This window comes from Oratosquilla oratoria, chromosome 4, assembly GCF_046742065.1.
Source record: "Oratosquilla oratoria isolate Oo_2021 chromosome 4, ASM4674206v1, whole genome shotgun sequence".
NCBI classification, from domain to species: Eukaryota; Metazoa; Arthropoda; class Malacostraca; order Stomatopoda; family Squillidae; genus Oratosquilla; species Oratosquilla oratoria.
This window is the reverse complement of record NC_134780.1, coordinates 30,011,405-30,073,904: the sequence shown is the minus strand read 5'-3', so window position 1 is coordinate 30,073,904 and position 62,500 is coordinate 30,011,405. Positions and strand designations below refer to the sequence as shown.

At 37.5% G+C, this 62,500-nt stretch overlaps 1 protein-coding gene across 1 annotated transcript; it reads right to left on the bottom strand.

Annotated features, from left to right (window-relative positions):
* Positions 1 to 1,990: 1,990 nt before the first annotated feature.
* LOC143024440 (uncharacterized) lies at positions 1,991 to 56,642 on the bottom strand. Its single transcript, XM_076183244.1, has 11 exons — positions 56,530 to 56,642; positions 55,299 to 55,412; positions 47,775 to 47,966; positions 46,553 to 46,664; positions 44,664 to 44,812; positions 38,729 to 38,782; positions 38,411 to 38,528; positions 27,230 to 27,550; positions 26,905 to 27,120; positions 19,473 to 19,567; positions 1,991 to 2,391 (listed from the first exon to the last, which is right to left on the bottom strand). The coding sequence occupies exons 2-11, from the start codon at positions 55,327 to 55,329 to the stop codon at positions 2,048 to 2,050; spliced, it is 1,632 nt and encodes a 543-aa protein (XP_076039359.1). The 5' UTR covers positions 55,330 to 55,412; positions 56,530 to 56,642; the 3' UTR covers positions 1,991 to 2,047.
* Between the last annotated feature and the right edge of the window lie 5,858 nt (positions 56,643 to 62,500).

Below are 62,500 nucleotides of genomic sequence, written 5' to 3'. Positions count from 1 at the left end.
CCTGTATCCACTGTGTCATTGTATGGTCAGTAATCATCTCAAGTAGAGCGTTTCCCCATGAGCCGTCTCCACCCTTTACTGTCATCTCTTCCCAGCAGATTTCTTTGCAATTAAAGTCGCCCATCATAACTGTTCTTCCTCCATTTTCCATTATCTTATTTAATGTTATCTTTGTGTCCTCTAACATACTTTTATGTTCACTCTCTTCCCACGAGGCTGTTTTCGGAGGCACATAATTTATCACAAACTTTCTGCTCTTCTTATCTCTGTCTTCCACTTCGATCACAATCATCTCTACTGTATTCTTTCCATATATGACACACCTAACGTTTATATCCTTCTTAGTCAGGAACATAAATCCACCCCCTTTCTTTGTCTCTCTGTTTCTAATCCAATAATTATATGTATCATGTCCTACACTGTTGGGTGGTAGTGGACCTTATAATTTTGTCTCTACAATTCCCATTATGTCCGGTTCTTTTTCCTTCAAATAATCATTCAGCTCATTCAACCCTGTTATTAATCCATCTATATTTGTGGAAGATACTCTTAGTTTTCTGCCACTTCCATTGTGTTCTCTGTTTCCCTTTTGTTTTTCTCTAGTATGTCGAATTTCCTTACTTTCATATTCACTACTCTCCAATAGAATTTCTCTTTTTCTGACTCTGTTCTGGTCTCGTTTTTTTTCCCTTAGCTTCATGTCTTTTCTTTTTTTCCTCCTCTCTTTCCTCTTTATTCATTTCCCTTTTTATCCATACCTTTTTATATTGTTCATTTGTTGCTAGTTTCCCTGTTTTGGATAAGATATTCTCTGCCGTCATTTGTGACCTGAATTTAATCTTAATTGGTCTGGTCTTATCTGTACTATACTTTCCGAGCCTAAACTTCTCTTCGATTTGTTTCATTATTTCTGGCTCATCTTCCTGAACTAATTTTAGTAAACTGCTTACTTTTTCATTTTCCTCTTTGATTCTTGTGGTTCTATCTGGGTTATGTTTCTCTTCCATTCCTAATATAATTATACATTTCTTTTTATCTGCTAAGTCTCTTACTATATTCTCCTTCTGTCTCATCACTTTAATAACTGAGTCTTCAGTTTGTTCTTTCATTTGTTGTTTGATTATGTCAGTAAATGCAACTTTGTGTTTTCTTGGATTTTTTTCCCAACCCTCTTTGTTGTCCTTACTATTCCTCTTTAATTCTTTATTCTCCTCTTTTACTTCTTTTAACTGTCTTTTTAATTCTTCAATTTCATTAGTTAAGTTTTTGTTCGCCTTCTCTAGTTCTTCCAATTTTTCAACTCTTTGCGCAATGTTGGTTACGTTACCGAACCTATCCTCCCAATGTTCGATCATCTTATCAAGTTTCTCCTCTAGTCTTGTCAATCGGGGGAGGTTGGTATCCCCCACACCCTGTTTAAATCCCTGGAAACTATTATCATCACCTTCCACTGTGCTGCTCTTATCTATACTTCTAATCTTTACATTTTTGTTGATCCCATCCTCTCCAAAGTCATCGTCTTCAGTTCGCCTCTTGTTTACAAATCTCCTGGCCTCCTAGACCATGTCTCTATCTTCCTCATTTCCTTCCATTTCCCTCAATATCCCTTCCCTTCTCCTTCTCTATCACTTCCCTACTATTCCACAAGCACTCCCCTTCCCTATAAATACAAAATGGCACTTCCTGGACGTTGAGATCCACGTAGATTTTCCTTTTTCCTCGGAACACCAATTCTCGCCGTCCATTCGATGAAAGTGTGTGTGTGTGTGTGTGTGTGTGTGTGTGTGTGTGTGTGTGTGTGTGTGTGTGTGTGTGTGTGTGTGTGTGTGTGTGTGTGTGTGTGTCAGTGCGTGCGAACGCGTATGGGAATTGGAAAGAAAACGAACGAGCGAGCGAGCGAAAACAAATGAAGGAAAGAGAGAGAGAGAGAGAGAGAGAGAGAGAGAGAGAGAGAGAGAGAGAGAGAGAGAGAGAGAGAGAGAACGAGAGATGGCGTTCTAAGGATTCCTGGACGATAGGTTAAAAGAGGTATGTCGATCCCTGCACTTCAACTGCGATAGAGTGAGTAGTCAGGAAGAGGATCGAAGCCCCTCTTCTGGAGACTTGCATTCACGAAGTTGGTAGCCTTGGAAATGGCCAGCTTCTCCTTGGGAGTGTATGGGTCAATAGTGAGCTGGTTGCCTTTGTAGGGACCCTCAGAGTGCTTTTGTAGACACGACAGTCGCCCTTCGTCGGGCTCCATCCCAAGGAAACTGATAATGAGTCGCAATTTAGATATAGGGTCCTCTCGAAGGTACTCATAATATATTGGGAGGAGTCGCCGGGCTTTCAGGCCTGCAGAAGCCAACTTTTGCCATTTCTCTATACAACAACGGGCGTGTTTGTGGAATCCTGTGGAGGAAGAGGGAAGTTTTAGTCTCTTGATTGCAGGGAGACTGAGATGGGGGTGTCTCTTTTCCTAAACAAAATTAATGGGATACATATATTACCATGAGGGTCAACTGAAACAGACTTCGCCCCTGTAATGTCATGCAGCAGGAATAGGATTAATTACAAATATTTCTTTATGCTTCACTGGATAACAAACATTTTTATTTTGATATTTGGGGGTTCTACCAAAATGATTCCGAATATCAAAGGTAAATCATACGAAAGTCGACTAAAACATATGAATCTGTTTTCCCTAAAAAGGCGTAGACTTAGAGGTGACTTGATACAGGTCTTTAAGATTCTAAAGGGAATTGACAACATCAAAAGTGACAAAATTTTGACACTTAATAAGAATTAGACAAGAAATAATGGTCTCAAACTGTCAGGAAATACATTTAATTTGAAAGTGGGTAGGAACAACATCGCCAACAGTGTAGTTAATGAATGGAATAAACTTCCTGCAGAGGTAGTACAATGTAGTTCAGTTCGAAGCTTTAAGATTTTTTTAGATAAACATCTAACAAGATGCTGTAATGCCTGCCATCTATTATATACAAGCACCGGCTTCGCCGCCATGGTCTCTCCATGGGCGTTTGGCCTGCGGCGCTGCTCACTTTGCGCTCTGCCCTTCGGGAGGCTCGGCCCGTAGGGCGAGCTTGCTTCGCTTGCGGCAAATCAATTGTCTCCGTTGCCGTGACGTCAGCGTTCTCAGCCTATCAGTCGTCTCCGTTGCCGTGATGTCACCACTCTCGGCCAATCAGTTGTCCCCTTTGCCGTGACGTCACCGCCCTCTCAGCCAATCAGGTTCTCGTGGACTGTTACCAAATCACCGTCACCGGCTAGATCATTTTGCCAAAAGCAGTCATGCTATTTTTTCATTTATTTATTAACTATTTGTTTACTTGTTTGTTATTATATGTCTGTTTATTATTATTTGTTTGATTGTCATTTATTATTATTTATCTGTCCATTTATTATTATTTACAGTTTTGTTTGTTATTTAAAGCAAAGATAAATACAAAAGAGAAAAGGCATCAAAGTTCAGTCATTAAAAGATGCTGGAACAAAAGACAAGTATTAGGTAGCAGTAGATGAGAAAATTAATCTCAGAGAGGAAGCAGCTGAGGATTGGGAAGATCTGCGGGAAACAATTAATGGTGTAGCAGAAGAAACGTTAGGAACAAAAATGGTGGGAGGAAGTAAGAAAAGACATACACCATGGTGGACAGAGGAAGTAAAGTGTGCAGTAAAAGAAAAAGTGAAGGCACTAAGAAAGTAGTTGAGACATAAAACACCTGAAACAAGAATAGAATATGTCACTTCAAGAAATAAGGCAGAAGAAGTGAAGAGAACAGCACAACAAAATGTTTGGAAGAAGTTAGGAGAGACAATAGAACAAGATCTAAAAGGTAGTAAGAAGAAAATATTTGGATTAGCAAAACCATATAGGAAAGATAAGAGTATAGTGCATAACATTAAAGATGACAAAGGTAATGTTATTGTAGAACCCAACAAGGTAAACGAGTAATGACAGTTATTTTAAAAAACTTCTGAGTGTGGGAGGTGAAGTCATGGATGAAGGTAAAGAGAACGAAGGTGATCTTAAAGAGAGACAACACCAAGATGATGAAATAACAAGAAACGAGCTACAAGAAGCCCTGAAGAAGATGAAAAACGATAAAGCACTGAGATGTGATGCCTTACCGATCGAGCTGATAAAGGAGGGAAGTGATGCCCTAAAAGAGAAGATATTGGCAATATTAAACAAGGCCTGGAGAGAAGAAACTATTCCACAAAGTTAGGGCAAGACCATTATGCTACCGGTCTATAAAGGTAAAGGCGACTCAGGTTTCTGTGGTAATTACAGAGTTATCTCTCTCATCAATCAAGTAGCTAAACTTTATGAAAGAATCCTAGAAAAGAGAGCAAGAACAGTGATAGAGCCGAAGCTAGGAGAAGAACAGTTTGGATATATGAAAGATAGAAGTACATCTGACCCCATTTTTACTTTAAGGATGGTCATGGAAAAATGCTGGGAGTATAACAACAATTTGTATTGTGCTTTTATAGACTTAGCAAGCATTTGACTCCGTTCCAAGAAACAAATTATGGAAATGTTTCGTGGAGGAATATGAAATGACAAGCAAACTGCAGAAAGCCAAAGAAAGTACATATAAGCCGTGTTCGTGCCTTGTTAGAACTGGTTATGAGAAAGATGAATGGTTTGATATAACAGGAGTGAAATAAAGGAAGTGTCTTGTCCCCTTTATTATTCATAGCATATATGGATAGCCTTATTAAAAATTATAAAAAGAGAATAAGAGATCAAGGAGAAGGGGATGGAGATATACTAGTGTATGCAGATGACATTGCTGGAGTAACGACAGATTACAGTTAGAAAGAGCTCTAAATTGTTGGAAAAGATGCTTTAATGAGGCGGGGCTAAGCACTAGTATTCAGAAGACTGAAATACTAACCATCACGAAAGAAATTTATGACATTGCAGAAATAATGATTGAAAATGAAGATGTTAAAGAAGCACAGTGTGTTAAGTATCTGGGAAGCGTATTTACAAAAGATGGATGCAAGAATAGAGAAATTATAACTGAAAGAATATCAGCAGAGGTGTCTGTGCCTTGTACCCTATCCTAAAAGATATAAATGTACCTACGGAGGCAAAGAAAACTATTTTTGAATCAGTTTTGGTACCGATTTTAATGTATGCTGCTGAAAGCTGGACACTAACATTAACTGGGTGGTAGTGGACCTTTCACTTTTGTCTCTACAATTCCCATTATGTCCGGTTCTTTTTCCTTCAGATAATCATTCAGTTCGTTCAAGCCTGTTATTAATCCATCTATATTTGCATTTTCTGTTTCCCTTTTGTTTTTCTCTGTCCATTTCCTCCCTTTCATATTCACTACTCTCCAATAGAATTCCTCTTTTTCTGACTCTGTTCTTCTCTCGTTATTTTCCTTACTTCTTGTCTTTTCGTTTTTTCCTCTTCTCTTTCCTCTTTATTCATTTCTCTTTTTATTCATACCTTTTTATATTGTTCACTGTCTGCTAGTTTCCCTGTTTTTGCTAAGATATTCTTTGCTGTCGTTTGTGACCTGAATTTAATCTTAATTGGTCTGGTCTTATCTGTACTATATTTCCCGAGTCTATTCATTTCTTCAATTTGTTTCCTTATTTCAGGTTCATCTTCCTGAACTAATTCTAATATATTGTTTATTTTTTCTTTTTCCTCCTTAATTCTCGTAGTCCTGTTTAAGTTATTCTTCTCTTCCATCCCTAATATAATTATGCATTTCTTTTTACCTGCTATGTCTCTTACTATATTCTCCTTCTCCCTCATTACTTAAATGACTATATTTTCAGTTTGTTATTTTATCTGCTGTATCACTATGTCTTTAAATGCAATTTTATTGTTGTCTTGGACTTTCTTCCAATCCTGTGCTTCCTTTGCTATGCTCTTTATTCTCTCTATTATTCCTCTTTAATTCCTCATTCTCATCTTTTACTTCATTTAACTGTTTTTTCAATTCTTCTACTTTTTTAGTTAGGCTTTGGTTTTCATTCTTTAATTGTTCCAATTTATCAACTCGCTGTGCAATTTGTGTGAGTTTACCTAGCCTACTTTCCCAGTGTTGAGCCATTTTTTCTATTTTTTCCTCTAACCTTGCTAATCGGGGGAGGTTGGCATCCCCACCTTCGTTAAATCTATTGAAATTCTTATCTTCTCTTTCTATTTTGTTGTTCTCATTTATATTTCTGAACTTAATGATTTTACTGAAATTATTCACTTCTTCAGCGTCAGCTGAGGACCTTTTGTTGACCTTTTTCCCGCCTCCTTCCTCATTTCCTTCCATTTTTCTTAGTAATCCCTCCCCTTCTCCTTTTCCACCACCTTCCCACTACACCACGAGCTTTCCCCTTCCCTATAAATACAAAAAGGTACTTCCTCGTCGTTGAGATCCACGAAAATTTTCCTTCTTCTTAGGAGCTCCAATCTTCGCTGTGAATCGGTCTACGTGTGTGTGTGTGTGTGTGTGTGTGTGTGTGTGTGTGTGTGTGTGTGTGTGTGTGTGTGTGTGTGTGTGTGTGTGTGTGTGTGTGTGTGTGTGTGTGTGTGTGTGTGTGTGTGTGTGTGTGTGTGTGTGTGTGTGTGTGTGTGTGTGTGTGTTTACCTAGTTACCTAGTTGTATTTTACGGGAAGGGGAGCCATCCTCACGGTGACCCGTTTTTGTATTTCGCAAGATTAAGTTTGTTCTTAAATTCTTGTATTGTGTTTGCACACACTATTTTTTCGTACAATTTGTTCCACATATCTATCACTCTGTGTGGGAAGCTGTTCTTTTTTAGGTCTCTTCTATAGTTGTCTTTTCTCAGTTTCATTGCATGTCCTCTTGTTTTTCCTCTGTCCCTCTTTATTAAGTCCTCTCTATCAAGGCGTTCTTTTCTTTTCATAATTCTGTAGACGGCTAGTAGGTCCCCTCGTTCTCTTTGTTCCAGGGTTGGCAATTCCATTTCGGCCATTCTTTGCTCATATGTCAGGTTTGAAAGTGTTGGGGCCATCTTTGTCGTTGCTCTTTGTATTCTTTCTAAAAAAAATTATATTCTTTTTTGTACTGGGTGACCATATCAGCGCTGCATATTCCAGTTTTGGCCTTATCAGTGTTTGTAATATTTTCTTAGTCATTTCATTATCCAGGTATTTAGAGGTCACCTTTATTGATCTCAACAAATTGTATGTTTCTCCGACTATTTTATTCACATGTTTATCTGGCGACATGTCTTTGGTGATTACTCCTAGGTCCCTTTCAGAATTTACTTTCTTTACTTCTTTTCAGTCAATTTTATACTGTCCTGATATTCTATTCTTGTTTTTCCCAAATTCGTTTATATTGCATTCCTTGATGTTGAATTCTACTTCCCATTTATTGCTCCACTCTGAGACTTTGTTCAGATCACTCTGTAATGAGTCACAGTCTATTTCAGAGTTTATTCTCTTTAATAACTTTGCATCATCCACAAAGAAGTTCATGTAACATTCAATACTTTCGTCCATGTCATTTACATATATAGCAAACATTATCGGAGCCAGCACTGACCCCTGTGGGACTCCACTACTCATTTCTTCCCATTTTGAATATTTGTCTCTGAGCACTACTCTCATTTTTCTTCCATATAGGAAGTCCTCCATCCAATTCAATAGTTTTCCATTATGCCTCATATTGTTTCCAGTTTATATAGCAATTTTCTGTATGGTACCTTATCAAATGCCTTTTGTAAGTCCAAGAAAGCACAGTCTACCCAGCCATCCCTTTCTTGCAATATATCTATCAATCTTGAATAGAAACAAATCAAACTAGTGGTACATGATCTTCTCTGTCTGAATCCAAATAGCCTCTGGTTCAGTATATTGATCTCCTTTAGATATTTTGTCCATCTATTTATGATGATCCTCTCAAAAATTTTAACTATTGTACTCGTTAGGGACACCGGTCTATAATTTGTTACGTGTTCCTTATTACCACATTTATATATTGGCACTATATTGGCATTTTTCCAGTCTCCAGGTAGTTTTCCTTCTTTGAGTGAGTATTCAACTATTTTGTATATTTTTCCTGTTAGTTCGTCTATACATTCCTTTAGTATCCAGTTTGCAACTCCGTCCGGGCCATGTGATTTGTTAACGTCAAGCTTTAATATTTGATTCTTTATTTCATTCTGAGTAATATTTAATTCCTTCATTGGAGGAAATCTTACTTCATTTCTTTGTTCACAGTTTTGTAGATTTTCTTTTTCTTTTGTGAATACAGATTTGAAATGTTTGTTCATAATATCTGCCATTTCTATATCTTCTGTGTATTCTCTGTTACCTTGACGTAATTTAAGTATTTCCTGTTTATTTTTTAGTTTGCCGTTTACATATCTATAAAATAATTTGGGTTGATCTTTACATTTGTCTATTATGTCCTTTTCATAATTTCTTTTTTCTTCCCTACATATTTTTACATATTCATTTCCTAGTTTGGTCTATATTTTCCATTTCTCAGAATTTTTTTTTTCCATCTTCTGTGTTTTGCCTCACTGCACTTTTTATTGTACCAAGATTTTATGTATACCCTTTCCTGTTTTGTCTAGCTACATATTTGTCCACTCCTTCCTTATAGATTTTCTTCCAAATTGTCCACCTCTCTTCCATCTTTGTTATTTCATTATTAAATTTTTCCCAATTTGCTTCTTGGAAGAGTTTTCTAAGTTTTCCAAAATCTGTTTGTTATACATTAGTCTTCCTTTTCTGTGTTTTTTGTTTATTTCTATATTTGTTTCTTCATTTAATTCTAGTTCTAGTTGTGGTAATTGTTATTGGGAATCTTAGTGTTTACCTTAGTTCGAGAAACTTTCCCTCAAAGTGTTATTTTCTTCGATTCAGGAGCCTTTCCTGAAACTTCGAACCACGCCTATCGTAACTTTAGATAAGATACGATTAAACTCCCCTCCTCTTTATTTTGTTTATTAAATCTATGTAACAATTTTGGTTTAATAAATCGGGAATTAACTTTGAGAAATTACTTAAAGTAAATATTAACCCGTGGCCTTCTGAGCTCTTTTCGAACTCGTAAGAGTCCCTTGGAATACTGTGCGCATTGACGTCGGAACAATGATCAGATTACCCTGAGCTCAGGACGAAGAAGAACTTCTTTTTTGGAAACCTCTAAGGGATCACGTCTTTGATTCAGAAGGCCTTCGAGATTCAAATTTCTAAAATATCTACATTTAGAGAATCTACATACATATACCAAAGGCTTTTTTCCCCTACACGGGGAATAGCAAAAAAGAAAAAGGCATAGAAACCACTCCCACCCATTCCATTTCCTGTATATTCCACTCCCCTCTACCCTCCTCCCTCCCTCCTATCTTGGCATCTCCTGGATGACGGGTCATCCCTGCATCCTGTCCACTGCCCTAGGTCAGAAGCAGTGTCGCAAGACACCACATCCACAGCAAGGCCGTTTCATAAATTCGGCGACCCCCCCCTCTCCGTCCCCCATGCAGAAAAGGAGAAGACGGGGAGAAATCCCTTCGGGCTGCATCAATTTTTTTTTTCTCATACGTACTTCCTCACTTCCCATCCCCCAGCCACTCCCCCTCATGCATCACAGCATCATCTATACACAACCCCTCTCCATTCATCCCTATCTTCTGTCCTCTCCCGTCCTTCCTCCACAGACATTCCTCTCTTTTGTAATGCCCCTTTCACCCCATCCATCCATCTCATCCTAGGACGCCCCCTCATATTCACTCCTTCCACCTCCGCCTTCCACACTTCTTTTACTAATCTTTCTTCACTCATTGTTTCCATGTGTCCAAACCATCCTAATACTCTTTCATCAACCCTATCTCTCAGTTCCCTTTCCACCCCTGTTCTCCTCCTCACCTCCTCATTTCTCACTCTATCCAGCCTAGTAACCCCTATCATACTTCTCAGACATTTCATCTCAAACACATTCAAACTCCTTCCCTCTTCCTCTCTCATGTTCCATGTTTCTGCCCCGTACATTGCTGTTGGCACAATCACTCCTTCATATAACCTCCTCTTGGCATTCATTCCCAGATGCCTATTTTTCATTACACTTTTTAATCCACCAAGGCATTTACTCGCTTCTCTCAATCTGCATTCTACCTCCACCCCCACTCCTCCCTTTCCTGCCACATTCGCACCCAAGTATCTAAAACTATCCACTTCCTCCAGTCTTTCACCCTTAATGCTCACTTCCAGCCTGCTATCACTCCTCTCCTTCTTTCACGCACCTTCTCAAACTCTGTCACTAACTTCCTCATTCCCTCCTCTGATCCTACTACAAGCTCAGTGTCGTCTACAAACAACAGCTGGCTCACCTCCCACTTTTCTCCATTTTCTTTAACCATCTCCAACCCCTGACCCACTACCCTTGCATTCACCTCTCGCACCAGCCCATTCATGTAAAGATTGAACAGCCAGGGCGACATAACACATCACTGACGAAGTCCCACCTTTACCTCAAATCATTCACTCTCTCCATTTCTAATCCTAACACAAGCTCTACTACTCTCGTAAAAACTCTTGACTGCTCTTAACAGCTTTCCTCCTATCCCATATATTGCAGTACCTCCCACCGTGCCTTCCTGTCTACCCTGCCGTAAGCCTTTTCCAGATCCATAAAAACCCAAAAAACATCCTTACCTTTTCCTATAGCTTTCTCACATATATGTCTTACCACAAAAATCTGATCTACACATCCCCTACCTGTCCTAAACCCACACTGATCCTCACCAATTACTTCCTCTGTTACTCTCCTAATCCTCTCAATCAAGACCCTTCCATAAACCTTCCCAACTACATTCAACAAGCTGATCCCTCTGAAACTACTACACTCACACTTGTCCCCCTTTCCCTTGTAAAGTGGAACTATACGGGCACTCCTCCAGTCCTCCGGCACTCTACCCTCTCTTACATAAACATTGAATAACCTCACCAGCCAGTCCACCATAACTGTACCTCCTTTCTTCAGACATTCTAGATGGCATCCATCCAAACCAGGTGCCTTACCTGCTTTCATCATTTTAACAGCTGCTTTCATTTCATCCTTCCCTATTTTTCCTCCAATTTCCTCACTCATCACTCTCATTTTCTTAGCGCTTCCCACTGCAACTACCTTTCCCTCCCTATCCTCCTTCACATTTAGCAACTCCCTAAAATACTCTGCCCACCTTCCTCTCACTGCCTTCTCTTCCATTATCATCTCTCCTTCTGCACCTTTTACCTTTTCTTCTCTACTTGATTCGCCTCCTCTTTCTCTTTTAATTTCCTTCCAAAACATCTCTTTATTGCTTTCAAAATTTTCTGTCATAATCCTACCCCATTTCACATCAGCTCTCCTCTTTCCTTTCTTTATCTTATGCTTAACTTCCCTTCTCTTTACTTTGTACCTCTCATACGATTCCCTCGTCCTAATTTGTAGCGAATCTATGAATGTCTGCTTCTTCTCTTCTACACCTTTCTTTGCTTCCTCATCCCACCACTCACTACCCTTCCTTCTAATTCCTCCCGCCCTCCTTGTTCCACACACCATCTTTGCACACCTTATGACTCCCTCCTTGAACCTTCCTCATTCCTCCTCCACTCCTAGTTCTACTCGATACTTCTTCTTATACTCATTCTCCTTTTTTTCTTTTCTTATTTAAGCAGTTCACTCTAAGTACCTCCCTACCTTCTGCCCTGTTCCTCTTTCTCCACCTATTCTCCACTCTCAATTTTATCTTCCACCAGAAAATTATCGGATATTCCCCACTCTCTCCCCTTAGAACATGTACATCCTTAACTCTTCCTACCATATTCCTGGTCCCACTATATAGACCATTAACGCTCTATCTGCCACCCTTCCATCCCGCACCCTCTCCCATGTGTACTTATGCTTGACTTTCTTCCTAAACACTGTATTTGCTATCATCAACTCTCTTTCAAGACACATCTCCACCATTAATTCTCCACTACGATTTTAACCTGGAACTCCATACTTCCCAATCATTCCCTCTATTGGTTCATTTCCTACCCTAGCATTAAGGTCTCCCAATACAACTACATTGACATTTCTCCCTAATCCCTCTATGCACTCATTTATATCTACCCAAAAAGCTTCCCTTTCCTCTACGCTCTTCTCACTACCAGGTCCATACGCACTTACAAAAACCCACATCTCCCTTCCCAGTTCACCTTCATCCACATCAACCTTGATGAAACCTCCTTCCACTCCACTACCCGCTTACTTATCTCTTCACTTACTAGTATAGCCACCCCTTCTCTCCCTCGTCCCCTCTTCAGTCCTAAGTACTTTCCAGCTACACTCCCAAACTCTCAGTTGCCCTTTCCTTTCATTTTAGTTTCACTCAAAGCCAGCACATCCATCATTCTTCTCACAAACATACTACCTATTTCTTCCCTTTTACTCTCATCTGTACCACATCCACGCACATTAAAAGACCAAAACCTTAGGGTACTGGCTGGAAAAACCCCAGACCCTCTTATGCCTTTGCTTCTTTTTTTAGGAATGTCCCCTTTTGGGGCTACAGGTAGTAGGACTCCTAATCCCATCCCCCGTCCCGTTTTTTGTCGCCTTTTACGACTCAAGTGGAAAGACTTGGTGGTAGCATTCTCTTCCCCCACCACAGGGTCGGCGAAAAAAGGAAATGAATATTCAGAGAAATGGTACAGGGCAGTAACAAGGTGTTGGGGACAGCATAATGGAGGGACAGTCGTAGTATAAAAGTGTCATCATTTCTCTATGAACAGAGTTTTCCTCTATCACAGACAAAATGATGTGTGACTCTGGTCCGTAGGGATGCCCCATATAGACCCTAAAGTATCAACTGCATGTTACTTTGCCACAATAACATGCAACCAATACCCCAGACGGGGCTATTAGAGAATCTACGCTGGTTAAAACAAAGATGACCGAGTTCTCAAATGTATTCCTGAAATATTAAACCATAGTTTTCATTTAGTAGTATGTGACCACTTGTTCCAATTGGTGTCTTGTATTCGATTTTATCCACAATTTTGGGTTCTGATATGAATATCAAACCCAATCTTGAGGGTTTATCGTTATTTCCATATCTGGTGTTTTCCTTGACCCATTGCGTCAATGTGTAATCAATGGTCATTTCCAGTAATATGTTTCCCCAGTGATCTTCTCCACCTTTCACAGTCATTTCTTCCCAACATATTTCTTTCAAGTTGAAATCACCTATAATTGCCAGCTTTCCTTCTTTCTTTAGTATTTCATTTAGTGTTTTTCTTGTGTCTTCCAGCATTTTGGAGTGTTCACTTTCATTCTATGCGTGTGTGTGTGTGTGTGTGTGTGTGTGTGTGTGTGTGTGTGTGTGTGTGTGTGTGTGTGCGTGTGTATAAATATGGAATATGGAGCTTTATTCCAATATATGTACACATACACACACACACACACACACACACACACACACACACACACACACACACACACACACACACACACACACACACACACACACACACACACACACACACACACACACACACACACACACACACACACACACACACACACACACACACACACACACACACACACACACACACACGTCGGTCGGAGTGGCAGCGAAGTCTGGAATCCGGTGATATCTACACATTTCGAGGCTCACAACGACAAGGAAGTACCTGTGTTGTATTAATATGGAAGGGGAAAGCTCGTGATGTAGTGGGAAGGCGAAGAAAAAGGAGAAGGGGAGGGATTACTGAGGAAAATGGAAGGAAATGAGGAAGGGGAAGATAGGGCCCAGGAACAACTCAGACGCTATGTACCAAGAGACGGCCTGACGGTGAAATCGATGTGATTAGTAAAAATGTAAAAATTAGAAATATAGATAAGAGCAGCGCAATTGAAGGTGAAGATAACTATTTCTATGGATTTAATGCGGGAGGAAATGACAACCTCCCCCGACTAGTAAATTTAGAGGAGTAACTAAAAGAAATGAATGAAAATTGGGAAGCTAAGTTTAACCAAATAAAGTGAATTACTCAAAGAGTTGATAAGCTGAAAGAACTAATGAAGGAGAATCAAAACCTGACTAAAGAAACAGTAGAATTAAAAAGACAGTTAAGAAAAGTAAAGGGAGAGAATGAGGAATTAAAGAGGAGTAATAAAGAGAATAAAGAGTCCATAGCAAAAGAGGTAAGTGGTTGGAAAAAAGTACAAGAGAACAATAAAATGGAATTTAGAAGTATAATGGAACAGCAGGTGAAAGAACAAAATAAAGACACAGTTATTAAAGTGGTGAGGGAGAAGGAGAACATAATAAGAGACTTAGCAGATAAAAAGAAATGTATAATTATATTAGGGCTGGAAGAGGAGTGTAATCTAAATAGGACTACAAAAATAAAGGAGGAAAGGGAAAAAGTAAATAATATATTAGAAGTAGTTCAAGAAGATGAACCAGAAATAGGGAAACAAATAGAAGAAATGTATAGGCTCGGGAAATACAATACAGATATGACCAGACCAATTAAGGTTAAATTAAGGTCAAAAACGACAGCAGAGAATATCTTAGCTAAAACAGGGGAACTAGCAGACAGTGAGCAATATAAACAGGTATGGATAAAAAGAGAAATGAATAAAGAGGAAAGAGAGGATGAGAAAACAAAAAGACTAGAAGCTAAGGAAAAAACGAAACAAGAACAGAGTCAGAAAAAGATAAATTCTATTGGAGAGTAGTGAATATGGAAGTGAGGAAATGGTTCATAGCAGAGGAAAACAGAAGGGAAACGGAAAACATAATGGAAGTAGCAGAAAATTAAGAGTGTCTTACACAAATGTAGATGGATTAATAACAAGCTTGAACGAACTGACATAATGGGAATTGTAGAGACAAAAGTGAAAGGTCCACTACCACCCAACAGTGTAGGACATGGTGCATATAATTATTGGATTAGAAACAGAGAGGTAAAACAAGGGGGTGGAGTTATGTTCCTGACTAAAAAGAATATAGATGTGAGGAATGTCACATATGGAAAGAATAGAGTAAAGATGATTATGATGGAAGTGGAGGACAGGGATGGGAAGAGCAGGAATTTTGTAGTAAATTACGTGCCTCCTAAAACGGCCTCATGGGAAGAGAGAGAACACAAAATTATGTTAGAGGACACAAGGATAACACTAAATAAGATAATGGAAGATGGAGGAAGAATAGTTATAATGGGTGACTTTCATTGTAAAGAAATCTGCTGGGAAGAGATGACAGTGAAGGGTGGAGACGACCTATGGGGAAATGTACTACTTGATATGATTATAGAACATACAATGTCGCAATGGATTCAAGAGAATACCAGGTATAGAAATGAGAAAGAACCATCGAGACTGGACCTAATAATCACATCAGAACCTGAAATAGTGGACAAGATTGAATTTAAGACCCCAACAAATAAAAGTGACCACATATTCATTGAACTGGAACTAAATGAGGAAAAATACACGAAAAAATGAACAATATTGAAAGGGAAGATTGATGTATGAATTTTTTTTTTATCAAATAAGAGAATTCTTTCAAAAAGCAGACTGGGAAAGAATACACAAGGAAGAAACAACAGTAGAAGAGAAATGGAATATATTGACAAAAATTTATAAAGAGGGAGTGGAAAAGTATGTCCTAAGACAAGAGCAAGAAAAAGAATATGTAAAGAGCTGATACAAAAAAAAAAAAAAATGTAGAGAGTTATAAGACAAAAGAGATAAAGCTTGGATAAAAGGAAAAAAAGACAAAAGACCTGAAAAATGGAAAATATTTACTAGTTATAGAAAAGAATATGTACAAGTGTGCAGAGAAGAAAAGAGAAAATATGAAAAAGTTGTCATAGAAAAATGTAAAGATCAACCAAAACTATTTTACAGATTTGTAAACAACAAACTGTAAAACAAACAAGAACTAAAGAAACTACGACAAGGAGGAGTTGAATACAAAGAGGAAATAGAAATGGCAGAGATTATGAACAAGCATTTTAAATCGGTGTTTACAAGGGAGAACATGCAATCTAGAGATATAGAATGGGAAGAGAAAATCCCCCTTATGAAAGAGGTAGAAATATCAAGGAATGAAATAATGAAACACTTGAGTAATCTTGATGTCAGAAAATCGCATAGACCAGATGAAATAGCAAACTGGATTTTGAAGGAATGCAAGAATGAACTAACAGGCAAAACACATAGCCTAATAAATAGTTCATTGAAAGAAGGGAAAGTTCCAAAAGATTGGAGAAGAGCAAATATAGTACCAATATATAAAGGGGGAGCAAGGAAGACCCTACTAACTATAGACCGGTCTCTCTAACAAGTACGATAGCAAAAATTTGTGAAAGAATGATCAAAAGTAGATGGGTAAGGCATTTGGAAAAAAACAACGTACTAAATCCAAGGCAATTTGGATTCAGACAAGGACGATCATGCGTCACAAACTTAATGTATATCTATTCAAGGCTAATAGATATAATACAAGAAAGAGATGGATGCTGATTGTGCATTTCTAGACCTGAAAAAAGCTTTTGATAATGTGCCACATAAGAAGTTGCTTAAGAAATTAGAAACTGCAGGTGGAATACAGGACAAACTGCTGAAGTGGATGGAAGGCGTCTTGCATGAAAGAAAAATGAGAGTAGTGATAAGAGACAAATACTCTAATTGGGATGAAGTAATAAGTGGTGTTCCACAAGGAACAGTTCTGGCCCCAATAATGTTTGCTATATATATTAATGATATGGATAAAGGAATTGAAAGCTATATGAGCTTCTTTGCGGATGATGGAAAATTTTTGCAAAAGGTGAACACTGAAGAAGATTGTGAGTCACTACAGAGTGATCTCAATAAAGTATGGGAATGGAGGAGGAAGTGGGAGATGGAATTCAATATTAAGAAGTGTAGTATAATGGAATTTGGAGTAAGCAAAAAAAGAATAGTGGGATCATATAGATTGGGAGAAGAAGATATAAAAAAGTAGAAAATGAGAAGGACCTGGGGGTCATTATTATGAATAATATGTCCCCTGAGAAACATGTAAACAAAATCTTTTGAAAAACTTATAATTTAATAAGAATAATCAAAGTGGCATTTACATACCTGGATGAAGAAATGGTGAAGAAAATAGTAGCCACTTTAATAAGACCAAGATTGAAATATGCAGCGACGACGTGGTCACCAAGTACAAAAAAATGTATAAACAAAACTTGAGAGAATACAAAGAGCAATTACAAAATTGACACCAACCCTCTCAAAACTATTATATGAAGAGAGACTAGCAAAACTTGAGCTACAGGCATTAGAGCAAAGAAGAGAGAGAGGAGACTTAATGACTATTTATAGAATCATGAAAGGCATAGAAACTATTGATAGAAAGGATCTAATAAAATGTGATAGTAGAAATACAAGAGGACACAGAAAGAAAATCAAGAAAGACAATTGTAGAAGAGATCTGAAAAAGAACAGCTTTCCTCACAGAGTAATAGACATTTGGAACAAGTTAGATGAGAAAGTGGTGTGTGCAAAAACAATACACGAATATAAAAACAGTCTAGATAAAATGATATATGAAGACGGGACACCACGAGCATAGCTCCCCTTTTCGTAAAATACAACTAGGTAAATATAACTAGGTAAATGCACACACACACACACACACACACACACACACACACACACACACACACACACACACACACACACACACACACACACACACACACACACACACACACACACACACACACACACACACACACACACACACACACACACACACACACACACACACACACACACGTGTATATATATATATATATATATATATATATTATATCTGATGTCAATTTTTCTGACTATAGACCTTACTTTAGGAGGGTGAGCATGAATAGGTTTCCCCAATATCTTCCATTCTACTTGACGTTTTGACTACAGGAAGCCATCTTCAGAATAATGAATCATACAGTCCTTCACAATGCACAGTTAGGTAATTCACAGTACATAATAATGGCAAGAAAATTGACAACTTAGATATCACTGTGAAACCAGGGGGTTTGTTCAGTAGATTTGTTCTGAGCGCATATATGCTGGAAAGTCGGGGACGCGGGGCTGACGCGAAGTGGTGGACACTATCCAGCTGCTTACCCGTGAGGATTTTGTCTGGTGGAATTGTTAAACAGAGATATGACCGAAGGCATGTTGGAATTTATATGATATTGATGATGGAAGAACACGTTCCTTTATGTAGCCGACTCATATGCCTTGAAGTCATCTACATTGCAGATTTAAAACTATCCATGAACATCTCTGACCTGCAAATTCTCCCGTATTAAAGGAGCACAAAGCTTCTCCCCGTGACTCCTATTGGCTAATGGGCATCCAATCAGGAACGCCGCCGCGAATTCCCACCAATAACTAATCATACGGCTTTAAACGTATATAAATGAAAGACACACAAAATAAAACCATTCAGCAGTCTTCTCCCTTTTCTATGTCTGCCGAGTAAGGAAGGGAAAAGGCAGGGGTTAGAGGTGAGTTCACTGCTACACGTGGGAAGTGAATTCGACTTCTCGTAGGAAATATACACACACTTCCCATGAACAAAATCACGCCCACATGCACAAACATATACACATATTTTTTCTTCGACTAGAATTCAGTTCATTCCTAATTTTCTCTCATATTATATCTCATCTCAGTTTACCTCTTACTAAAAAAAAAAAAATCCGTATCTCTACCTTTCCGTACAACTATACCTCCGACCTATATATGGTTTGATTTAGAGTAGATGCAACCCTCATTGTCCAATCTCCAGCCACATGCCTCCTGAGTCACGATACAAGCCCCAATAAATATCCCTCAAAAGTTTTCAGTGCCAATATCCCCTTTTATATACGACTATCATTTCGTTTTCTTACAGACTTTTCTTGTCCTCCCACAAAAACCAATCCCGTGCATGCGAGTATGTGGTCTGTCCTAGGTAGTCCATAGACCATTAAGCCTGAAGATGGTGTCAAGCCTAGACCGAAACGTTGCAGCAACCTAGGGACAACTACTTTGCAGTCTACCAATAAGTCAACGTAAATTAGCTAGAGATATAGAAATTCCGAATAAAAAGCTAAACAGCAGTATACCTTGTCTACCCACAAGGAAATATTTTCACTGGTTATACTAATGTACTTATAGTGTGTGTTCATCATAGAAGTTAGACATATAGAAGAAAGTGCAATAGTGAAAGTAGAATATTCACTCTACGTTTAGATATTCAAGTTTTATCTATGGTCTACCGTCAGTAGGTTACAGCTGTTATACTGCATTTGATTTCACTATACAGATTCAGTTCGTTGTAATGTACTACATAGTGTAGCAAAGGGGTAGGTGTTTACAATAGCAATGGCAAAAAGTGTTATGAGTTCCAGTTTACGTTAGTTGCAGACTTTACACTCACATACTTACGTTTAGAAGAGAAGCCCGACGCAGGCGCGTTGTCCTTAAACTTCGAGAGGTTTCTCGATGTACTGACCAAGTAGTTGTAAAATGAAATACAAGACCTGAGGGTCAGATTACATAACTGTTAAATATACACCGTGGCTAGCAGTGCGTCGAAACGGTAACAAAATAAAAAAGACAAATTACTAAAGGAAATAAAAATAAAGAAAATAACATGAGGGTGAAAACGATGAATAGATGAATAAAGAATGAAATGAAGAAAATAGAGATAAGTAATTCTTTACAAGTTGGGGATTACCTAGAGAGTTGCAAACAGACTGTAAGAGGTTCGTAGATAGAGAGGTAGGTGGCGAGAATTTCATTTTTACGAGTTAGATGTTTTGAAAACAATAGCCGCGAAGGAGTTGCGGAGTTGCATAATCTCGCTCACCATCTAAAGTTTATAAACAACATCTGGGGTAGAGATTTTAATGCTGAGGTGATAATATATAAACTAGACCATTCCGCTTCGATGTTGAGATTGCTTGTGCAAGCAGTATTTCTTAAGACGGTGTAACAGTCTTTCTGATTGGAGAAGGGTGGAGGAGGAGAAAAATATTATTGGTACATGGGAGAAAAGTCACGCCCTTAAGGGTAAGCACTTATTTGTAACGCTTAAGATTATTGGATGAATTAAGTAGTGACGTCGGAGCAGAGATGGCTTAGTGAGTGGATTGGGGATCCCAGGCCGGAGTCCTCTGGTGTACGTAAGACAAATACGTTGTAGAGAATTAATGAAGAATAAAAGAAGAAAAACCATACCTCCTCTTTAATTCACCCTTCAAGAAACGTTAATTACATAGAGACGAAGGGAAATGAAACTGAAAGTGAAGGGGTCGACAGTGGCGGCAGCTAGGGATGAACCTCCGAAGTAATTACAAGACTGGTGCGTGCAGCAAACTACAAGACTGAGTGCAAGATAAGTCTACGAGTGTACGGGTACACCAACCACAACCACAACCGCAACCGCTACCACAACCACAACCGCAACCACAACCACACGTATGCTAAATCCAAGGGACGACAAGACGAGGAACGAGGGGACGAGTCACTACGAGCAACTACTACTACGAGTGAACGAGGTACAGCGAGCTACGAGGAACGAGGGGACGAGCCACTACGAGCAACTACTACTACGAGTGAACGAGGTACAGCGAGCTACGAGGAACGAGGGGATGAGCCACTACAAGCAACAGTGAACAAGGACTGACGAGGGACGACGAGGTGGACGTACGTGGAGGCAGTCAAGTCAAATCGACTTTAAAAACACTGAAGGTATGACTAACACTAATGTATTAAGACACGAGTTTCATACCTTAAATATAAATATTTCCAAATTCACAGGTAATGAAAACACCATAGGAGTTAATAAGTTTCTCAGTTTGATTGATACATTAATCATTAGTAAAAATATAACAGATGAAAAAAGGAAAATAGAAATTTTAAAAGATAATGTAGATCCTGAGAAGGGTAGAGCTAGGCTTATAATAAATTTCCAGCAAATAGAAGATATCAACCAATATGAAGCTTATAAGAAAGGATTCATTAAACATTAGATGTCAAAATGTGATCAGGATCCTATCAGGTCTTTGGTTAAAATGTAAGTAAAAACAAGTGAATCAGACACAGAATGCTTAGCAAGATTAGATAAATGGTCAAAAGACATGAATTCTATCTTAAAAGATTCAGAATGAATAGAGAGATCTAGTGACAAAATGAAAGTTTCTCAGGTAATCAAATTAATCACATTTGGCTTGTTAACAAACAGCTCATATGAATTAACGGTAGAAAAGCTGTATAAATATCTCAAGGCAACAATGAATTTAGGGGGAGGTAGATTATCTTCTTCAAGGGTACAATGAATCTTAAGTAATTAGTCCATATGTGATGACAGTGGGACAACAGAAGGAAACTAGGAACTCTAGAAGTGATTACAGAAAAAAGAGAATCTGAACAGAGTTAGAAGCACTTGAAGGGATGCTAGAGTTATATGTTACAATTATAATACTTGGAGGCATAAAGCACAAGACTGTTATCATGGAACTGTTTGTTGAAATTGCAAATATGAGGGTCATGATGAATATAATTGTAGAAACCCACCTTTCTGTATGTATCATCAAAGGATAGGACATAGAACACATGAATGTAGAATTTTCGTATGCACCCCGAAACAAGAGGAAACCCCCCAGACACAAAATAAACCAATACTACAGATCTCCACATAGAAATACACATAGACAGTATTGAATTAAGGATAAGAGTGATAGAAGGGTGAAAGAAAACTCCAACATCAAAGGTAGTTATAAACTGACAATTACAATTGGAAGGGCTTCTATAGGAGCTCTCGTTGTTGTTGGAGTGTTCAATAAACCTATTCAAATATTTATTGATACAGGATCTGTAGTTAATGTTATAACTAGTAGAGTTTTAAACCAATTGAAACCAGGAGTGAAAATCTTGGAACCAATCCATTATTCATTGCAAGGAGTAACTAGAAATCAGTTAAAAACATTAAGTAAGGTTGAACTAGAAGTTATCTTAAATACAAATAAACATTTGCACATTCCAGTGATAGTTGTAGAAGAATCTGTTTCCCCAGGAGATTTATTGATAGGATTTGCAACAATGAGAAAAGAGAACATGGTCACATGTCCCGCTGACTTAGGGATCTTAGTGAAATCACAATTAATTCAATCTTTAAATCAACCAGATTTAAGGCCAGTGACAAGAATCAAAGAATCCCTAGAAATAGATAGGAAAGATAACATTTATAATTTAGATAACGAGGCCGAGCGGTCCAGACCAACAGAAAGTAAAGTCACATATAGTGAACCCAACTCAGATGTTCAAGAAATACCAGAAATTACTAATTCATCAACTACAAATGAAGCCTTGCAAATTGTGGATGGTAGCATAATAAAGTCGACATTATTACACTCCAGAGCAATTAACATGGTTGAAATGCAGTCGAAAAAAGTCATTGTAGACTGAAATTTAACCATCCCAGAATCAATTAGATTAAAAGGTTTGAAATTGGACTCAGGGATTTAGAAGTCAAATAAGAACATGGTAGAAATACTAGTGATTAGTACTTTGAATAAAGACATAGTCGTAGTCTTAAGAAAAGGTACACAAATAGGACGTTTCCAAGTATTTGCAAAACCCATTAAGATTTTAAATGTACTGAGGAGGTGGAATTACCAATTTCATCAATCTGTTCAGTTCAGGAAGAAACAGAGTTGGAAAAAAATACAAGAATCAACTAGAACCTAGTTGAAAACTTAGTTGCTTGCTCTTGAAGCACAATAAAGCAATTGCTTTGCCGGGGGACACCTTTGGTAAAACAACTGTTTTAAATCATCAAATAAAATTAAAACCAGGGGTTCAACCTATTTATATACCTGGCTACAGAGTACTATACTCTAAATTAGCTCTTGTAGATAAACTGATGACTGAAATGTTAATGCAGGATATTACTGACCATAGTAAAAGTGAGTGGAACTTCCCTCTGATTCTGGTGCCAAAATTAGATGGTACCATGCGCCCAGGTATTGATTATAAGGAATTGAATAAGCATACCATACATGACCGATTACCATTACCAGTGATAAGGGACATTCTTGGAAGTTTGGGAACTAAGAATAGGTATCTTAGCACTATATATATATATATATATATTTTTTTTTGCAAATAGAGTTGCATGAAGACTCACGAGAATTCACAACATTTTCTACTCCAACGGGACACTATGAGTTCAAACTAATGCCATTTGGGTTATGTAATAGTCCATTACCTTACATGAGATTAATTAATACAGTTCTAGATGGGTTGTTAGGAAACACTATAGGTGTATTTCTAGATGATATTTTAATAGTTTCCCAAACAGCGGCTGAGCACTTTAAGAAATTAGATTTTATATTCTCAAGATTAGTTGAAGCAGTATTGAAAGTGAAACTTGAAGAATGTAAGTTTTTGCAGGACAGTGTTATCTATTTGGGGCATAAGATAGACAGGTATGGACTTAGTACAGTAAATTCAAAGGTTGAAGCAGTAAAGAATTTTCCAGTTCCAAACAATGTAGAAAAAATTAGAAGTTCCTTGAGATTGACAGGATATTATAGGAAAATTATCCAAAGTTATGCGGACATAGCTAATCCATTAAGTTCTTTGTTGAGGAAAGACTCAGAGTTCATGTGGGGACCTGCACAACATTAAGTTTTTGACAAGTTGAAAGATAAACACACGAGTTCTCCAGTTTTAATATTTCCAGACTATGATAAAGAGTTCATTCTTTGTACTGATGCATCTGACATAGGTTTAGGAGATATACTGATGCAAGAGAGAAATGGAACTTTGAAATCAATAGCTTACACATCTAGACTTTGTAATAGCGCAGAGAGAAAATATTCTATAACAGAAAGAGAAATTGTAGCAGTGATATATTCACTAGAAAGGTTTAGAGATATGGTAGTGGGATATCCAATCAGAGTGGACTGTTTATACAGCTATTCAGAACTTATTTAAGCATAAGAATCTTTGGGGCAGACTTGCAAGATATTTTGTAGTACTTCAGTGCTATGAAGTTAGGTTTGAATATATTCCGGGTAGAAAGAATGTTGCAGCAGATGTACTTTCTAGAAACATTAGCCAACCAACAACAGGGTTGATCAATTCTGTTTGTAGTATAGACGAGTTAGTGACCCTTGGATGAGGAAATGCTAGTAATAAAACAGAGGGATGACAAGACATGTTACTCATTAGCCCATTGTTTGATAAACCCAAGAGGAAATCCTCCAAAACTTTTGACTAATGGACTTTTGCATAGAAAAACAGTTGTAAGAGGGGAAAATATTTTTAGAGGTCCAGTGAATCAGTTGGTAATACCACAAACTGTTGTAAAAGAGATACTGAAGTTACTTCATGATAGTGATTATAGTTCACATCCAGGAAAGGATAAAACATATAGACAAGCACAACTTAAATACTTTTGGCCAGGTATGAAGAAAGATATATATGATTATATAGAAAATTGTTTGAAATGTGCTAAGGTGAAAGGAAATACACCAAAACCTGCTCCTATGTTAACATATCCCATTCCACAGAAACCTTGGGAAAGAGTTCACATAGATACATTGGAGTTACCTATGTCTGAGAATGGATATAAATATGTATTTGTTGCCATTAATTATTTTTCAAGATTTTGTATTTTACAACCCATTCCAAATAAGAAAGCTGAAACAATTGCTTCAGTAATCTATGATCAGATAATCTGTAATTTCACTACACCTAAGATCTTAGTTTCAGATAATGGAACTGAATTTAATAACAAAATCTTGGAAAACTTATGTAGATTATTTAAGATACAGAAGATCAATATCTTAGTGAATCATCCTCAGAGTAATGGAGTTGTAGAGAGGTTAAATAAGAAAATTATTACATGTCTTAGAGGTATGATAAGTCCACATATTACGAATATAACTTGGGATACTTGGATTCTTTGTGTTAAATGTACTCTGAACAACCAAATTAACATAGCAACAGGTGAGACACCCTATTTTATTGTTTTTGGGGAGGACAAAATTCTTCCATATGAAATCTTGATTGCAGACCAGAAACCTGTGTATAATATAGATGATTATATCTCAAATAGGATAAATACATTTCAAACTATACACTAAAGAGTTAGAGAACATATGCATGAGTATACACAAGAGATGAAAAAGCAACAATCACAAAATAGTACATAAAAAATAATTAAAAATAGGAGATTTAGTCATGGTCAAACTACATTCACCCTATAATAAACTTTCACCAAGGTACTCAGGTCCATATAGGGTAATTGATGTTGCATGTGGAAATAAATACAAGATCTTACACTTAGAAACTAGGGAAGTATAAATTAACCACTTAGATGATATAAAGAAGGTTAGGGTACAATTTGATAATGAGGATACATGTGACACACAGTGTATTAGTTTTAAAGAAACTCTAAACCCAGAAGAGTATAGGGAATATGTTGATAATATCGTGCGAGAATTGAATATTAATCTTGATATATTTTACAGATGAAGACTGCAATAATTTTTGTAATTTGTATGGTGCTTGATTGTGATGGGAGACTGAACTACTTGGTGTCAAGCAGAGATACTACCTGGAGCTTTGGTCAGACATGAAGACCTTGGACCTGCTGTGTGTCAGACACGGACCCTTGCCAATACACAAGGACAATTCCCATAAGTATTGAACATTTTTATTTTATGAATAATTGAAAAATCTTATACATTGTGTGTCCTAGACAAAAAGTGAAATAAGTCTGTGTGAAACAAAAATTTAAATTCAGCAAGAGATACTCTACAATGCTGTGTGTATAACTTTCATAATATTTGGCCTATCTCAATTTTTTTTTGCAAAGCTGAAAACGCTCTCCATTGGAATCTAAATTTGCTGCTCTTAATCGACGTAGCGAGTTTTGCAAATATGTGGTGCAAACTATTTTTTTGTTTCTGACAATTATGCTATTCAATTTTTTTTTCTGTTTGATTTTTTTTATTGACATTTGTGCATGTTAGAGGGGTTGCTTGTTTCTTTGAAATGATATATGTGTGGCATATGTATTGATGATACAATCTATTTTGCCAGTTTTTACAGAATTAATAAATATTTAGCCTCTTGTATATGACAATTTTCCAAGTATATGTTGGCAAGGCCCGTAAGAGGGTAGTAGAAAATAATTGGTCGGGACGACCAAGGGTAGCTGCCGAGCCCTGTAAGAGGCTGGTAGATAAGTAGTTAGAGGGATAAGTGGCGAGAATTTTATTTTTACGAGTTAGATGTTTTGAAAACAATAGCCGCGAAGGAGTTGCGGAGTTGCATAGTTTTGCTCACCATCTAAAGTTTATAAACAACAGCTAGGGTAAAGATTTTAATGCTGAGGTGATATGTAAACTAGGCCATTCCGCTTCGATGTTGAGATTGCTTGTGCAAGCAGTATTGCTTAAGACGGTGTAACAGTCTTTCTGATTGGAGAAGGGTGGAGAAAGAGAAAAATATTATTGGTACATGGGAGAGAAGTCACCCCCTTAAGGGGAGGCACTTTTTGTAAAGCTTAAGATTATTAGATGAATTAAGTAGTGACGTCGGAGTAGAGATGGCTTAGTGAGTGGATTGGGGATCCCAGGCCGGAGTCCTCTGGTGTACGTAAGACAAATACGTTGTAGAGAATTAGTGAAGAAGAAAAGAAGAAAAATATACCTCCTTTTTAATTCACCCTTCAAGAAACATTACATAGAGACGAAGGGAACTGAAAATAAAAGTGAAGGGGTCGACACAGACCAAGGGTCTGTATTTCTGCCTATAAAGGTTATGCAGGGTTTGGGAGCCCTGGTTATTATTAAATTACATCAAGTGCATACTATCCTCAAAGTCAGGGTGCACTTGAAAGGTACCATCAAACCTTAAAGAGCATGCTAAGGAAATGGTGCCTAGGATATTATACAGGATAGGGTCAAGCACTCCATAGTTGTTGTTTGCTGTGCGTGAAGTACCTAACGAATCGTTGGGTCTCTCACCCTTCGATATGGTGTTTGGGCATTGTATTAGAGAACCTCTTAAAGTCCTGAAAGAGTGTCTCTTGGAGACACAGTGTTCTCAAGGAAGGATGAAATCAGTGGAGGAAATGAGGAGTAGGGTAACCTCATGTTGGCAGAGAGCTAGAGAAACCTTACAAAGTGCTCAAGAGTAAATAAAACAAAACTAGGACCAGATGGCGAGAGTGCGAGAGTTTAAACTGTCTATCGTGCCTGAGGTAGACGAGGACTCGATCTCTCTCACCCTCAAGATGACGTGGAAGGCGAATGCAGATGTGTGGCCCTAGGTGATGGACAAGCTGGGTCATCTCTTGGCTGAACAGCGAGAGTTGTTGAGCCAGTACCAGGAGATATTTCGAGATGCCCCTGGAAGGACCAACCTGACACTTCATGACGTGGACGTGGGAAATGCGAAGCCCATCAAGCAAGCCCCGTATCGTGTGAACCCGCAACGAGCAGCTATCATTAAGAGAGAAATTGACTATATGTTGGCTCACGACTTGATTCAGCCAGCCAGCACAAAGTGAGTGGAGTTCCCCAATCATATTAATGCCGAAGTCTAACGTGTGAATGCCGTCACTATGGTCACCAAGAAAGACTCGTATCCCTTACCTGGGATTGAAGAGTGCATTGATAAAGTAGGTGGGTTGCGTTTCATAAGTAAACTAGATTCGCTACGTGGGTATTGGTAGATGCCACTGACCCCCTCGTGCTCAGTCCGTTTCGTTTTTCACATATCTTGGGAGAATATATCAGTGTAATGTAATGCCGTTTGCAATAACCAATGCCCCTGCCACCTTCCAAAGGTTGATGAATAACCTTACAGAGAATATTCCCGTTTGCGTAACCTATCTTGATGACGTTGTCATCTATAGTGATACTTGGCAAGAACATTTGTGTCGTCTAGCTTTACTCTTTGACAAGTTAGTGTCTGCCAATTTAGTGGTTAATTTGACCAAGTATGACTTAATTATTTTGCTGTGTATATTCCTGTTGGTGCTCGGGTAACGATTTTCACAAGTTTAAAGATAAGAACCTCCGCTTAAGCAGGTGTAGTTTGTTTTTGTAGGAGTATCATTTAGATGTTCGTCATGTGTGAGAGAAAGACAATGTGATAGCTGGCTGCTTATCTAGATTGTAAGTGTATTCAAAGGATTACAAGGGCGGAGCATGCCGACAGGAGACCTTTTGGTCCATATCTAGGTCGTATGCGAAAAAAGTCATAATAATGATAAATAAATAAACGAATAGAGAAAAACTATAATAATGTAAATAATAGATAAAATAATAAGTAAATGCATAGGTATAGTTAGATAATAAACAAACAGGTAAATAGTAAATAATAATAAATTGACATATAACTGATGATAAATGAGAATCAAGAAAATGATAATAAACAAACGGACAAATGATAACAAAACAAATAAACAAATAATATAAAATAAAAGATAGTCATTACAGCATCTTGCTTAGGTGTTTATTTAAATGATTCTTAAAGCTTCGAACTAAACTACATACACTGCCACTGCATGAAGTTAATTCCATTCATTAACTACACGGTTGGCGAAGTTGTTTCTACCCACTTCCAAATTGAATCTATTTCCGGACAGTTTGAGACCATTGTTTCTTGTCTGATTCTCATTCAGTGTGAAAATTTTGTCACTTTTGATGTTTGTCAATTCCCTTTAGAATTTTAAAGACCTGTATCAAGTCACTTCTAAGTCTACGCTTTTTTTTTTTTTTTTTTTTTTTTTTTTTTGGGAAAACAGATTCATATGTTTTAGTCGATTTTTGTATGATTTATTTTTGATATTTGGAATCAGTTTTGTGGCTCCCCGTTGTACTTTTTCCAATCTATCAATGTCTTTAATGAGATTCGGTGACCATACGGAAACAGCATATTCCAAATGTGGACGAACGAACGATTTATATAGTTAACGAATTTCCAAATAACTTGTAATCGTACTTACTGTTATTTTTACCTATGTGCATTACATTGCATTTACTTGTGTTAAATTTCATAAGCCACTTTTTAGACCATTGCTGTAATTTATCTAAATCTTCTTGAATATATAATTGGTTTAAATGATCTTTTGCCATTCCGCACAGTTTTGTATCACCAGCAAATTTGGAAACAGTAGATTTTAGTCATGGTCTATATCATTTATATATACTATGAATAGCAGTAGCCCAAGAACGGAACCCTGAGGAATTCCACATGTAACATTTTTCCATCTGGAAGTTTTTCCATTTAAAACAATACTCTGTTTTCAATCATTCAACCAATTACTAGTCCAACTTAATAGGCTACCACTTATTCCGTGTGAAACTAATTTAGTAAATAGTCTTTCGTGGGGGACGGTATCAAAAGCTTTTGCAAAGTCCAGATATATTAGTCTATATTTTTTCTTTTGTCATAAATCGAGATAACTGTGTTGTAGAATTCGAGTAAGTTAGTTACGCAAGAACGTTTCCGTCTGAAACCATGCTGGCTATAATTTATCAAACGATTACTTTCTAAATGATGTTCGATAGCATCTCTGATCATAGTTTTCATAATTTTTCCTACGATTGAAGTCAAACTTATAGGCCTATAGTTATTTGGTTTCTTTTTGTCACCTTTTTTGAATAATGGAGTAACGTTAGCTAGCTTCCATTCTCTTGGGACATCTTCAAATATGATGGATTTCTTGAAAATATATTCTAATGGAACAACAATCTCATTTTTCATTTCCTTTAAGATTCTTGGATGGCAACCGTCCGGCCCTGGTGTTTTATTTTTTCTTTTGTTATATTTACCGTAGTAAGTTAACCTAGACTTTTCACAGGTTTCAGTTTGGAGTTTACTTTGAGGTGTTTTATTTATGAATACTGAGCTCAAATAATTGTTTAAAATATCACACATTTCTTCATTTAAATATTCAAGTTGACCGTCAGCAGATAATAGTGGAACAATGTGATTCCTAACAACATTTTTATCTCTAATGCAACTATAGAATTCTTTGGGATTCTCTTTGGATTTATCAGCGATATTCATTTTGTATTGTCGTTTTCGATTTTTTATTGTCTTTTTAAAATCTTTCTGTATTGATATATAACTTTGATAGTCATTAGATGCACCCGAGTACTTATATTTCGTGTAAGCTTGTCTCTTTTTAGCAATACATTTTTAGTTTCCTTGTCAAGCCATTTTGGGCGAACGTGATTTAGGGGACGTCTGTCCTTAAAAGGAATGTAAGTATGAATCATCTTAGTGAGCGTATTTTGAAATATTTCCCACATCTGATCTACATGTCTTTCGCTTAATTTTGCCTCCCAATCTGTAAGCTGAAGCTCCTGACGTAGTCCTATTTTTAGGAGTTTGAATCTAACTAAATTGTGGTCGCTATTTGCAACAGTTTTCACCGACTTCTACATCGGTTATCATGCTTTCGTGGCTAGTGATCAATAGAGTAAGTTTCCATATTAAGTTTCAAGCGACTACCTATATGGCCATGTTCAAGTGTCATCCAATCAATGTCAGTGAAATTGAAATCACCTATTATCAATAAATCCCGGTTGCAGAAACTAGACAGTTCTTGAAATAACAATTTGTCGTCTGCTAATGATAATGTCTTTGGCCTATATATTATACATATATTAATTTTTTGTCCATTTGTTTGGGTTAATTCTACCCACAAACTATCATATGCATCCTGTTTCATTTTTTCTAAAACACAAGCATGGACATTGTTTTTAACGTACAACAGAACACCCCCACCTTTCTTGGGGTCTCTATCCTGATGAAAGTGTTTAAATCCCGCAATATTAAATTCAGCTTCAAACTCTGTACCATTTAACCATGTCTTGGTTATTCCTATCATATCGAGATTTTCGCTTTTGACATACGCCTGTATTTCTTGGAATTTGTTTCTAATACTACGAGCATTAAAGTACAAGGTTTTAAGAAACTCGTGATTATTTCTTTTTGACACGTTTTGAGTTTCAATATCATATCTTACATTAAAATTTTGTTTTTTATTGACACTTTGCTCTATACTAATATTTGGTCCTTCATTGACATTCAATGCCTCATTAACATTTCTCCAATCAAAATCAACATTTCCCCCATCACATGTATTTTATTTGTGATTTGCATTATTATAGTTGTTATATATTCATTTATTATTATTATTATTTTGTTTTCGCATCCGACCTAGATGTGTACCAAAAGGTCTTCTGTCGGCATGCTCCGTCTTTGTGATTTTTTTTTTCATATATATATATATATATATATATATATATACATATGTATAATATAATATATATGTTTATATATATCATGTATATATATGTGTATATATATATATATATATATATATATCAAGGACTACCATTACACAGGACGTGCGCCCCCAGATCCCTGGGTCCGCTAGCGAAGGCCAGTCCAGTGCAGGGTTGCCATTCCTAGTGTTTTCCCACTAGATCTATTATTTTTTGCCTCAATCTAGTAGTCTAGTGGTTTTTCGTCATGGATATCAAGAATGTAGTACATTTTGAAGATCCTAATAAAAACGCTTAATTTTGCATTACGGAGCCAAATTCTTGGAGCCAGATTTGGAGCCAGATGCTAGATTGAAAAGTTTGAGCCAAACACAGAAAAATAGTGCCAGATCTGGCACCAAAAGTACTAAATTGGCAAACCTGCCCACTAATCACGCAACCATCCTACAGAGTACAAAATATAGCAGGCTGTCGCGCTCGCGTCGAAGTTTGTATCTGTTTTCCCAAAATTTTATTTTTCTGCATCATTTCTGCCTAATACTTCTCGAATTATTCCATGAAAGCATTATTTGTCATTGAAAGGTTTTGAAAATTAGCTATAACACATTCACACGTACAGTTACTATGAATTGAATGTCCATCATCATACGAACTCCATAGAAATTGTGAGTCAGATTGGCGCACTTGTCATTTGCTTATAGTATGTTTGCGCGATTGATTGATTATATTGGTATATAGATGGTTGCAGGACGGTTGAGGTTTGTATTATCCGAATTATTAGCTTGTGCAATTTTTAAATTACAGAATCGTAAAGAGCAATGCAACAACAGTCTTGCCTACATACAAGTGAAAAGTTTAGCTCATAGTTGTCTATTTGACTAACTAGTGATTGGTTGTGAAAGTTTGGATTATTGCACCATTACAGGCAGTGGTAATTAGTTTGATGTATACAGTTTTCTAACTTCAAAATGTTTTCATGTGTATGTTGTGTGATATAATTCGAATCTAGTAATTTTTTGTTCAATGTAGTAGTTTTTGACAAGCTGTCTAGGTTTTTTTTTTTTTAATTTTCCAGAGTGGTAACACTGGTCCAGTGTGCTACTAGCAATGGAGGTGTTATGGTTGTGTTACTCCGTCTTTCCCGCGTGGCTGCATTTAGAAGTGGATTGTATTTGTTTACATAGGTTGTTGCTGATTTTGTGTATTAAAAATGCCGAATAAGTGTGGTGTTGTGAACTGCAACGGTAATTATAACAAGGATAACAGGTGCCGAGTGTTTCGACTGCCAAAAGACCGTTATGAAAGACAGAAGTGGATTGATGTACTGCCACAACGTAAGAACTTTGTCGTTCATTCTGACAGATTTTTCATTTGTGAGAAACGATGGGGTCCCAACACGCCTTCTATCAAATTGCCTGGTGGTTCTACGCGAACTGCGATCCCTCCCAGTGTCTTCAATGTGCCTGCTTCATGTCTGCCATCTTTAAAACCTGTACCTCGCCAAGCGAAGGCCGAAGACTAGCAACTGAGGCATTTTCTTCAGAAAGATACGATTACTTCATTTGATGCTTTTAGACCTGAACGTGACCTACAGAAGCAGTACAAGAACTTAATTATTTCAAGATCGGAAGAAAGGTTAGTGTGTCTGTTCATGACAGAAACTTTCAGTGAGTGCAGACTGTCTGTGATTGTCGAAAACACGCCCACGTTGTGTAGCCCACTGATCTGCCGTGCATTCAAGAAGGGCATTAGTGTACCACTGGGTAAGACACTTCATCCCAACAATGGTTTGAGGTCGTATGGTCAGTTCGCCGAAGCTGTGCGCTTAGCAATTAACTATGACATCCCGTTTGACAAAGATATTGAGATTATTGTCACTCTTCTTCAAACCCACACGTCAGCCTGTGTAAACACCGAGAATGAGAAGAACCTGGTATTTTTGACACGTCAGTTGGAACTTTTATCACAGAAACAGTTTTCCATGAATGATTGTTTTGCTCTTGAATCATACACCAAATGTAGTTATGAACAGCTCAGAGACTTTTTGGTGCTGCCAAGGAAACGCAAGCTGCAGTACATCACTTCTTCTATTGACAAGGATCAGGTGATAAGGGAAACATTTGCCAAAGTGAAGACACTGCAGCAGAAGAATGTATTTCTCTTGATAGATGAAGTACAGATTCGGGCAACTGTTGCATTTTCTGGTGGGGTTCTGAGTGGCATGGCAGTGAACAAGCCAGACTACAAGACCACTTCTATGCTATGTATTGTGATGAAGTCGCTGCACAGAGTATTATGATTTCTGTGACACCCGTCCACAAGCTTACAGCATCATACCAGCTTGAGCGTGTGAAGGAGGCGGCAGCTGATGTTGAGAGGGCAGGTGGGCGTGTCATCGGGTCTATCACTGACAACCACAAGATAAACCAGCAGTACTGTAAGCTGTTTGATTTTCCGGGCGATTGCCGTACCACAGCCAAGCATCCTCTTGAAAAAGAGAGTGTCTGGTTTATCCTTTTTGACACAGTACACCTGAAGTGCATCCGCAACAACTGGATCAGTGAGAAGTGCCAGAAGATCAGTCTTGACAATAAACAACAGCATCATTTGCTGACGTCAAGGAACTGTACGAGTCAGAGAAAGGCAGTATTCTGAAGACTACTCCCTCACGATTTCAACTACAAAATGTGCAGCATGTCTTGAAGGTCATCGATGAAAAGGTTGTGGCTTCATTGAAGCTCAGAGGATGTCATGACACTGCAAAGTTCATCCAAATCATCCTCAACTGGTGGAATTTAGTGAATGTATCTGGGAAGGGGCAAGATCAGCGCATGATCGAACCATCTCGAGCTGTTCAGTATCCCCAGTCAACCAGCCTGCTGACTTTCCTGAAGATTTTCCAAGCGGCTTCTTCAGGACATGGAGCAAATCGAATCAAGTGTTTCACCCATGACACCAAGAATGCACTAGTGCAGACTATGCAGGGACTGACTGCCGTTTGCCGCTACTTGTTCAGAAACGTTGACTTCCATTATGTCCTGCTGCGTGAGATCCAGAGTGACCGGCTTGAGGGGGAGTTCTCAGTCTACCGTCAATCAACTGGTGCAAAGTCTTTCATGACCACTGGGGATGTGTTCTCCGCATGCAAGCAGCGCCTCACGAGATATGCTACAGTGAACCTCCAGTCCATCGATGTCCACCCTGTGTCGAAGGAACATACCTGCTTTGCTTGGGGACTGCAGTTGACCTAGAGGATGCAGGCTCTATTGAGAGGTGCACCACAGATGTGACACTGACTGTGAATGAAGAGTGCAGTGCGGCCTATGTGGAGGAGTGGCTTGAAACGAAGTGCGTGGACGATGTGGTCTTCAGTGCCGAGGAACCTCTTGTGACCAGTGTGTGCACTTTTGACCTTGTCAGACGTGGACTGTGTTTCATCAAGGAAGCCCGTCACCATTCCTTCTGCCAGAAAAGACTGGTGGAAATCTTGTCGACACTGGCCAGCTTCAGTGGGATTGACATTTACTGTCCCAAGATGTTCTGTCGTCTAGCAAATGTTCTTCTGAATGGACTCCACAACCTAGAGAAAGACCAGCAAAATAATGCAGTCCTTCTCCAGACCTCTGTAAAGAAGGCCCGGCTCGCTGATTAATCGCTGCAGTCTGGTAAGCTTTTGCTTCTATATCTGTTTATTTGTTCCTATAAAGTGTCCACCAGGGTTGGCTGATTTAAATCAAGTTGATTTAAATCTTGATTTAAATCATGATTTTAATCGGTTGATTCTTTTTTTAAAACATCAGTGATTTAAATCGATTTTCGTATTATGCTTTGAAAATTGAAATGGCATGACTAAAATTAAGACACTGGCTTTATAATCAAATTTCATTAATGTATTAAGAAGTTACAGAAATTATGAACAAAATGTTTTGTTATACATTTTTTTTTGTACTTGGTGACCACATCGTTGCTGCATATTCCAATCTTGGTCTTATCAAAGTGATTAGTATTTTCTTCACCATTTCTTCATCCAGGTATGTAAATGCTACTTTGATTGTTCGTATTAAATTGTAAGTTTCTCCAAAAATCTTGTTTATATGTTTCTCAGGTGACATATTATTCATAACAATGACTCCCAGGTCCTTCTCATTCTCTACTTTTTTATTCCTTCTTCTCCCAATTTATATGACTCTACTATTCTTTTTTTTTCTTCTTCCAAATTCCATTATACTACACTTCTTAGAATTGAACTCCAACTCTCACTTCCTGCTCCATTCCCATACTTTATTTAGATCACTCTGTAGTGACTCACAATCTTCTTCAGTGTTCACTTTTTTCAACATTTTTGCATCTGCTAAGAAGCTCATATAACTTTCAATTCCTTCATCCATATCATTAATATATATAGCAAACATCATTGGGGCCAAAACTGTTCCTTGTGGAACACCACTTATTACTTCATCCCAATTAGAGTGTTTGTCTCTTATCACCACTCTCATTTTTCTTTCTTGCAAAAAGTCTTCCATCCATTTAAGCAGTTTGCCCTGTATTCCTCCTTCAGTTTCTAATTTCTAAAGCAACTTCTTATGTGGCACCTTGTCAAAATCTTTTTTTAGGTCTAGAAATGCACAATCAGCCCATCCATCTCTTTCTTGTATTATATATATTAGCCTTGAATAGAAACATATTAAGTTTGTGACGCATGATCGTACTTGTCTGAATCCAAATTGCCTTGGATTTAGTACGATGTTTTTTCTAAATGCCTTACCCATCTACTTTTGATAATTCTTTCACAATTTTTTGCTATCGTGCTTGTTAGAGACTGGTCTATAGTTAGTAGGGTCTTCTTTATTTCCCCTTTTATATATATTTGCTCTTCTCCAATCTTTTGGAACTTTTCCTTCTTTCAGTGAACTGTTTATTAGGCTATGTATTTTGTCTGCCAGTTCTTTCCTGCATTCTCTCAAAATCCAGTTTGCTATTTCATCTGGTCTATGCGATTTTCTGACATCAAGATTACTCAAGTGTTTCAATACTTCATTCCTTGTTACTTCTATTTCTTTCATAGGGGGAATTTTCTCCTCCCGTTCGATATCACTAGGTTGTATGTTCTCCCTTGTAAACACTGATTTAAAATGCTTATTCATAATTTCTGCCATTTCTATTTCCTCTGTGTATTCGACTCTCCTTGTCGTAGTTTCCATAAATCTTGTTTGTTTTTCAATTTGTTATTTACAAATCTGTAAAATAGTTTTGGTTGATCTTTACATTTTTCTATGACATCTTTTTCGTATTTTCTTTTTTCTTCTCTGCACACTTGTACATATTCTTTTCTATAACTAGTATATATTTTCCATTTTTCAGGTTTTTTGTCTTTTTTTTCCATTTTGTCCAAGCTTTATCTCTTGTCTTAACTCCCTACAACTTTTGATGTACCAGCACTTTACATATTGTTCTTCTTGCTTTTGTCTTGGCGCATACTTTTCCATTCCTTAATAAATTTTTGTCAAAATATTCCATTTCTCTTCCACTGTTGTTTCCTCTTTGTATATACTTTCTCAGTCAGCTTTCTGAAAGAATTCTCTTATTTGATAAAAAATTATTTTTTCATACATCAATCTTCCTTTTCTATATTGTTCATTTCTTTTCGTGTATTTTTCCTCGATTAGTTCCATTTCAACCAATATGTGGTCACTTTTACTTATTGGTGTCTTATATTCAATCTTGTCCACTATTTCAGGTTCTGATGTGATTATTAGGTCCAGTCTCGATGGTTCTTCTTCATTTCTATACCTAGTGTTCTCTTGAATCCATTGCGTCATTGTATGGTCAATAATCATATCAAGAAGTACATTTCCCCATGAGTCGTCACCACCCTTTACTGTCATCTCTTCCCAGCAGACTTCTTTACAATTTAAGTCACCCATTATAACTATTCTTCCTCCATCTTCCATTATCTTATTTAATGTAATCCTTGTGTCTTCTAGCATACTTTAATGTTCTCTCTATTCCCACGAGGCTGTTTTAGGAGGCACATAATTTATTACAAACTTTCTGCTCTTCCTCTCTTTGTCTTCCACTTCCATCATAATCATCTTTACTCTATTATTTCCTTATGTGAAATTCCTCACGTTTATATCCTTGTTAGTCAGGAACATAACTCCACCCCCTTGTTTTGCCATTCTGTTTCTAATCCAATAATTATATTCACCATGTCCTACACTGTTGGGTGGTAGTGGACCTTTCAATTTTGTCTCTACAATTCCCATTATGTCCGGTTCTTTTTCCTTCAGATAACCATTCAGTTCATTCAATCCTGTTATTAAGCCATCTATATTTGTGTAAGACACTCTTAATTTTCTGCTACTTCCATTGTATTTTCTGTCTCCCTTTTGTTTTTCTCTGTTATGTGCCATTTCCTCACTTTCACATTCTTTACTCTCCAATAGAATTCCTCTTTTTCTGACTCTGTTCTCATCTCGTTTTTTTCCCTAGCTTCTTGTCTTTTTGTTTTCTCATCCTCTCTTTCCTCTATATTCATTTCTCTTTTTATCCATATCTTTTTATATTGTTCACTGTCTGCTAGTTTCCCTGTCGGCTTTGCTTTCTCGGAAGCCTCGGTTCGAGTCCGGGGACGACTGTCAGAACTATTTGATGTATACATGCATACATATGTATATATTATATATGTATATATATATATATATATATATATAAATATATATATATATATATATATATAATGTTTGTGTGTGTGTGTCTGTGCGCGCGCTTATATATATATACATATATATATGTATATATATATATGTATATATATATATATATATATATATATACGTATACATTAGATACATAGATATATATACAAGTATACAATCATGCACGCCTACAACACAATGCAGACTCTATTAAGGGTTTATGGTAAAACCTCGTTCCAGCAATGGTGTTCCTCAGTGAGGCGGGACTGCTCTCCTAGGCAGCCTAGGGAATGACAACAACAATAACAACTATGTTAGGAGCAGACAGCCCCAGAGACAATTTCCTTCGTAACCTTACCTGGAAGGGTTCCTTACAAGCATAATAACCTGATCCTTGCCAGTCACATGAGCAGGATTGTGGGTCTTTTTCACAATAATGGCAGGATCATTCCAGGCCGCAACCTCTCCCTGCATCCCTGTAGGGATTGATAACTTTATGAGATAAATTTACCGTCATGTATAAATCAATACTGTACAGTATAGTGATCAACATTGATAAATACAAGTAGCTAAGAAAATATATTAAATCTGTATATTTCTGTTATGAATAATTACTTTAATGATAAGGGAACTGGTGCATGCAGAAAAAACAACTAGATATATGTTTGGATTTTACTGTGTACCACTGGTTCAGGTTTGGGTGACCGCCAGTATTCTAGCAGACTCACGTCTGGTAGGGGCAGGGTGACAAAATTTAGCATAATTATTTTGAATTTAACACATTTCCCCAGAGAATAATACCATTTATACATACATACATACATACATACATACATATATATATATATATATATATATATGTACATGTACATATGAATATATAAAAGTATATGTATGTATAGAAACACACACACACACACACACACACACACACACACACACACACACACACACACACACACACACACACACACACACACACACACACACACACACACACACACACACACACACACACACACACACACGACAGTCGAAGTGACAGCGAAGATTGGAACTCCAGACAAAACGTCAATTTTCGTGGATATCAACGACGAGGGAGTACCTTTTTGTATCTATAGGAAAGTGGTGTAGTGGGAAGGCGATGAAAAAGGAAAATAGAAAATGAAAGGAAATGAGGAATGGGAAGACTGGGTCCAGGAGGCCAGGCGCCTTGTAAACAAACGAAGGCCGGATGATTTTGGTGAAGAAGAAGGGGTTAGCAAAAACGTGAAGATTAGAAATATAGATAAGAACAGCACAATGGAAGGTGAACATAATAATTTCCATGGATTTGATGAGGGGGAGGGGTACCAACCTCCCCCGATTAGCAAGCCTAGAGGAAAAACTTGAGAAAATGACCGAACATTGGTATAGTAGGTTCGGTCAACTTACACGGATTGCGCAGAGAGTTGAAAAATTGGAAGAACTAGAAAAGGTGAACAAAAACCTAACTAAAGAAACAGAAGAATTAAAAAGACAGTTAAAAGAAGTAAAAGATGAGAATGAGGAATTAAATAGGAGTAATAAAGAGAATAAAGAGTCCGTAGCAAAAGAAGCACAGGGTTGGAAGAAAATACAAGAGAACAACAAAATTGTATTTAATGATATAGTGACACAGCAGATGAAAGAACAAACTGATGACACATTTATTAAAGTGATGAGGGAGAAGGAGAATATAGTAAGAGACTTAGCATATAAAAAGAAGTGTATTTAGGGGTGGAAGAGAAGTATAATCTAAATAAGGCTACAAGAATAAAGGAGGGAAGGGAAAAAGTAAATAATGTATTAGAAGTAGTTCAAGAAGATGAACCTGAAATAGGAAAACAAATTGAAGAAATATATAGGCTCGGAAAATATAATACAGATAAGACCAGACCAATTAAGATTAAATTCAGGTCACAAACGACAGCAGAGAATATCTTAGCAAAAACAGGGAAAATAGCAGACAGTGAGCAACATAAAAAGGTATTGATAAAAAGAGAAATAAAAGAGGAAAGAGAGGATGAGAAAGCAAAAAGACTAAAAGCTAAGGGAAAAAACGAGAAAAGAACAGAGACAGAAAAAGAGAAATTCTATTGGAGAGTAGTGAATATGAAAGTGAGGAAATGGTTCATAGCAGTGAAAAACGGAAGGGAAACAGAAAACACGATGGAAGTAGCAGAAAATTAAGAGTGTCTTACACAAATATAGATAGATTAATAACGGGGTTGAACGAACTGAATGATTACCTGAAGGAAAAAAAACAGACATAATGGGAATTGTAGAGACAAAATTAAAAGGTCCACTACCACCCAACAGTGTAGGATATGGAGCATATAATTGTTGGATTAGAAACAGAGAGGTAAAGCAAGGGGGTGGATTTATGTTCCTGACTAAGAAGGATATAAATGTGAGGAACGTCACATATGGAAAGAATAGAGTAGAGATGATTATGATGTAAGTGGAGGACAGGGATGGGAAGAGCAGGAAGTTTGTAGTAGATTATGTGCCTCCTAAAACGGCTTCGTGGGAAGAAAGAGAACACAAAAATATGTTAGAAGACACAAGGATATCACTAAGTAAGATAATGGAAGATGGAGGACGAATAATTATAATGGATGACTTTAATTGTAAAGAAATCTGCGGGAAGAGATGACAGTGAAGGGTGGAGATGACCTATGGGGAAATGTACTACTTGATATGATTACTGACCATACAATGACACAATGGATACAAGAGAACACTAGGTATAGAAATGAGGAAGAACCATCGAGACTGGACCTAATAATCACATCAGAACCTGAAATAGTGGACAGGATTGAATATAAGACACCAATAAGTAAAAGTGACCACATATTGGTTGAACTGGAACTAAATGAGGAAAAATAAATAAAAAGAAATGAACAATATAGAAAGGGAAGATTGATGTATGAAAAAACAAACTCTGACAAAATAAAATAATTCTTTCAAAAAGCTGACTGGGAAAGAATACACAAGGAGGAAACAACAATAGAAGAGAAATGATGTATTCTGACAAAAAACTATAAAGAAGGAGTGGAAAAATATGTCCCATGACAAAAGCATGAAAAAGGATATGTAAAGAACTGGTACAACAAAAGATGTAGGGAGTTAAAAGACAAAAGAGATAAAGCTTGGATAAAATGGAAAAAAAGACAAAAAACCTGAAAAGTGGAAAATATATTAGTCATAGAAATGAATATGTACAAGTGCGCAGAGAAGAAAAGACAAAATATGAAAAAGATGTCTTAGAAAAATGTAAAGATCAACCAAAATTATTTTACAGATTTGAAAACAACAAACTGAAAAGCAAACAAGAATTAGGGAAACTACGATAAGGAGGAGTCGAATACACAGAGGAAGTAGAAATGGCAGAAATTATGAACAAGCATTTTAAATCGGTGTTTACAAGGGAGAACATACAACCTAGTGATATCGAATGGGAGAGAGTCCCCCCTATGAAAGAGATAGAAGTATCAAGAAATGAAATAATGAAACACTTGAATAATCTCGATGTCAGAAAATCGCATGGACCGGATGAAATGGCAAACTGGATTTTGAGAGAATGCAGGAATGAACTAACAGATAAAATACATAGCCTAATAAACAGTTCATTGAAAGAGGAAAAAGTTCCAGCAGATTGGAAAAGAGCAAATATAGTACCAATATATAAAGGGGTGACCAAAGAAGACCCTAGTAATTATAGACCGGTCTCTCTAACAAGTACGATAGCTAAAATCTGTGAAAGAATGATCAAAACTAGATGGGTAAAATACTTGAAAAAGAAGTACTAAATCCAAGACAATTTAGATTTAGACAAGGACGGTCATGCGTCACAAATTTAAGGTGTTTCTATTCAAGGCTAATAGATGTAATATAAGAAAGAGATGGATGGGCTGATTGTGCATTTCTAGGCCTGATAAAAGCTTTTGATAAGGTACCACATAAGAAGTTGCTTAAGAAAATAGAAACTGCAGGAGGATTACAGTACAAACTACTGAAATGGATGGAAGACTTCTTCTATGAAAGAAAAATGAGAGTGGTGATAAGAGACAAACACTCTAATTGGGATGAAGTGATAAGTGGTGTTCCACAAAGAAGAGTTTTGGCCCCAATAATGTTTGCTATATATATTAATGACATGGATAAAGGAATTGAAAGTTATATGAGCTTTTTTGCGGATGATGCAAAATAGTTGAACGAAGGGATCGCAATAAAGTATGGGAATAGAGAAGGAAGTGGGAGATGGAATTCAATATCAATAAGTGTAGTATAATGGAATTTGGAAGAAGAAAAAAAAAAGAATAGTGGGGTCATATAAATTGGGAGAAGAAGGAATAAGAAAGTAGAAAATGAGAAGGACCTGGGAATCATTATTATGAATAATATGTCGCCTGAGAAACATATGAACAAGATTTTTGGAGAAACATATAATTTAACAAGAGCAATCAAAGTGGCATTTACATACCTGGACGAAGAAATGATGAAGAAGATACTAGTTACTTTGATAAGACCAAGATTGGAATATGCAGTGACGATGTGGTCACCAAGTACAAAAAAATGTATAACAAAACTTGAAAGAATACAAAGAGCAATTACAAAATTGGCACCAACACTCTCAGAACTATCATATGAAGAGAGATTAACAAAACTTGAACTACAGACATTAGAGCAAAGAAGAGAGAGAGGAGACTTGATAACTGTTCATAGAATCATGAAAGCCATAGAAACTATTGATAGAGAGGATCTAATAAAATGGGATAGACAACATACAAGAGGAAACGGAAAGAAAATCAAGACAGTTATACAGTAGAAGAGACCTGAAAAAGAATAGCTTTCCCCACAGAGTAATAGACATCTGGAATAAGTTGGACGAAAAAGTGGTGTGTGCAAAAACAATTTATGAATTTAAAAAAAGTTTAGATAAAATGAGATATGAAGACGGGAACCTACGAGCATAGCTCCCCTTCCCGTAAAATACTACTAGATAAATACAACCAGGTAAACTAGGTAAATACACACACACACACACACACACACACACACACACACACACACACACACACACACACACACACACACACACACACACACACACACACACACACACACACACACACACACACACACACACACACACACCGACTCGGTGGCACGGTTGGTAGAGCGCTGAACTGGGAAGCAGAAGTGCTCCCAGTAGCCAGTTTGAATCCTGCCCAGGGCCGAAATTATTTCGGTATCGCTGTGCCTCGGGTCGTTACTCTGACTCTCGTGGGCGGGGAGTTGGGTGTGTGTGTGTGTGCAAGGTCATAGCATTACCCATAGATCGGACCTACGAGCTCTGAGCTCTCTTCCAGGAGGGAAATAGCTGTCGATCACGAGTCCAACACGTGATCCAAAAGACCAAGTGAATACACACACACACACACACACACACACACACACACACACACACACACACACACACACACACACACACACACACACACACACACACACACACACACATATATATATATATATAGATAGATAGATATGTGTATATATATAAATATATATGTATAGATATGTATATATGTATATATATATATATATATATATATATATACATATATATGTATATATATATATATGTGTGTGTGCGTGTGTGTGTGTGTGTGTGTGTGTGTGTGTGTGTGTGTGTGTGTGTGTGTGTGTGTGTGTGTGTGTGTGTGTGTGTGTGTGTGTGTGTATTTACCTAGTTGTATTTACCTAGTTGTATTTTACGGGAAGGGGAGCTATGCTCGTGGTGTCCCGTCTTCATATCTCATTTTATCTAAACTATTTTTAAATTCATGTATTGTTTTTGCACACACCACTTTCTCATCTAATTTGTTCCAACTGTCTATTACTCTGTGAGGAAAGCTGTTCTTTTTCAGATCTCTTCTATAGCTGTCTTTTTTTTATTTTCTTTCCGTGTCCTCTTGTATTTCTATCATCCCATTTTATCAGATTCTCTCTATCAGTAATTTCTATGCCTTTCATGATTCTGTAAATAGCTATCAAATCTCCTCTCTCTCTTCTTTGCTCTAGTGTCTGTAGTTCAAGTTTTGCTAGTCTCTCTTCGTATGATAGTTTTGAGAGTGTTGGTGCCAATTTTGTAATTGCTCTTTGTATTCTTTCAAGTTTTTTTATATATTTTTTTGTACTTGGTGACCATATCGTTGCTGCATATTCCAATCTTGGTCTTATCAGGGTGATTAGAATTTTCTTCACCATTTCTTCATCTAGGTATGTAAATGCCACTTTGATTGTTCTTATTAAATTATAAGTTTCTCCAAAAATCTTGTTTATATGTTTCTCAGGTGACATATTATTCATAACAATGTTCTATGTCCTATTCTTTTGTGATACAAACAGAACTAAAACAACTGCTTGATATATCACATCTAATTTTACTCAAGTAAAATCGTCCTCACAGCGGAACAAAACTTCAAACACGATCCAGTATAACATTTGCATAGGGCACAGTTGAAACGGGTATTGGTTAGTGACCAGGAATTTGCATAATCCCATCACTTATGTCAACTGACCTGTTCTTTTAAGCATACGATCGTAGTACACGGACCCTGTGTAGATCCCAGTGGCAGCCTCAATGAGATAGCGGGTCCATGTGTTGCCTGATCGAGGGTAGGACAGTAGCACCGTACGAGGTATATCGAAGCCGAAATCAACATCATACCTGCAGCAATCCAAGAAACAAGGGGCGTGAACTTCGGAAAAAAAAAGTACAATATATTTTAGATATTATTGTAGGACCATCTCATCATTAGTTTATGCGATAATGACAATATATGTATATATATATATATATATATATATATATATATATATATATATATATATACATATATATATATACATATATATAATAATATATATATATATATATATATATATATATATATACATATATATATACATATATATATATGTATATATATATATATATATATTGGTGGAAACGTAGAAAACACCAGACTCAGGAGTAGGTAATTTATTCCCGACGTTTCGAGTCCTGTCCGGGACTCGTCCTCAGGGGATACAATGGGATACAGTGAATTACATGGTCTTAATATACTAATAGCTACGCCCGCCGGGGGGGACGCGGTAACCTGTCATAGGGGGGGGGGGAGAGAAGGCAGGCGCTATGATCTGGTTCATGCGAGAGTGTGTGGTGGTGGAGGGGGAGAAGGTAGGCGCTGTGACCTGGGTCAAGCGAGTGTGTGTGGTGGTGTAAAAGCTGTCCCTCTTCATATTTTGGTGAATCTGGTCGCGGACTTAATAAAAGGATAAATGAACATAAAAATGACGTAAAAGCCCATAGGACATCTAACTCCATAGTAATGCATGTGGATAAACATGGTCACCTTCCAGACTGGAACAATGCAACCATATTAAACAAAGGATCATCCAAGAAACTAAGGAAGACAATTGAGGCAGCTTATATCAACACTAATAACAACATTAACCATAGAGAAGGCTTTATATGTTTAGCAAAAGCCACAAGCTTATTAGTAACAAAAGAATACGCAAATAAAATAGCAAGCTCTCCGAAGCGTCCCGTAAGATGACCCGTCCGTGTATAAAACATCCTGTTACGTTTGAGTTGTTAGCTTTGTGATCAAGACCCTGCGGGTCGAAACGTTAAGGCGTAAATTCTCCCATATCTCCTCATCAACTTCTTTCACTTTCAATCTTATTTGTCATAATATAGTCAATATATATATATATATATATATATATATATATGTATATATATATATGTATATATATACATATAATAAAATATTGCAGGAATTAGCTGTCCACAAATAATCCCATTATCAAAATTACCAGCAGTTCCTCTCGAACGATCATATTCCCTTCTGTTTTCTAAGTCTATGGTCAAAGCATATCCTCACCTTCCCAAGTGGCCAAACCAATAGCAATAACACTATCACTAATGTCAATCCACACAAGTTTATACCCCAGAAGACTACTTTCGAATGCCACCACTAGACTTTACACCACACTCCTTTTCAGATCCGGAATACCACAGTTCCAACTGCAAAACAACTGCTCCAGGCCCAGGCAAAATGGGGTGATATGACACATCCGGCTGCCACATCTTCATATAAGCCTCTTGAAGAGGAGCCATCGTCATCCCCTTCGCTTAACCAGGAAACGACAAATCTTCCCTAAGCATCTACCACCCAGCCACCCTCGCAAACTGCTTCTGAAAATTCCTATGGAAAAATCGTCTCATTTCGACTCCCATGACAACTGGAACCCTTTCATACGTATTCCCTCTCTTCAGATGTATTCCCATCTCGGGCAACTTAGTTTTGTGGGTGTTTCTGTGCTGATAGGGTAAATTCCAGGTTATTCAATTAAACGCTGTGGCACCTTCCGGCAAGTGAGGAAATAACTCCGTACTTACTTATTGCAATTTGGGTCTTCAGGCCAAAGAATTTTACTGCTGGATGATCTCATCAGGGGCCTGAACTGTCGCACGCTTTGCTTGATTCCCTCGGCAGTTCCGTGATTTAAGACTGGAAGAAGGAAATCAAAAGGCCCTGTAGAGATGTGCCAATGTTGACATGAAACTGACAATTATGTTCAGACATGTTAGCTTAGCGTTGCTTTACTTTTTTATTACGGGGGTATGTTCACGCCAGTCTCAGGCAGTTCTGTTCAGTTGACGGACTGGTTTTGGGACAAGAGGAGTGCTTTGGCTATACACTGAGAACCCGTCTTGCACACAGTCCGCCCCTCAGCTTAATAAGATTGACTGGTATTGGCTAGAACAATAATCATAAAGCACGTCACGGTGTTGATCAAAGTTAACATGACAGTTGTTTCCGAGTGTTAACTATCTGCTAAATAGAGTTGCCTCAAATTACCCTGAACATGATCATATAAAATGATGACTGAAGTGACGAAATATAACAAGAGTGCGGAACAACAGAAATCGTGAAAGGACATAGGTAGATATGGGACTGGGATAGAAAAAAAGTAGAATGGGACAAAACCTGAGTTGGTTTGGTCACACAAATCACGAATCTGTGAAAGTAACGGATAAACCAATGAAAAGGTGGTTGGATTAGGTGGATGAAGGTATAAAACCTCATTGTCGGGATGTCAAACAAGCGAAAATGTGCGTGGGTGGCAGAAAAGGACGTATGGGCCAAGGCATCGACCCATTCTAAGAGGAGGGTACGTCAATGATGAATGGTGAATTGAAATGCACGTATAGAAATGCTTTCTCTGGTCTCAGGAAGAAAATAACATCAGTTTCATATTAGATGACAAAATTATACCACGAGATTAAATATCATGGCTGAAACAAAACAAGCTGATTGAAAATTTGCATTGTAGGATTCTCAGTGCACGAGATGCACTTTATTTTTTCATATTTTGTCGAGAGATATCTATACAGTGCTACCCCAAACGTGGGTTTTCATGACCTCAGCATACCGCCCACTAGTACTGTGCCACCAGGGCCCCCTCTCGTCACTCCCTCTTGTTACACCGCTTCGGCAGCTTAGACGTCTGGAAAAAATCGTAATGTGTCACTTATGAAAGTTAGGGTCACCTCTCTCCATTCCACTTTTACCTAACGTCCCGGCTTTGCCTACATTTATTCCAGATCAAAAACTCACCTTCAGCTTTTGGCTCCTGCTGTGAGGTCGAACGAAGCGTGGATGTGTTCTTCGGAAGGAACTGGAGACGGAATACTGAACGATCTTGCAGGATCATAGGTTGGAGCAGGTACAGAGATTTGTCCTTGAAGATAACCATGATAGACAGCACAGTCAGGAGCAGTACCATGAAGCCTACTGGGCGTGTAAATCCTGTGGACAATCAATGGAAGAGAAGCCTGTGACCAAACCCATAGTTACTAGAAATGCATCAAATGGAGGACCCTCACGACCTATGACACAGGGATACCTATGTATAGTCTCTTACGATGCTATTTCAGAAATAGTTCTTGCATGACAGTTAATGTTCTGAGCGCGCTCAGAATGCTCTCCGATTTTTTGGCCCAACGAGGAACGAAGAAGAAAAGTAAGATACCAGCATAGCGCCCACGTCACCCAACAAACCCGATCAGAAACCCTCGCTGCGTGAGGGAACAATGTGTTATCGGAGGTCTAGCCCCCCCAAAACTCGCAAGTTAAACAAATGTGCTAGATATACATTAAATGCAGGACACTAACGACCGTTGACATCATTCGTGTGTGACCGTTAATGCTATGAGCGCTCCGAATGCCCTCCGATTTTATGGTCAAACGAAGAAGAAGAAGAAGAAGAAGAAGAAGAAGAAGAAGAAGAAGAAGAAGAAGAAGAAGAAAAAGAAGAAGAAGAAAGAAGGTAAGACATCAAATTTCAACCCGCATAGCGCTCACGTCACAGTGCTTATGCGGGCAAGCTTTGCGCGAAACCCAAAGAACCTGATCAGAAACCCTTAATGCGTTCAGCGCTTTCCACTGAATACAGGTGCTTCGCACCAGGTCGTGATTCTCTTACGATGCTATTTCCGGAAGAGTTCGTGCATGGTCATATACATACACACACTGTTAATGTTCCTGCATCACCGTTAATGCTCTTGCATCACCGTTATTATAGCCCTTGATCCACTTGAATATCTCTATTAGGTCACCCCGTACTCTTCGTCTTTTCAGAGTGTGTAAGTTAAGGTGTCTAAGCCTGTCTTCGTATAATAAATTTCTAAGACTTTGTATAGTTTTGGTCATTCTCCTCTATACTTATTCAAATTAATTAATATCCATTTTATAGGACGGAGACCAATTCTGTGCTGCATAGTCAAGGATGGGTCTAACTATCGCCAGATAGAAATTAATAATTACATCTGCACTTTTTTATTCTGTAACCATCCTAGCAATAAATCTTATAGCCCTGTTAGCCCTGTTCCTGCCATTAATGCATTATTTTCTGGATTATGTAATTCTACGTTTGTCATTTCTCTGACCATGCAAACAATTTTTGAAGATCCTCCTGTAGTATCCCAGCAACTTCCCCCGACCTGATATGGCGCCATCCGCAAACTTACTAGCATCTCTCTCTCTCTCTCTCTCTCTCTCTCTCTCTCTCTCTCTGTGTGTGTGTTTGTGTGTGTTTATCTAGTTGTATTTTACGGGAAGGGGAGCTATGCTCGTGGTGTCCCGTCTTCATATCTCATTTTATCTTAACTGTTTTTAAATTCATGTATTGTTTTTGCACACACCACTTTCTCATCTAACTTGTTCCAAATGACTATTACTCTGTGGGGAAAGCTGTTCTTTTTCAGATCTCTTCTATAACTGTCTTTCTTGATTTTCTTTCCATGTCCTCTTGTATTTCTACAATCCCATTTTATTAGATCCTCTCTATCAATAGTTTCTATGCCTTTCATGATTCTATAAATAGTTATCAAGTCCCCTCTCTCTCTTCTTTGCTCTAATGTCTGTAGCTCAAGTTTTGCTAGTCTCTCTTCATATGATAGTTTTGAGAGTGTTGGTGCCAATTTTGCAATTGGTCTTTGTATTCTTTCAAGTTTTGTTATATATATATATTTTTTGTACTTGGTGACCACATCGTCGCTGCATATTCCAATCTTGGTCTTATCAAAGTGACTAGTATTTTCTTCACCATTTCTTCATCCAGGTATGCAAATGCCACTTTGATTGTTCTTTTTAGATTATAAGTTTCTTCAAAAATTTTGTTTATACATTTCTCAGGTGACATATTATTCATAATAACGACTCCCACGTCCTTTTCATTTTCTACTTTTTAAATTTCTTCCTCTCCCAATTTATATGATCCCACTATTCTTTTTTTTCTTCTTCCAAATTCCATTATACTACACTTCTTAATATTGAATTCCATCTCCCACTTCCTACTCCATTCCCATACTTTATTGAGATCACTCTGTAGCGACTCACATTCTTCTACAGTGTTCACTTTTTTTCAACAATTTTGCATCACCCGCAAAGAAGCTCATATAACTTTCATATCATTAATATATATAGCAAACATTATTGGGGCCAGAACTGTTCCTTGCGGAACTCCACTAATCACTTCATCCCAATTAGAATGTTTGTCTCTTATCACTACTCTCATTTTTTTTTCATGCAAGAAGTCGTCCATCCACTTCAGCAGTTTGCCCTGTATTCCTCCTGCAGTTTCTAATTTCTTTAGCAATTTCTTATGTGGCATCTCAGCAAAAGCTTTTTTTTCAGGTCTGAAAATGCAGAATCAGCCCATCCATCTCTTTCATGTATTACATCTATTAGACTTGAATAGAAACACATTAAGTTTGTGACGCATGATCGTCCTAGTCTAAATCCAAATTGCCTTGGATTTAGTACGTTTTTTTTTTTCAAATGCCTTACCCATCTACTTTTGATAATTCTTTCACAAATTTTAGATATTGTACTTGTAAGAGAGATCAGTCTATAGTTAGTAGCGTCTTCTTTGTTCTCCCCTTTATATTAGTACTATATTTACTATTTTCCAATCTTCTGGAACTTTTCCTTCTTTCAATGAATTGCTTATTAGAATATGTATTTTGTCTGTTAGTTCATTACTGCATCCTCTCAAAATCCAGTTTTCCATTTCATCTGGTCCATGCAATTTTCTGATATCGAGGTTATTCAACTGTTTCATTATTTCTTTTCTTGTTACTTCTATCTCTTTCATGGGGGGGGGGACTTTCTCTTCCCACTCGACATCTCTAAGTTGTATGTTCTTCCTCATAAACACCGATTTAAAATGCTTGTTCATAATTTCTGCCATTTCTATTTCCTCTGTGTATTCAACTCCTCCCTGTCGTAGTTTCACTAAGTCTTGTTGTTTTTCAGTTTGTTATTTACAAATCTATAAAATAGTTTTGGTTGATCTTTACATTTTTCTATGACATCTTTTTCCTATTTTCTCTTTTCTTCTCTGCACATTTGTACATATTCATTTCTATAACTAGTATATATTTTCCATTTTTCAGGTGTTTTGTCTTTCTTCCATTTTATCCAAGCTTTGTCCTTTTTGTCTTTTAACTCCCTACATCTTTTGTTGTACCAACACTTTACATATCCTCTTTCTTGTTTTTGTCTTGGAACATACTTTTCCACTCCTTCTTTATAAATTTTTGTCAAAATATTCCATTTCTCTTCTACTGTTGTTTCCTCCTTGTGTTCCTTTCACAGTCTATTTTTTGAGAGAATTCTCTTTTATCAATTTGTTTTTCCATACATCAATCTTCCCTTTCTATATTGTTCGTTTTTTCCATGTATTTTTCCTCATTTAGTTCCAGTTCAACCAATATGTGGTCACTTTTACTTATTGGTGTCTTATATTCAATCTTGTCCATTATTTGGGGCTCTGATGTGATTATTAGGTCCAGTCTCGATGGTTCTTTCTCATTTCTATACCTAGTATTCTCTTGTATCCATTGCGTCATCGTATGGTCAAAAATCATATGAAGTAGTACATTTCCCCATGGGTCGTCTCCACCTTTCACTGTCATCTCTTCCCAGCAGATTTCTTTACAATTAAAGTCTCCTATTATGACTATTCTTCCTCCATCTTCCATTATCTTATTTAGTGTTGTCTTTGTGTCTTCTAACATATTTTTGTGTTCTTTCTCTTACCACGAAGCCGTTTAAGGAGGCACATAATTTACCACAAACTTCTTGCTCTTCTTGTCCCTGTCCTCCATTTCCATCATAATCATCTCTACTCTATTCTTTCCATATGTGACATTCCTCAATTTATATCCTTCTTAGTCAGGAACATAACTCCACCCCCTTGTTATACCTCTTTGTTTCTAATCCAATAATTATATGCACCATATCCTACACTGTTAGGTGGTAGTGGACCTTTCAATTTTGTCTTTACAATTCTCATTATCTCCAGTTCTTTTTTCATTTAGGTAATCATTCAGTTCATTCAAGCCTGTTATTAAGCCATCTATATTTGTGGAAGACACTTTTAATTTTCTGCTACTTCCATCGTGTTTTCTGTTTCTCTTCCGTTTTTCTCTGCTATGAAGCATTTCCTCACTTTCATATCCACTACTCTCCAATAGAATTTCTCTTTGTCTGACTCTGTTCTGTTCTCGTTTTTTTTTTCCTTAGCTTCTATTTTTCTTATTTTCTCTTCCTCTCTTTCCTCTTTATTTATCTCTCTTTTTATCCATACCTGTTTATATAGATCACTTCTTGCTATTTTCCCTGTTTTTTTTTATTGTTTTTTTTTTTATATAAGATATTCTCTGCTGTCGTTTGTGACCTGAATTTAATCTTAATTGATCTGGTCTTATCTATATTGTATTTCCCTAGGCTATATATTTCTTCAATTTTTTTCCTGTTTCTTGTTCATCTTCTTGAAATACTTCTAATATCTTGCTTACTTTTCCTTCTCCTCCTATTTGGATTATGCTTTTCTTCCATCCCTAATATAATTATGCATTACTTATGCACTTTAATAACTATATCCTTGGATTGTTCTTTCATCTTTTGTTTTACTATATCTCTAAATTAAATTTTGTTGTTCTCTTGGACTTTTCTCCAACCCTGTACTTCTTTTGCTATAGACTCATTATTCTGTTTATTATTTTTCTTTAATTCCTCATTCTCATCCTTTACTTCTTTTAACTGTCTTTTTAATTCTTCTATTGTTTGTTTAGGTTTTGATTCTTCTTCTTTAGTTCTTCCAATTTATCAACTCTTTGTGTAATCCGTGTAAGTTGACTGAACCTAACCTCCCACTCAACGTTCATTTTCTGTAGTTTTTCCTCTAGACTTGCTAATCGGGGGAGGTTGTCATCTCCCTCATTAAATCCATGGAAATAATTATTTTCACCTTCCATTGCGCTGCTCTTGTCTATATTTCTAATTTTTACATTTTACCAAGCTCTTCGACTTCACCTCTATCGTCTGCGTACCTCTTGTTGACATTCCTTCTGACTTCCGGGGCCCGTTCGTCCCCTTCCTCGTTTCTTTCCATTTTCCTCAGTAATCAAACCCTTCTCTTTTTTCTTCATCTTCCCACTACACCACGAGCTTTTCCCCTTCCCTACTAATACAACACATGTACTCCCTCTTCATTGAGATCCACGAAATTTGAATTTTGTCCTGGAGTTCCAAACTTCGTTGTCACTTCGACTGTCGTGTGTGTGTGTGTGTGTGTGTGTGTGTGTGTGTGTGTGTGTGTGTGTGTGTGTGTGTGTGTGTGTGTGTGTGTGTGTGCGTGTGCGTGTGCGCGTGTGTGTGTCAGTGTTACTTAACAGGGTCTTGGATCACATTTTAAACCATCGTATATCTACTATTTTTATATGTATGTTGTTGATCTCAGTGTTTAATGTTTGTATTTGGTCTGTAATGTTCGGAGGGACAGGTGTGGGCGTATTGTGTTTAAGTATGTCGGGTTGTCTGATCAGGTCTTGATTTTGTAGTGTTAAGTTTAGGTTGTATGATTTTATGTTACCTCTGGGGATGTATTTCTTTTTTGTGTTTTGTATGATTTATTGAACGTGTGCACAGCAGATTTTATGTCTGTGATTTGTGTACTGTGTAGTGCCTCAAATTGTTGTTATATCTCTTCAGTAAAACTTCCCAGTTGTAGTTGGTGCATATGTGTCTGTGGCCAATTGGGGTGCATTGTGTTTTGGTTGTGATGATTATTGGAAGGTGGTCGGATCCGAGGGCACAGACCACTTTCCATGAAGCTGTTGGGGTTAGACAGGGGAAACAGAAAGTGATGTCAGGAGAGGAGTGGATGTAGAGGGCTTGATGGACATATGTGTGATTATGGGTGTTGCTCATGATGGTCAGTGAGTCAAGTTGTGCCTGCAGATGAAACTCTCTGTCCGTGTCGGGGTTGTTGACATACCAGACCGATGACTTGGCGAAGAAATCACCACCTAGGATAAGGTTGGGTCTGGTGGCAAATTGGTTAAGGTTAGGCTTAGGGTTGTTTGGAACTGTGGGGGATTTTTGGGTGGTGTAAATGTTAACTATTGTAATTGTGGATTTGTTATCGGATCGGTTTTGAATTGATTGGGTTTCAGTGGTGTTGTCTGTAGTAGGGAGGAGGGTTTTGGTGGTGGCACTTGTGTCCACAAAGCAGATGGACTGGTGGATCAGGGTGATGTGTCTATTTTCGTTGCCGTCAATCCGGTCTTTTGTGATGGTGGTAAAATGATGAAATGTGGGTGTTTTTTGGGGAGTGTCGTAGTTTTGTTTCTTGTGTGATGGCAACGTGTATGTTGTGTTGTTTTAGGAAGTTTTTGTGTTTTTTTATGCCATCAATGTTATGTTGTAAGATGTTGATGCTGTGTTCTGTATATGTTGTAGGTTGCTGTACAGGGTTGGGGTACTGGTGGGGGAGGATTAGGATCAGGGTCAGAATGAGGAAGAGGAGTGTTTGGGGAGGAGGGCGGGGGTGAAAGGGGATGGCAAGAGTGGGATGTGGGAAAGGATGCAGGCTGGGGAAAGGGATGGTGGGAATGAAGTTATGGGTGGACAAATGGGACAGATCCAGATGTTTGTGTATTGCGAACTCCGTCGCTGCCGGTCCTAAACCCAGATGAAAAAGGAGGAGGGTTGTCTCGACAGGCCTAGCAAGCCGGAGATGTAGTACAAGTAACAACCACTCGAGAAACTATTGATAAGCTTAAGCACAAACTGAGACTCAGACGACACATGCAATCCAGCACGGAGCAAAGGCAGACTTCTGTTTGAACTTCTCTCTCATTTGAAATGCATCTAGATGTACTACCTCAGCATTACAAGTGAGACGAGTTCGAATTGTGCTTCAATTCAACAACAGGAAGTGGTACGAGTACATACACACCTACATACATATGTGTAGATATATATATATGTATATATATATATATATATATATATATATATATATATATATATATATATATATACATATATTGTATGTTTCCTATCCCTCCCATCCAAGGGGTTAGATTCGAAAGGTGAGTTAGGAGGGCCGCATTCTAACCGGGTATACTTTATACAGTGAATAAGATATCGTTTAAATGTGAGTGCTTCTAAGTTGTATGGAAGTCTGGTTGTCATCTATGCATATGAAGAAAACAGAAATGTAGAGCAGCAACTCGAAATATCAAATGTAGTGCGGTAAGCTCCCATGTAGACACATGTCTAACTCACCTCGAACGACCGACACCAGATACGCTTTCATAATGAAGGAGGCACTGGTCTCTTCCCCGACACCTGATGCTGTTGTGTCCTCGAGGTCACGTAGGTACTCGACTTCGTGGCGACCTGAAGGAACCACAAGAAGTGATCTTCACAGTAAAGAAGAAAATATATATAAATCATACAAGCAGCTGATGGTGTCATTTTTCGCCAGTCTCTCTTCGTATGTACGCGACTGTTAATGCAAGATATTATGAGTGAATTTCGGCATTCTCGATGATTCGGCATTCCCCATTTTAAAGTGATATAGACATGCTTCCCCGAAGTAACGAGGAGGTGCCTATTTTCACAAGAAAAACGAACGCAAACAAATGAATGCCGCTGAGCGAGAGCAGTTGTCGAAAGTGGCGATGAACTTCAATATATGCTTATTGGCACATTAAAATAATTAAATGTTAATTGGACATATAATTTTGCTGCAAAGGAATTTGTCTCGAGGAACAAATCAAGCGATAATGAGAAGAACATATTTTGAATATTGTGACCCCCATGTCAAATAAAAGTTCAAGGTCACATTTTACGTCATCTTACATTTTCTACCATAACTTTCGTTTTACTCAAGATATCAACATAATGGGTAAATAGTATTATTATCCTTGGAATCATCTTTATAAGGCACCATAGTATGGTTATAATCAAAGTAAATTAAAAGGGTACAACGTGCCTGACAACATTACAGATAGACAGACAGACAAACGTCTAAAGTAGCGTTTCTCAACCAGGGTTCCCCGGAACCCTAAGGTTCCGCAAAAGGTCCCTAAGGGTTCCGCGAGAACAAGTGAGACAAGTTAATGCACTTTTGATTCTTTGGATTTTTCATTTAATTTCATATACGTAATACAATTAAACACGCACGACATATTCTTGGTTATTGTAATAATGTAATATAGACATCATCCTATCTAACCTATTATTACGATGAAAATAAAATGAGAAAGATATGGTATATATATATATATATATATATATATATATGTATATATATATATATATATATATACAGTATATATATATATATATATATATATTTAAACATATATATATTTGTATATATATATATATATATTTTTTTTTTTTTTTTTTTTTTTTTTTTGGCGCAGGGGTTCCTTGAGACATGGAATTTATTTTAAAGGTTACGCAAGGGTAAAAAGGTTAAGAAACGCTGGTCTAAAGGTATGATTACCCTAGTTAACGGATGGATTGGGTTCCGAGCCTAGGGATGGATTTCGTCCAGCGCTGGAGGGTTTGGGTTGGAATCCAAGCCTAGGGGCGTCCAACGCAATACCGTCTGTACCTGGGAGAAGATCCGAGGGAAAGAAATTGAAGATATATGTTAATAGTATTCATATTTACGACATATTGAAAAAAATGTATACAACTTACTCAGTAATAAGAGATAAATTATTCATTGGTATAGAATTATCCTGAAATAGAAAAACATATGGAATGTATATTGTGGCAATAATCAAATAGTCGTTTGAATACTGCTGTATGTAAACATTGATCATTTTTCTTACGCGCGAAAACTCTTATCACCATTTGCTTAATAACTGGAGTGGTGTTGCAAAAAATGCCGGTATGTTTTTTTGCTTGACCTTGAGAATTATTCATTCTATACTAGTGTGCACACGCGCACGCGCTTGCATTGGCTACTCTAATTCAGATCTGGGTGGTAGCAGCAAGCTTCAAAGGGACACCTATTGTGTGATCTGACCCGTGGTCAAATTGACTTGACCTGAGGTTCAACTGCCGAGAACACCTGCAATCTCAACCGGCAGATTCAACCATGTCAATGATATTAATCATTATAATTCATAATTTCTTGTATATATAAAGTCATATAGAGTTAGAATAAATACTGAGTGTTCATACTCAGTTCCGATATTGTTACCAAGTTTTTTCTGTCTCCCAAAAATTCATACAGAGGACATCCCTCTGAGACCAATAATTTCAAATAGGAACTCCTGCACTAACAAGACCTCAAAATGGCTTACGAAAATATTGTCGCCGTTTGAAGGATGTTTTTCAATGTCTCATATCAAGCACTCGGAAGATTTCATAAGTAAAATTACAAGCCATAATTTACCATCCAACAGTAAAATACTAAGTCTCGATGTAGTGTCCTTATTTACAAAAATCGATACAGGAGAAATTTTAAAGATTTTAGAAAATAAATTACAACAATATCAGAATCAGCTTCCACTCCCAGTAAGTAAAACCATAAAACTAACATATCTTTGTATTAGCACAAATGTTTTCTCTTTCAAAGATAATTTCTTTAAACGAAAATATGGTCGTTCGATGGGATCAAATCTCTCTCCAGTACTAGCATATCTATACATGGAATATTTTAAGTCAGTATTATTACCAAATATTAAACCACCAGACATGCTCTGGTACAGATATGTTGATGATGTTTTTACAATATGGAATGAAGAATGGGGTTCTTTTAAAGAATTCCATGAAAAACTTAATAACTTAGCTAACAACATAAAATTCAAAGTAGAATGGGAAATAGATAACAAATTGCGTTTTCTAGGTATTTTAATAATCAGAAATCAGAATTGTTTGTCATTCACAGTTTACAGAAAACCTACCCATACAGGGAGTTACTTTTTTTCAGCCACCATTCGGGCAAAATAAAATAGTGTTGCTTCGGGCTTATTTTTACGAGTACTCAGAATTTGCAGCCCACAATATTTAGATTCAGAAATAACAACATTAAGAAAATAACTTACAAGATTAGGATACCCAGATTGGTTCTTGCAAAAAGCCCTTAGCAAGGCTAAAACAAGTTTTCATAAATCTACTCCCCTCTCCACTAACAAGCACAAATGGGATAACATATGTATAAAATTACCTTTTAATAACTCTATAAATTAAATGTCCCAATTACTACCAAAATAAAATATCAACGTCATCTTCAATTATCCTAATACCTTGTTCAGAAAAATATTTAATGTACACCGTAGACCATCAATTGACACCAACCCAGGTGTTTATATGTTGCCATGTTTAGATTGTGATAATATTTATTGGGGACAAACTGGAAGAGACTTGGCAACCAGAATCAAAGAAAATAAGAAATCTGTAAAATATGGTCAAGAAAGCTCCGCGGTATTTCAGCACATTGCAAATAAAGATCATCGCATACATTGGGATGATGCTGAAATGATTTATAAATCAAAATGTAGTTTCAGAAGGAAAATAATCGAGTCTTCCCTGATTAAATATTTCCTTAATTTTAATATTTCACCTTAGCTGTCAATCAACCACTACCTTATTTACTCCAAGGGGATAAAAACTCACAAGACCCGAGGAGCGTCGGTCACGTAACCTGAACTCTTCCCTTGTTCCTTTTTCTCACCTCACATTTTTGTATATATGTATATGTCTTCCACTATGTACTCATTCCGCTGAGGAGGATCACAGTTAGTGATCGAAATATACAGAACTTTCGACATTAGTGTCTTCTTTTCCGACGGTGGGATAAAAGTTTATTTAACTCCTCATAACATAAATTATATTAACATAAGAACATAAGAACATAAGAATGAAGGAAACTGTAAGAGACCATAAGGCCCACACTAGGCAGCTCCGTATTCATCACCACCTGTCATCCTCATCCATAAAGTTGTCTAATCGTTTCTTAAAACAACTGATAGTTTCAGCGCTTACTACATGGTTACTAAGTTTATTCTATTCGTCGACCACCCTATTAGTAAGCCAATTCTTGCATATTTCCTTTTTAAATCTAAATTTCTCCAGTTTATAACCACTACTGCGAGTCCTGCCCTGTTGTTTTAATATGATGACCTTGCTTGCATCACCCTTGTTAAAGCCTTTGATCCACTTGAACATTTCTGTTACATCACCCCGCACTCTGCGTCTTTCCAGAGAGTGTAAGTTAAGGTGCCTAAGCCTCTCTTCGTAAGATAAATTTCTGAGTCTATGTATCATTTTGGTCATTCTCCTCTACTGATTCTAGTGAATTGATGTCCATTCTGTAGGACGGAGACTAAAACTGTACCGCATAGTCAAGGATGGGTCTAACTATCGCTAGATAGAGTTTAATAATTACCTCTGCATTTCTATTTGTTACCGTCCTAGCAGTGAAACCTAATGCTCTGTTAGCTTTATTCCTGGCGCTAATGCACTGTTTCCTGGTTTTAAGGTCCGGATTCACTAGAACTCCTAAGTCTCTCTCGCACTCAGTTTTCTCTAAAAGCGTATTATCTAAGCTGTATCTATTTTCGGGGTTGTGTAGCCCTACGTTTAACACGCTACACTTAGAGATATTGAAGTTCGTTTGCCATTTCACCGACCATGTTAACAATTTGTCAAGATCATCCTGCAGAATCTCTGCGTCGTCTTCTGACCTAATTAGGCGTCCTATTTTAGTGTCGTCCGCAATCTTACTAACATCACTATTTATCCCGTCGTCTAAGTCGTTTATGTACATAATGAACAATAAGGGACCCAAAACCGAGCCCTGGGGGACCCCACTAGTAACGTTGCCCCACCTTACTAACATCACTATTTATACCGTCGTCTAAGTCGTTTATGTACATAATGAACAATAAGGGACCCAAAACCGAGCCCTGGGGGACCCCACTAGTAACGTTGCCCCACCTAGATTTTACTCCATTTATGGTGACCCGCTGTTTTCTGTTACTAATCCAAGCTCTAATCCATTCTAACACTTTTCGTCCTATGCCATGAGCTTTGATTTTATTTAGTAGTCTCTGGTGTGGCACCTTGTCGAACGCTTTGCTAAAGTCAAGGTAAATAACATCGTAATTATCATTGTTATTTGACGCCTTATATACTTTAGTGAAAAGGGATAGAAGATTAGTCGCACATGACTTACCCTTGGAGAAACCATGCTGTGAATCACGTATTGAAGTATGTCTTTCGATGTGTTCTCTGAGTCTGTTTACTATTACTGATTCAAGCATTTTTCCTATAACCGATGTCAAACTGATTGGCCTGTAGTTGCATATAGACGATCTATCTCCGTTCTTAAAAACAAGAACAACGTTTGCTTGCCTCTAAGCAGTAGGCACAAAACCAGTGTCTACTGATTTATTAAATATTTCAGTTAACTGGTCGCAGATTTCAAATTTACACTCCTCTAGCATTCTCGGAAAAATTTCGCCTGGACTCGGGGATTTTGTAGCTATAAGTCTTTCAATCTGCTTGACTACTTCTACTTTACTAATGCTGATATTAGATAGACTACTTTCTTCATCCCCTCTGAAAATTGGATCGCAGTCAGGTACATTATCTAACCTCTTATTAGTAAAGACCGATAGAAAATAATTGTTAAACTCCTCACTCATTTTTTCCTCCGATTCTATCATGACATTTTCATCGTTTTTAATTGGTCCTATTCTTTCTTTATTTTTTGTTGTATAGAGATGAAAGAAACCCTATGGGTTGGATCTTGCTTGACTAGAAACCTTACTTTCATAATTACGTTTCGCTGTACGTGTATTCTTTTTAACCAGCTTTGCCATTTCGTTATATCTTGATCTGAGGTGTTTTTCCCCGTTTTTTATTTTTACGTAAAGTCCTCTTTTCATTCCGATCACATGTTTAAATCTGTCCGTCATCCATTTGGGGGTATTACTATTTTTTCGTATTGACCTCAGGGGGATAAATGTATTTTGTGCATTAATAATTAAATCAGTTAGATTACTATACATTTCATCCAAATCGCTGACCTGAGTGTTGATCCCTCGCCCCCAAATGACCTGACCCAAGGTATTCATATTACCCTCCGTGACCCAACCCCTGGCCATGACCTGACCCCCGGTCACTCACTGAGACTCGATAATGTCCGAAACGTCCGCAACGTTCACATGATATTTCATATTCAATTTCAAATAGGTTTTTATATTGCCAAAGTTTGCTCTCCTGAAGTCTGGTACTTGGACGTTATTCGACTTTTTAATTCTTCCCAAATAATATTAGATATTATTTCTTGATGATCGCTGGAGCCTAGTCTATCTCCAACTTTTACGTTACTCATTAGGTGCTCATTATTAGTTACAACTAAGTCCAGAGTACTTTCTCCCTTCGTAGGATCGGTATTCATTTGTTTTAGGAAATTATCCTGGACCACATCTAGGAATTTCTTTGTTTCCTGATCTCTTATTAAAGTTTCCCAGTCAAAGTTTCTATAATTAAAATCTCCCATGATCACAACGTTTTTGTACTGGGACGCTCTGTAAATTTCATGAATTAGGGATCAGTCTGCTCAATGCTGAGGTTAGGGGGTCTATACAAGACGCCAATAATAACTTTCTTATTCTTGCCTATAATCTCTACCCAAATGGATTCCGTACAGTCCTCTTCCTTAATCGAATTGTTGATAATACAATTTATTGTATTTTTGACGAAAAGTGCTACACCTCCCCCACTCCTGCCAACCCTATCCTTGTGAAAAAAACTTACATCCTTCTATTTCGATTTCCGGAAGGAAATGTTTATCAGCCATGTTGATCCAGGACTCAGTAATAGCTATAACATCGAAATTCTCTACGTGCTCGACCAGGCACAGGTAGGCCATGACCTCTCGCCAGTTGCTTGTACTCCCTCACTTCAAATTCACTCCGCTTCATCACACGAGGATGCACTAGCTGCTCGTACAAAATTTTCTACCACCTTCATACAACAGAGTTCCCAGTGCTCAACCACTCCAAACCCTTCCCAGGACTCTACCTCTTCCACATTACTGACAGCTGTGAAAATGCATTCCAAACGTAAAAGAGGTATTAACTCCTCCCGCATGTTCAAATAAGCTAAACTCAGGAATAAATGCCCATTAAATACTGTTGGTTTTTCTCCGCCTGAGTACACTTTCTTGCCTCTCCTTCTTTAATTTTTCCAGCTTATCAACTCTTTGAGTAATGAACTTTATTTGGTTAAACTTAGCTTCCCAATTTTCATTCATTTCTTTTAGTTTCTCCTCTAAATTTACTAGTCGGGGGAGGTTGTCATTTCCTCCCTCATTAAATCCATGGAAATAGTTATCTTCACCTTTCATTGCACTGCTCTTATCTATATTTGTAATGTTTACATTTTTGCTAATCCCTTCGTCTTCATTATCATCCGGTCGCCGTTTGTTGACATGGCGTCTGCTTTCTTGG

Excerpts from the sequence above, each read along its gene's own strand:
- LOC143024440 (XM_076183244.1), bottom strand. The coding sequence starts at position 55,329 with ATGAAAGCGTATCTGGTGTCGGTCGTTCGAG. Across the intron at positions 44,813-46,552 it reads GAAGACCCAAATTGCAATAA|GTATGATGTTGATTTCGGCT; the intron begins GTAAGTACGGAG and ends GGATTGCTGCAG. Across the intron at positions 19,568-26,904 it reads GAGGATAGTATGCACTTGAT|GTCTTGTATTTCATTTTACA; the intron begins GTAATTTAATAA and ends TCTGACCCTCAG.